Raw genomic sequence first — 72,089 nt, 5'->3', positions numbered from 1 at the left:
AGCTGACAGATCCTCTATATACTACACCACACAGGAGAGCTGACAGATCCTCTATATACTACACCACACAGGAGAGCTGACATATCCTCTATATACTACACCACACAGGAGGGATGACAGATCCTCTATATACTACACCACACAGGAGAGCTGACAGATCCTCTATATACTACACCACACAGGAGAGCTGACAGATCCTCTATATACTACACCACACAGGAGAGCTGACATATCCTCTATATACTACACCACACAGGAGGGATGACAGATCCTCTATATACTACACCACACGGGAGAGCTGACAGATCCTCTATATACTACACCACACAGGAGAGCTGACAGATCCTCTATATACTACACCACACAGGAGAGCTTACAGATCCTCTATATACTACACCACACAGGAGAGCTGACAGATCCTCTATATACTACACCACACAGGAGGGATGACAGATCCTCTATATACTACACCACACAGGAGAGCTGACAGATACTCTATATACTACACCACACAGGAGAGCTGACAGATCCTCTATATACTACCCCACACAGGAGAACTGACAGATCCTCTATATACTACACCACACAGGAGAGCTGACAGATCCTCTATATACTACACCACACGGGAGAGCTGACAGATCCTCTATATACTACACCACACAGGAGAGCTGACAGATCCTCTATATACTACACCACACAGGAGAGCTGACAGATCCTCTATATACTACCCCACACAGGAGAACTGACAGATCCTCTATATACTACACCACACAGGAGAGCTGACAGACCCTCTATATACTACACCACACAGGAGAGCTGACAGATCCTCTATATACTACACCACAAAGGAGAGCTGACACATCCTATATATACTACACCACACGGGAGAGCTGACAGATCCTCTATATACTACACCACACAGGAGAGCTGACAGATCCTCTATATACTACACCACACGGGAGAGCTGACAGATCCTCTATATACTACACCACACAGGAGAGCTGACAGATCCTCTATATACTACACCACACAGGAGAGCTGACAGATCCTCTATATACTACACCACACGGGAGAGCTGACAGATCCTCTATATACTACACCACACGGGAGAGCTGACAGATCCTCTATATACTACACCACACAGGAGAGCTGACAGATCCTCTATATACTACACCACACAGGAGAGCTGACAGATCCTCTATATACTACACCACACAGGAGAGCTGACAGATCCTCTATATACTACACCACACAGGAGAGCTGACAGATCCTCTATATACTACACCACATGGGAGAGCTGACAGATCCTCTATATACTACACCACACAGGAGAGCTGACAGATCCTCTATATACTACACCACACAGGAGAGCTGGCAGATCCTCTATATACTACACCACACAGGAGAGCTGACAGATCCTCTATATACTACACCACACAGGAGAGCTGACAGATCCTCTATATACTACACCACACAGGAGAGCTGACAGATCCTCTATATACTACACCACACAGGAGAGCCGACAGATCCTCTATATACTACACCACACAGGAGAGCTGACAGATCCTCTATATACTACACCACACAGGAGAGCTGACAGATCCTCTATATACTACACCACACAGGAGAGCTGACAGATCCTCTATATACTACACCACACAGGAGAGGGGACAGATCCTCTATATACTACACCACACAGGAGAGCTGACAGATCCTCTATATACTACACCACACAGGAGAGCTGACAGATCCTCTATATACTACACCACACAGGAGAGCTGACAGATCCTCTATATACTACACCACACAGGAGAGCTGACAGATACTCTATATACTACACCACACAGGAGAGCTGACAGATCCTCTATATACCACACCACACAGGAGGGCTGACAGATCCTCTATATACTACACCACATGGGAGAGCTGATAGATCCTCTATATACTACACCACACGGGAGAGCTGACAGATCCTCTATATACTACACCACACAGGAGAGATGACAGATCCTCTATATACTACACCACACAGGAGAGCTGACAGATCCTCTATATACTACACCACACAGGAGAGCTGACAGATCCTCTATATACTACACCACACAGGAGAGCTGACAGATCCTCTATATACTACACCACAAGGGAGAGCTGATAGATCCTCTATATACTACACCACACGGGAGAGCTGACAAATACTCTATATACTACGCCACACAGGAGAGCTGACAGATCCTCCATATACTACACCACACAGGAGAGCTGACAGATCCTCTATATACTACACCACAAGGGAGAGCTGATAGATCCTCTATATACTACACCACACAGGAGAGATGACAGATACTCTATATACTACACCACACAGGAGAGCTGACAGATACTCTTTATACTACACCACACAGGAGGGCTGACAGATCCTCTATATACTACACCACACAGGAGAGCTGACAGATCCTCTATATACTACACCACACGGGAGAGCTGACAGATCCTCTATATACTACACCACACGGGAGAGCTGACAGATCCTCTATATACTACACCACACAGGAGAGCTGACAGATCCTCTATATACTACACCACACAGGAGAGCTGACATATCCTCTATATACTACACCACACAGGAGGGATGACAGATCCTCTATATACTACACCACACAGGAGAGCTGACAGATCCTCTATATACTACACCACACAGGAGAGCTGACAGATCCTCTATATACTACACCACACAGGAGAGCTGACAGATCCTCTATATACTACACCACACAGGAGAGCTGACATATCCTCTATATACTACACCACACAGGAGGGATGACAGATCCTCTATATACTACACCACACGGGAGAGCTGACAGATCCTCTATATACTACACCACACAGGAGAGCTGACAGATCCTCTATATACTACACCACACAGGAGAGCTTACAGATCCTCTATATACTACACCACACAGGAGAGCTGACAGATCCTCTATATACTACACCACACAGGAGGGATGACAGATCCTCTATATACTACACCACACAGGAGAGCTGACAGATACTCTATATACTACACCACACAGGAGAGCTGACAGATCCTCTATATACTACCCCACACAGGAGAACTGACAGATCCTCTATATACTACACCACACAGGAGAGCTGACAGATCCTCTATATACTACACCACACGGGAGAGCTGACAGATCCTCTATATACTACACCACACAGGAGAGCTGACAGATCCTCTATATACTACACCACACAGGAGAGCTGACAGATCCTCTATATACTACCCCACACAGGAGAACTGACAGATCCTCTATATACTACACCACACAGGAGAGCTGACAGACCCTCTATATACTACACCACACAGGAGAGCTGACAGATCCTCTATATACTACACCACACAGGAGAGCTGACACATCCTCTATATACTACACCACACGGGAGAGCTGACAGATCCTCTATATACTACACCACACAGGAGAGCTGACAGATCCTCTATATACTACACCATACGGGAGAGCTGACAGATCCTCTATATACTACACCACACAGGAGAGCTGACAGATCCTCTATATACTACACCACACAGGAGAGCTGACAGATCCTCTATATACTACACCACACGGGAGAGCTGACAGATCCTCTATATACTACACCACACGGGAGAGCTGACAGATCCTCTATATACTACACCACACAGGAGAGCTGACAGATCCTCTATATACTACACCACACAGGAGAGCTGACAGATCCTCTATATACTACACCACACAGGAGAGCTGACAGATCCTCTATATACTACACCACACAGGAGAGCTGACAGATCCTCTATATACTACACCACATGGGAGAGCTGACAGATCCTCTATATACTACACCACACAGGAGAGCTGACAGATCCTCTATATACTACACCACACAGGAGAGCTGGCAGATCCTCTATATACGCCACCACACAGGAGAGCTGACAGATCCTCTATATACTACACCACACAGGAGAGCTGACAGATCCTCTATATACTACACCACACAGGAGAGCTGACAGATCCTCTATATACTACACCACACAGGAGAGCCGACAGATCCTCTATATACTACACCACACAGGAGAGCTGACAGATCCTCTATATACTACACCACACAGGAGAGCTGACAGATCCTCTATATACTACACCACACAGGAGAGCTGACAGATCCTCTATATACTACACCACACAGGAGAGGGGACAGATCCTCTATATACTACACGACACAGGAGAGCTGACAGATCCTCTATATACTACACCACACAGGAGAGCTGACAGATCCTCTATATACTACACCACACAGGAGAGCTGACAGATCCTCTATATACTACACCACACAGGAGAGCTGACAGATCCTCTATATACTGCACCACACGGGAGAGCTGACAGATCCTCTGTATACTACACCACACAGGAGAGCTGACAGACCCTCTATATACTACACCACACAGGAGAGCTGACAGATCCTCTATATACTACACCACACAGGAGAGCTGACACATCCTATATATACTACACCACACGGGAGAGCTGACAGATCCTCTATATACTACACCACACAGGAGAGCTGACAGATCCTCTATATACTACACCACATGGGAGAGCTGACAGATCCTCTATATACTACACCACACAGGAGAGCTGACAGATCCTCTATATACTACACCACACAGGAGAGCTGACAGATCCTCTATATACTACACCACATGGGAGAGCTGACAGATCCTCTATATACTACACCACACAGGAGAGCTGACAGATCCTCTATATACTACACCACACAGGAGAGCTGGCAGATCCTCTATATACTACACCACACAGGAGAGCTGACAGATCCTCTATATACTACACCACACAGGAGAGCTGACAGATCCTCTATATACTACACCACACAGGAGAGCTGACAGATCCTCTATATACTACACCACACAGGAGAGCCGACAGATCCTCTATATACTACACCACACAGGAGAGCTGACAGATCCTCTATATACTACACCACACAGGAGAGCTGACAGATCCTCTATATACTACACCACACAGGAGAGCTGACAGATCCTCTATATACTACACCACACAGGAGAGGGGACAGATCCTCTATATACTACACCACACAGGAGAGCTGACAGATCCTCTATATACTACACCACACAGGAGAGCTGACAGATCCTCTATATACTACACCACACAGGAGAGCTGACAGATCCTCTATATACTACACCACACAGGAGAGCTGACAGATACTCTATATACTACACCACACAGGAGAGCTGACAGATCCTCTATATACCACACCACACAGGAGGGCTGACAGATCCTCTATATACTACACCACATGGGAGAGCTGATAGATCCTCTATATACTACACCACACGGGAGAGCTGACAGATCCTCTATATACTACACCACACAGGAGAGATGACAGATCCTCTATATACTACACCACACAGGAGAGCTGACAGATCCTCTATATACTACACCACACAGGAGAGCTGACAGATCCTCTATATACTACACCACACAGGAGAGCTGACAGATCCTCTATATACTACACCACAAGGGAGAGCTGATAGATCCTCTATATACTACACCACACGGGAGAGCTGACAAATACTCTATATACTACGCCACACAGGAGAGCTGACAGATCCTCCATATACTACACCACACAGGAGAGCTGACAGATCCTCTATATACTACACCACAAGGGAGAGCTGATAGATCCTCTATATACTACACCACACAGGAGAGATGACAGATACTCTATATACTACACCACACAGGAGAGCTGACAGATACTCTTTATACTACACCACACAGGAGGGCTGACAGATCCTCTATATACTACACCACACAGGAGAGCTGACAGATCCTCTATATACTACACCACACGGGAGAGCTGACAGATCCTCTATATACTACACCACACAGGAGAGCTGACAGATCCTCTATATACTACACCACACGGGAGAGCTGACAGATCCTCTATATACTACACCACACAGGAGAGCTGACAGATCCTCTATATACTACACCACACAGGAGAGCTGACATATCCTCTATATACTACACCACACAGGAGGGATGACAGATCCTCTATATACTACACCACACAGGAGAGCTGACAGATCCTCTATATACTACACCACACAGGAGAGCTGACAGATCCTCTATATACTACACCACACAGGAGAGCTGACAGATCCTCTATATACTACACCACACAGGAGAGCTGACATATCCTCTATATACTACACCACACAGGAGGGATGACAGATCCTCTATATACTACACCACACGGGAGAGCTGACAGATCCTCTATATACTACACCACACAGGAGAGCTGACAGATCCTCTATATACTACACCACACAGGAGAGCTTACAGATCCTCTATATACTACACCACACAGGAGAGCTGACAGATCCTCTATATACTACACCACACAGGAGGGATGACAGATCCTCTATATACTACACCACACAGGAGAGCTGACAGATACTCTATATACTACACCACACAGGAGAGCTGACAGATCCTCTATATACTACCCCACACAGGAGAACTGACAGATCCTCTATATACTACACCACACAGGAGAGCTGACAGATCCTCTATATACTACACCACACGGGAGAGCTGACAGATCCTCTATATACTACACCACACAGGAGAGCTGACAGATCCTCTATATACTACACCACACAGGAGAGCTGACAGATCCTCTATATACTACCCCACACAGGAGAACTGACAGATCCTCTATATACTACACCACACAGGAGAGCTGACAGACCCTCTATATACTACACCACACAGGAGAGCTGACAGATCCTCTATATACTACACCACACAGGAGAGCTGACACATCCTCTATATACTACACCACACGGGAGAGCTGACAGATCCTCTATATACTACACCACACAGGAGAGCTGACAGATCCTCTATATACTACACCATACGGGAGAGCTGACAGATCCTCTATATACTACACCACACAGGAGAGCTGACAGATCCTCTATATACTACACCACACAGGAGAGCTGACAGATCCTCTATATACTACACCACACGGGAGAGCTGACAGATCCTCTATATACTACACCACACGGGAGAGCTGACAGATCCTCTATATACTACACCACACAGGAGAGCTGACAGATCCTCTATATACTACACCACACAGGAGAGCTGACAGATCCTCTATATACTACACCACACAGGAGAGCTGACAGATCCTCTATATACTACACCACACAGGAGAGCTGACAGATCCTCTATATACTACACCACATGGGAGAGCTGACAGATCCTCTATATACTACACCACACAGGAGAGCTGACAGATCCTCTATATACTACACCACACAGGAGAGCTGGCAGATCCTCTATATACGCCACCACACAGGAGAGCTGACAGATCCTCTATATACTACACCACACAGGAGAGCTGACAGATCCTCTATATACTACACCACACAGGAGAGCTGACAGATCCTCTATATACTACACCACACAGGAGAGCCGACAGATCCTCTATATACTACACCACACAGGAGAGCTGACAGATCCTCTATATACTACACCACACAGGAGAGCTGACAGATCCTCTATATACTACACCACACAGGAGAGCTGACAGATCCTCTATATACTACACCACACAGGAGAGGGGACAGATCCTCTATATACTACACCACACAGGAGAGCTGACAGATCCTCTATATACTACACCACACAGGAGAGCTGACAGATCCTCTATATACTACACCACACAGGAGAGCTGACAGATCCTCTATATACTACACCACACAGGAGAGCTGACAGATCCTCTATATACTGCACCACACGGGAGAGCTGACAGATTCTCTGTATACTACACCACACAGGAGAGCTGACAGATCCTCTATATACCACACCACACAGGAGAGCTGACAGATCCTCTATATACTACACCACACAGGAGAGCTGACAGATCCTCTATATACTACACCACACAGGAGAGCTGACAGATCCTCTATATACTACACCACACAGGAGAGGGGACAGATCCTCTATATACTACACCACACAGGAGAGCTGACAGATCCTCTATATACTACACCACACAGGAGAGCTGACAGATCCTCTATATACTACACCACACAGGAGAGCTGACAGATCCTCTATATACTACACCACACAGGAGAGCTGACAGATCCTCTATATACTGCACCACACGGGAGAGCTGACAGATCCTCTGTATACTACACCACACAGGAGAGCTGACAGATCCTCTATATACCACACCACACAGGAGAGCTGACAGATCCTCTATATACTACACCACACAGGAGAGCTGACAGATCCTCTATATACTACACCACACAGGAGAGCTGACAGATCCTCTATATACTACACCACACAGGAGAGCTGACAGATCCTCTATATACTACACCACACAGGAGAGCTGACAGATCCTCTATATACTACACCACACAGGAGAGCTGACAGATCCTCTACAACCTCTTTATGCGTAGGCAACATTACAATCCCTACACAACCTAAGTCATATAGTCTGACAAGAAGTGAATCCAAACAACATTAAAATAGAATAAATGTGTTTTTTATTAGTACAACAAAATTTAAAATATTTTTTTGTATAAAACCACTTAAAAACACAGATCAAGGAATGCCTCTGAGTGAGGGGAGGCACCCCCAACACTTGTCAAAGGTGTTAATACAAAAGGTGAGGTAGATGAAAAGGTTAAGTCATTGGGTTTATGCAAGCGGAAAACAAAAATGGAAAAAATTGAAAAAAAAATTAGGACAATGCCAACATCAGCAGTGATATTCTCTATAATTTATGTCCCTAAATGGAGCATTTGTATGTGATAATTTAAATCCATGCAGTCCCTTCATAAACTCTACAGATTATGTACAATACAAAAAAGGAGGAGGATAGGACCATATCATTATTGATGCTTATGTTTTCAGTGGATCGATTCCTAAGAGGTTAGTCCTGATTAACAATATAGATCCATGCCGTCCTTACATAGACTCTGCAGTGTATATACCAGAGGAGATATCTCTACAGAGGAATTCCTCGATTAAACTTATGGCTTGAAAGACCTCTTAGCATAGCTCAAAACAATGCTGGACTAAATGTCATATTTTAGGGAAGGCAGAGTGCTCCGTTCCCCCCACACCCAACGGCACCGTTCCGCTGATTGGTTCTTCTGGGGGCGCCCCCAACCACCTGACTCAGCTTGTTTATGATTTTAAATTGCCCGACACTGATGAACTTTTTGGACTTATAAGTAGTGTTGAGCATTACGATACTGCAAGTATCGGGTATCTGCCAATATTCGCTGTATCGGAATTCCAATACCGAGTTCCTATACTTTTGCGATATCGGATAATGGAATCGGAAGTTATCATAGTGCAATGATGCACTATAATGGAGTGTGGGCGATGCGTGGGTGCAGACTGCGTGTGTGTGTGCAGGCGGGGTCTGTGCATGACCGGTGGGGGTCTGTTTGTGCATGCCGGGGGTCTGTGTGGGCTGCTGGGGGTCTGTGCGGGCTGCTGGTGGTCTGTGCATGCCTGCCGAGGGTCTGTGCGGGCCTGCAGGGGCTCTGCAGGCTGCCAGAGGTTTGTGCGGGCTGCCGGGGGTCTGTGCAGGCCAGCAAGGGCTCTGTACAGCCTGCTGGGGGTCTGTTGGGAGTCTGTGCAGGCTGCTGGGGTCTGTGCAGGCCTACCGGGGCTCTGTGTGGGCCTGCCGGGGTTCTGTGCGGGCTGCCGGGGGTCTGTGCGGGCTGCCGGGGGTCTGTGCGTGTGTGCAGGCATCATCCGATGGGACTACAAGTCCTATCAGACGATGCCTGCTACAGTGACAGTGATTGACACATTAGCCAATGATGGGACAGTAGTAGTCTCATCACCCGGCTAATGTGTTGAATGTGAAAAAAAAAAATTACTACATACATAGTACATACATACTACATGCTCCATACAAACTACATACATACTACATACTACATACATACATACTACAAACATACTGCATACATACTACATACGTACTACATACATACTACATACATACTACATACGTACTACATACATACTACATACATACGTACTACATACATACTACATACATACATACTACATACATACTATATACATACAGTGGGGCAAAAAAGTATTTAGTCAGTCAGCAATAGTGCAAGTTCCACCACTTAAAAAGATGAGAGGCGTCTGTAATTTACATCATAGGTAGACCTCAACTATGGGAGACAAACTGAGAAAAAAAAATCCAGAAAATCACATTGTCTGTTTTTTTAACATTTTATTTGCATTTTATGGTGGAAAATAAGTATTTGGTCAGAAACAAACAATCAAGATTTCTGGCTCTCACAGACCTGTAGCTTCTTCTTTAAGAGTCTCCTCTTTCCTCCACTCATTACCTGTAGTAATGGCACCTGTTTAAACTTGTTATCAGTTTAAAAAGACACCTGTGCACACCATCAAACAGTCTGACTCCAAACTCCACTATGGTGAAGACCAAAGAGCTGTCAAAGGACACCAGAAACAAAATTGTAGCCCTGCACCAGGCTGGGAAGACTGAATCTGCAATAGCCAACCAGCTTGGAGTGAAGAAATCAACAGTGGGAGCAATAATTAGAAAATGGAAGACATACAAGACCACTGATAATTTCCCTCGATCTGGGGCTCCACGCAAAATCCCACCCCGTGGGGTCAGAACGATCACAAGAACGGTGAGCAAAAATCCCAGAACCACGCGGGGGGACCTAGTGAATGAACTGCAGAGAGCTGGGACCAATGTAACAAGGCCTACCATAGGTAACACACTACGCCACCATAGACTCAGATCCTGCAGTGCCAGACGTGTCCCACTGCTTAAGCCAGTACATGTCCGGGCCCGTCTGAAGTTTGCTAGAGAGCATTTGGGTGATCCAGAGGAGTTTTGGGAGAATGTCCTATGGTCTGATGAAACCAAACTGGAACTGTTTGGTAGAAACACAACTTGTCGTGTTTGGAGGAAAAAGAATACTGAGTTGCATCCATCAAACACCATACCTACTGTAAAGCATGGTGGTGGAAACATCATGCTTTGGGGCTGTTTCTCTGCAAAGGGGCCAGGACGACTGATCCGGGTACATGAAAGAATGAATGGGGCCATGTATCGTGAGAGTTTGAGTGCAAACCTCCTTCCATCAGCAAGGGCATTGAAGATGAAACGTGGCTGGGTCTTTCAACATGACAATGATCCAAAGCACACCGCCAGGGCAATGAAGGAGTGGCTTCGTAAGAAGCATTTCAAGGTCCTGGAGTGGCCTAGCCAGTCTCCAGATCTCAACCCTATAGAAAACCTTTGGAGGGAGTTGAAAGTCCATGTTGTCAAGCGAAAAGCCAAAAACATCACTGCTCTAGAGGAGATCTGCATGGAGGAATGGGCCAGCATACCAACAACAGTGTGTGGCAACCTTGTGAAGACTTACAGAAAACGTTTGACCTCTGTCATTGCCAACAAAGGATATATTACAAAGTATTGAGATGAAATTTTGTTTCTGACCAAATACTTATTTTCCACCATAATATGCAAATAAAATGTTAAAAAAACAGACAATGTGATTTTCTGGATTTTTTTTTCTCAGTTTGTCTCCCATAGTTGAGGTCTACCTATGATGTAAATTACAGACGCCTCTCATCTTTTTAAGTGGTGGAACTTGCACTATTGCTGACTGACTAAATACTTTTTTGCCCCACTGTACATACATTCTACATACCACATACATACTACATACATACTAAATACCACATACATACTACACACATACATACTACATACATACTACATACTACATATATACATACATACATACATACTACATGCACAATACATAAATACTAAATACATGCATACTACATACATACATACTACATACAATACATTGATGCATTACATACAATACATACATATAGACATACAGTACATTATACATAGATTACATACTCACCATCACTTGTCACTTTGTTCCCCGAAGCCAGTGTCAACCTGTAAAAAATATTAAAATAACAAACAACCAATATACTCCCTGATCCGCAGAAATCCATGAGTGTCCCACGACAATCTCCCGTGGAGAACGGCAGCATCAGCGGATGTGACCGCTCTCCAGGGGCTCCAGGAATCCAATGACAGGAGGAAGGTATCCTTCGGCACTGTATTCCTCGGCCGCTGTAAAAAAATAGTCCCTAGTCTCACTTTTGGCATTGCTGTGTGAGAAATTTTCCCACACAGCAAATGCCATAAAGTGAGACTTTGAACTATAGCAACCTCAGTGATACACTTCAGGAGCCATCGTCTGGCACAATTCGGCGAGTTTTGAAAAAAACGGATCCGTTATTTTCCGCCGGATCCTTTTTTTTCAAAACTCGCCGGATTGTGCCTGATGGCAAAAACCTGATGTGTGAAAGCAGCCTGATATGGATAGATACATCTATGTATCTATAGATATATCTATCTATAAATATATCTACAGATATCCGTCATTTTGGGCAAAAAACAGATCCTGCAAATGTGCTCGCAGGATGCGTTTTTTACTCATAGACTTGCATTAGCAACAGATCACGACGGATTTGTTGTGTTTTGGCGGACCGTCGGCACGAAAAAACGTTCAAGTGAACTTTTTTGTCCGTCGTGTCTGCCATTTTCTACGCCGCGTCCGAAACTCCGCCCCCTCCTCCCCGGACTTCAGCATGGTCAGCGGATGCGTTGAAAAACTGCATCTGCTGCCCATTTCGCGCACAAATTTCACAACGTGTGTCGGTACGTCGGCCCGACATATAGCGACGGACCCGTACCGACCAAGTGTGAAAGAGGCCTTAATGAACGTTTAATTTAAAAAAAAACGGAAAAAACGGTGTGGGCTCCAGCGCAATTTTCTGCGCCAGAGGGGGAAAGCCGACGGCCGGGGACCAATATTTGTAGCCTGCTATGAATATCAGCCCGCAGCTGTCTGCGTAGCCTTTACTGACTATTAAAATAGGGGGACCCCCCCAAAAAATGACGTGGGGTCCCCCTATATTTTATAGCCAGAAGGGCTACGCAGACAGCTGCGGGCTGATATTCATAGCCTAGAGAGGGGCCATGGATATTGGCCCCCGGCTTCAAATACCAGTCCGCAGCCACCTCAGAAATGGCGCATCTGTAAGATGCGCCAATTCTGGCACATAGCCCCTCTCTTCCCACTCCCGTGTAGCGGTGGGATATGGGGTATCATGGGGTAATAAGGGGTTAATGTCACCTTGCTATTGTAAGGTGACTTTAAGCCGGGTTAATAACGGAGAGGCGTCAATAAGACGCCTATCGATTATTAATCCAATAGTAATAAACGGTTAATAAAACACAAACATTAGCAAAAAAGTATTTTAATATTCTTCATTTAACCATACTTACCATACTTCAGTGTCTGCAAAAAACGTAACATAATAAATCATATACTACCTGTCCGCCGTAGTCCAATTAATAACGAGTGTCCCACGACGATCTTCCCTATAGAACAGTGACATCAGGTGATGTCACTGTTCTATAGGACCCTCAGTGACACACTGACAGGAGACAATGGCTCCTGCAGTGCATCACTGAGGTTACTATTGTTCAAAGTCTCACTTTATGGCAATTGCTGCATGGGAGAATTTCTCACACAGCAATGCCAAAAGTGAGACTAGGGACTATTTTTTTACAGCGGTGGAGGAATACAGTGCGGAAGGATACATTCCTCCCGTCATTGTGTACCTGGAGCCCCTGGAGAGTGGTCGCATTAGGTGATGCTGTCGTTCTCCACGGGAGATTGTCATGGGACACTCGTGGATTTCTGCGGATCAGGGAGTATATTAGTTGTTTGTTATTTTAATATTTTTTACAGGTGACACTGGCTTCGGGATCAAAATGACAAGTAATGGTGAGTATGTAATCTATTTTTAATGTACTATATGTCTATATGTATGTATTGTATGTAGTATGTATGTAGTATGTATGCAGCATGTATGTTTTTTTTTTTTTTACATTTAACACATTAGCCGGATGATGGGATTACTACTGTCCCATCATTGGCTAATGTGTCAATCACTGTCACGGTAGCAGGCATCGTCCGATGGGACTTGTAGTCCCATCGGACGATGCCTGCACACACGCACAGACCCCCAGCAGCCCGCACAGACCCCCAGCAGCCTGCACAGACCCCCGGCAGCCCACACAGAGCCCTGGCAGGCCCACACAGACCCCCGGCAGCCCGCACACCCCCCGGTAGGCCCGTACAAACCCCCAGCAGGCCCGCACAGACCCCGCCCGCACACACAGACACTCAGTGTCCGCCCACGCACCACCAACGCACCGCCCACACTCTTCCCCCCTCCGGAAAAGGATGTAGAAGGACAGAAAGGGCTTATTAACAGTCCAATTTTTGTGTCCCATTGACTTGCATTGGTATCGGGTATCGGTATCGGCGATATCCGATATTTTTTGGATATCGGCCGATCGAATCCGATACCGATACTTCTGGATATTGGAAGGTATCGCTAAACACTACTTATAAGGCTGCCGTCACACTAGCAGTATTTGGTCAGTATTTTGCATCAGTATTTGTAAGCCAAAACCAGGAGTGGGTGATAAATGCAGAAGTGGTGAATATGTTTCTATTATACTTTTCCTCTAATTGTTCCACTCCTGGTTTTGGCTACAAATACTGAGGTAAAATACTGACCAAATACTGATAGTGTGACGGCAGCCTAAGACTGATTACATTACAATCCCTTTTACCAACTACTGTTTCTAATATTAAATATTTTTTTAGCTTTTTCTATATTTGTTCTCCTGTTTAAGATTTGGAATGATGAAGCTGAAGCTAATGCAAAGATTGCTGCAGCAAAATGTGAACTAGTGCATAGCGCAGTTGAGGATAGATCTATATCACGTAAGTATGAAATATGCTAAAATAATGTAAAATATAACTTTAGAGGGAACCTATCATGCTTTTTATAATTTATAATGTGCTGTACTACATATGCAGTACAGTGAATACAAAAATAAAGTGTAAAATATATATATATATTTTTTCTCTTTATATAGTAAACAGAAAAAAACTAATTTCAGTTTTAATAATAAAAAATAGATGAAATCGTAATTACAAAAACAGCACATATTTGGTATTGCAGCATTCATAATTACACAAGTAAAACAATATTTAAATCATTTTGTTGTGCATAGTGAATGCTGTAAAAAAAATAAATAAAAAAGTAAATATACATTGACTTGGAAAAAATATTTTTTAAGCTGCCACCACAACAAGGTAGACACTTTTGGCTGAAACGTACTCTATTGTAACCTTTTAAACATTTGTTAAAATATCCAATTTAGATATATTTTTATCTATTTTTCAATTTTTAAATGACCAATAATATCACAAACAAGGGACAAATACCTCCGTATCATGACCAGACACCATATTACCATCAAAGTGACCGAATAATAGCACATACAAAGAACAAATACTGCCACATCATGACCAGATTACATATTACCACCACATGGTGACCAAATAATAGCACATACAAGGAACAAATACCGCCACACCATGACCAGACCTCATATTACCACCACAGTTCCTGAATACTACAATACTGATCAGTAATAAAAAAAACACAATACTAATATTACCATAAGTGCTATTATACACAAGAGATCTCAAATCTGTACTTAGTATACAGTGTCAGTGTCCAGGTAATACAGTGATCACCGATGACATTTTACACAGGAGCTCTATACACAGTATATAGTGTATACTGTACATGTTCATGTAATACACTGACTCACCAGTGACGTCTCTATGTAAAGTTCTTCACCTTCGCTTTTCATCTTCATCCAGCACAGACCGCCATCACTTCTTCTAGCCAGGACTTGTCTCTGCAGGAAATAACAAAGCTATCTAGAGCACCGCTTGCAGAGCATATTACTGATAGGGGCCCTTCCTTGTCAACCTCCACCCTCTCCTCCACTAGGACCTTTGCCTTAGGGTTCTTTTTTTGTTTTTGGTTTATTTTTTGTCTCTAATCTATGATAATAATAGTTATAGTTATTAATAATAATATATTTTTCCTAGATCCATTTTCTTGTAATTGTGGAGAAAACATGTACTTCTCAAGTCGTAACGAATCCTGGAAACATATTATCAACAAATGGGTAGATGAGCGTGATAACTTTACTTATAAGAAAGGAGGCAACAATAACGTGGTTGGCCACTATACCCAGGTAAAACAATAATTTATAGATACTGATATTTTTTTCTTTCTTCATTTAGAAAAATACAGGTTATGTTCACAGAAATTGTTCAGGAGTGTTTGGAGCAGAAACTCCCCAACTTTACAACTCTTCAATCAAAATTCATATTTGTATTTTTTTACTCCTCGAGGTGCTCGTAGAGTTTCTGTTTCTAAACTACTGAAAAAACTGTGTGATAACGCCCTTATACTTTGATATTGAGTCAAATAAGTTGAATTGAGTTAAATAAGTTGTAATATCACCATGTCAAAAAATTGTCGCTGTATCTGAAAAGCATACCCAATTTTCCAATCTAAAACCACCTTTATATTCTGAATCTTCTTTATTCTCACTGCTGAGTTGTCTTTGTACTTCCCTACACATGGGACAAGTACCGTAACTCACCATACACATAAATTGAACTGTTATATGATGTACAAGTGGGCAAAGTCTGGGGAGCTCCCTTACTCTTTTGCCCAATTTATCCTGAATTACATCTTTGTGCCTCACTAGCTGTTCATGTGGACCTTAAGGAGGGCTACGACTATTTCTTAAGTGGCAGCTAATGAGACATCCTACAAGAGCTGGTGCCGAAAGTCCAACATGTCGTCACCGATACTTTTTCTTTGTAGACTTATAAGCAGGTGGCTTACTTTTCTTGTTGGCCAGGGTTCTATCTCGTGTAAGAAAAAAAGAAATAGACAAATCTGGAGAGTAAGATCTTTCCAAACTAGAGATGAACGGATCAGGCAAAATTAAAATGTACCTGTTTGCTTAGCTTTTTCTGGGTAATTTGATTTGTGAAGTTCTACTCTGCGACTCTGATGTCCCTTATTATGTTCTGATGTCTCTCCAGACACTAGAGCCTAATAACCATAATATGTAAAAAATAAATAGGTCCTTATACTCACCTCACCACTCCCCTCTCTGGCTCCTATGCTACTCATCGCAAATCAACCAGTCCTCATTGCATGTTCGGATCGGCGTCAGCAGCACTGAAATCCTTGGTGGCCTTTGATCTCTAAGGCGAAGGTTCTGGGTTTGCTACAGCCAGGATGGTTTTACGTATGCACCCATAAAGTTTGCAGCGTATGCTGTAATGTAATGGGCAGCAACCTTTGCAGGAACATGCGCTAAATCCTCCTGGCCCTAGAAAATTCAGAAGCCTTTAAAGCCGTTTCAAAGATGTGATGAGGACCAGGATGGTTGGCAGTGGGAAGTCGAGGGACCAGTAAGGTGAATACGAGTTCTGTTGTTTTTTTTCCACATTCTGATGGCCTTATACTGCTTAGAAAAATAGCAGCCAGTGGACGTCATTTTGCTGAGTCCGTGAGGAGGCAAATAACCAAAAATCCGCATTTTGACAATATTGGATTTTGGTAAAATTTGAGTAGATCTAATTTCCACTAGAATTTATTTGCTCATCTCTAGTCTGAGCCTTATTTGATAAGCAAAGGCACTGGATGGCGGTTTCCTTCTAATAGGGAGGTGCAGAATTTTATGAGCCTACACCTCAACTGCTGCAGAACATCATAATATATACTTCAACTACTTCAGAACCTTACAAGAAAGTTTAAACTAAGCAGTGAACAGATTAGAGCGCTCAATAGCTACATAAAGCTTGTTACGTCTGTACACACGTCAGCAGCTGCAAAGCATCATAATGTTCATGATCGTCCATGATTTCCGGAAATCTGGTCACTTCTTTTTAGAAAGAGCAGCAGTTGTGTTGTTAATGAATAGAGTTGAGCGAAATATTCATAATTCGGTTCCGATTAAGATCAGCGGCGAATACTGTTTTTACAATATTCGTCAAACACAGCCGAACGTCATTTGAATCAATGGGAGCAGAAATTTCTGAATATGTTCGGAACCGATCAGCAGACATGAATAGGGTACCAATATGGCACGAATATGGCAAATTCAGATTCGGTGACCGAATCCGAACAAATTCGCTCAACTCTAATAATGAATAATCTTCAAGAAGCCTTTTATAAGAAAATACATTAGAATTGTGTCATCCGAATAAATGTTGCTTGACCCGGTTCTCTTGTGGCCACAGGGACAGGGGCATTATCTAATATGTGTCTAAGGAGTCTTCTAGTTTGCATGTCCATCGAATGACATATTGATTATCTGCTCTGTATTTTATCATACCCTATGCATCAAAATCGTTCTTTGCCTTACAGTTGTCATTTTTGTTTTGTCTTTTAAGATAATTTGGGCAATTTCATACCTACTTGGATGTAGTTCAAATTATTGTGCCGATTTGGAAATACACATATATGTTTGCCAATACTGCCCAGCGTAAGTCATATGGTGTGGGAGAACTTGCTTCTTTTATCATTTTATAATATGTATTGTGTATAAGTGCCATAAATATGGACACAACGGCATCACAACTATTTGTGCTTGTTGGTTATCCCACTACAAAGTTATGATCATTTAGAGAGCACTTGGCTATAGCAACCATATCTCTTTTGGTGAAGCTTTCCACTAGCCTCTCTTTATTATCCTCGGCTGCTTTAAACCCAAACCTTAACAAATGAAACACTGAAACTGGGCTAGGAGTATAGATGAGCAAATAAGTTCGGAAAAAGATTGCCTTATCTAAATTTGCCATATTCATGCCATATTGGTACCTATTCGTGCCGATTTTATGTTTGACAATAGTTTTCAAATACATTCTCTTATCTCTACTCCTATTGACTCGAATGACGTTCGGTTATGTTCAGTGAATATTGCAAATCCATTGATCGTAATTCGAACCGATTATTGAAAAATTCGCTCATCTCCAGTTCTTAGTCATAGTATTAAGTGTTATATGGCACAAAATACATTTTAAAATAGATTCTTCTAAATTATTGTCTCAGTCTACGATGAGTGGGGAGTCCCATTCATCATTGTTTTCTTTTGCATGAGGACCCTGTAAAAAAAAAAGATTGAGAAGCCGTTCTCTATATTACACCACCTGGGACAGCCAATCATTTATGTTTACTCATTGGCGTAACTCTTTCATTGTTACTAATTTTTAGATAATCAGTTCATTTTTTTTTAACTCTTTAGAGGTAACGATGAGACAAATCTTGCCACACCATATGAAGAAGGAGAATGGTGCTCAAAATGCAAAGGCATGTGTGAAAAAAACTTATGTGGTAAGACCTTGGTATTACATTTAAAGCGTTTTGGGGGAATATGGATAAATTTTCTTAAGAATAGACCACCGATATCAGATCAGTGGGGATCTGACACCCATCAAGCACTCTTATTTGGTAAATTTGGTAAATTCAAATAAGTTCATTTTTTTTTCTCATTAATGTACACTCTGCACCCCATCTTGACTGAAAAAAACAGAAATGTAGAAATTTTTGCAAATTTAATAAAAAAGTAAAACTGAAATATCACATGGTCATAAGTCTTCAGCCCCTTTGCTCAGACACTCATATGTAAGTCACATGCTGTCCATTTCCTTGTGATCCTCCTTGAGATGGTTCTACTCCTTCATTGGAGGCCAGCTGTGTTTAATTAAACTGATAGGACTTGATTTGGAAAGGCGCACACCTGTCTATATAAAATCTCACAGCTCACAGTGCATATCAGACCAAATGAGAATCATGAGGTCAAAGGAACTGGCCAAGGAGCACAGGGAGAGGATTGTGGGAAGGCACAGATCTGGCCAAGGTTACAAGAATTTCTGCAATATTCAAGGTTCCTAAGAGCACAGTGGCCTCCATAATCCTTAAATGGAAGAAGTTTAGGACCACAAGAGGTTTTCCTAGACCTGGCTGTCCACCCAAACTGAGCAATCATGGGAGAAGAGCCTTGGTGAGAGAAGTAAAGAAGAACCCCAAGATCACTGTGGCTGAGCTCCAGAGATGCAGTAGGGAGATGGGAGAAAGTTCCACAAAAGTCAACAATCACTGCAGCCCTCCACCAGTCAGGCCTTTATGGCAGAGTGGCCCGACGGAAGCCTCTCCTCAGTGCAAGACATAGGAAAGCCCGCATAGAGTTTGCTAAAAAACACATGAAGGACTCCCAGACTATGAGAAATAAGATTCTCTAATCTGATGAGACGAAGATAGACCTTTTAGTGATAGTTCTAAGTGGTATGTGTGGAGAAAACCAAGCACTGCTCATCACCTGCCCAACGCAATCCCAACAGTGAAACATGATGGTGACGGCATCCTGGATGAAAACCTCTTCCGGAGTGCTCTGGACCTCAGACTTGGCCGAAGGTTCACCTTCCTACAAGACAATGACCCTAAGCACACAGCTAAAATAACAAAGGAGCGGCTTCAGAACAACTCTGTGACCATTCTTGACTGGCCCAGCCGGAGCCCTGACCTAAACCCAACTGAGCATCTCTGGAGAGACCTGAAAATGGCTGTCCACCAACGTTCACCCTCCAACATGACAGAACTGGATAGGATCTGCAAGGAAGAATGGCCGAGGATCCCCAAATCCAGGTGTGAAAAACTTGTTGCACCATTCCCAAGAAGACTCATGGCTGTACTAGCTCTAAAGGTGCTTCTACTCAATTCTGAGCAAAGGGGCTGAAGACTTATGACTAGAGTTGAGCGACCTTGACCTTTTTAGAGTCGAGCCGGGTTTCGCGAAACCCGACTATCTCAAAAGTCGGGTCGAGTGAAATCGGCCGATTATGACGTAAAGTCGGGATCGACCGAAACACGAAACCCAATGCAAGTCAATGGGACAGCATAGTCGGCAGTGAGTGGGGGCCAGGAAAACACCTAGAGTGCCCATTTTAATGTCAAAACCATCCATTCTTCTTAATGAAGCTTGTCAAGCGTAATTTACCTTATAATAATTGGAAGGCATTTGAAATTGGGGGTCATTTGGCTAAAGTTGTGGTGGGTAGGGCTGGTTCAAGTAATTAGTGGGCCCAGGAAATCTGGACCACGTCACGGCAGTGGAGCAGGGAGAGGTAAGTATTTCAACTTTGCGAGTGCTGTGAACCTGAGCAAGCAGGGGGGGCCCACTCGTTGGCATTGGCACTGGCACAGGGCCCCTCAAAGTACAGCGGTGTGTTTGCACGGCGGGGGCGCCTCCCACCGGCAGCAACACTTTTGCGTACTATGAGAGGCCCTGTGCCAGTGACGTCACCAACTAGTATTCCTCCCCCCACCTGATGAAGGAACCTACACTTTCATCTGCACCTTCCTCTTTGTCCCCGTGTAAGGTGGTATGGTATGCGGGAAGAGCAACCTGACTTTCAGCAGGGTCACAATGTTGTTGTGTAGCGTGCACGGGGAATGTTGCGTTATGGGTCAATGTACCAGCAGACTCATCTATCACTGGCTGGGCAATGGGCAGGATGAGGAGGAAACACAGATATAGGCCCAAAGAATAAAGTTGGCTAAATGCAGTTCAAAATTGGTAACACAGGAATAACCAGGGGGCATTGCAGTGGAGGACAACTGGAATGAGAGGCTGACACAGAGAGTAGGCCCAAATCAGTAAGTAGTCGAAATGCAGTTCAAAATTGGCAACCGTAGTAAACAGGCGGCACAGCTTTGTTCAGTGGAGGAGAACAGCAAGGAGTGGCAGACACCGATAGTAGGCCCCAACCCAACTAGTAGGCCAAATGCAGTCTAACATTAACAACTACTTAACGAGCGCCTGAAAACGGAATTTCAGGACAGGAAACCAGGAGAACAGCAAGGAGCGGCAGACACTGTTAGTAGGCCCCAAACCAACTAGTACGCCAAATGCAGTTGTTCCATTTAACCACAATTTAACGAGAGCCTGAAGATAGAAGCTCAGGAAAGGCAACCTGGAGAACACCTTGGAGTGGAACACACCATCTCTCTCCACCCCATACCCATTTTGTAGGCCTAATGCAGTGTAGTTTTCTACAACTACTAAACGAGAGTCGGAAGACCGAAGCAATGGCAAGGAAACCTGGGGAACACCTTGGAGTGTAACACACCATCTCTCTCCACCCGATACCCATTTTGTAGGCCTAATGCAGTGTAGTTTTCTACAACTACTAAACGAGAGTTGGAAGACCGAAGCAATGGCAAGGAAACCTGGGGAACACCTTGGAGTGTAACACACCATCTCTCTCCACCCGATACCCATTTTGTAGGCCTAATGCAGTGTAGTTTTCTACAACTACTAAACGAGAGTCGGAAGACCGAAGCAATGGCAAGGAAACCTGGGGAACACCTTGGAGTGTAACACACCATCTCTCTCCACCCGATACCCATTTTGTAGGCCTAATGCAGTGTAGTTTTCTACAACTACTAAACGAGAGTTGGAAGACCGAAGCAATGGCAAGGAAACCTGGGGAACACCTTGGAGTGTAACACACCATCTCTCTCCACCCGATACCCAATTTGTAGGCCTAATGCAGTGTAGTTTTCTACAACTACTAAACGAGAGTCGGAAGACCGAAGCAATGGCAAGGAAACCTGGGGAACACCTTGGAGTGTAACACACCATCTCTCTCCACCCGATACCCATTTTGTAGGCCTAATGCAGTGTAGTTTTCTACAACTACTAAACGAGAGTCGGAAGACCGAAGCAATGGCAAGGAAACCTGGGGAACACCTTGGAGTGTAACACACCATCTCTCTCCACCCGATATCCAATTTGTAGGCCTAATGCAGTGTAGTTTTCTACAACTACTAAACGAGAGTCGGAAGTCCGAAGCAATGGCAAGGAAACCTGGGGAACACCTTGGAGTGTAACACACCATCTCTCTCCACCCGATACCCATTTTGTAGGCCTAATGCAGTGTAGTTTTCTACAACTACTAAACGAGAGTCGGAAGACCGAAGCAATGGCAAGGAAACCTGGGGAACACCTTGGAGTGTAACACACCATCTCTCTCCACCCTGTGGAGATCAGACTGAACTAAAGGAATCCATCTTGTCTTCTTCCTGAGAAATCTCGCTTACAACAAGATACATTTCTGCTGACTTGACATTTCCTTTTATGGAAGTAATCATGTGTGCATTCCTTCTTTCAATAGCAGCCTTTCATTCACCTTCCAGATGATGTAACTTTCTACTGATAAAGACTGGTATAGATTGTTTATGTAAGAGATAGTGAAATATGAGCGCTTGTGCGCATGTCTGTAAAAGAATAATTCTTTTCTATATAAAGGAAGGGCAAAGCCCAGAGAGAGAGATGTGCTCCTGGGCTTCCCCTGTATATGATCACACAATACCTTGTTTGCGTGTCATTTACTCAGGATCCCTACCTCTAGTAAGCCAGGGACTGAGAAGGACTTAACATTTCTTTGGCGCACCGAACAGGGACCCGAGATGAGAGTATTTGCTCGAGATTCACCTGCAGATACGGACAATGGAGATCTGGGATAATGGACGGCAAATGAACTGAAAAACCTGGCCAGGTAAGAGACATTATTAGTTCTCTTTTATCTGCCTTGTATTATCCGAAAGATCTCTATGAGCCGTGTCACGCTGGGTTAGTCTAGTAGTGAGTAGATACCTATAAAACTCGGGTTACTATATTGTATAGATTTATGAGTCCTGTCCCTGGCAGTGTGTGAACAGTGTGAAGGTTGTGGTATGTTGTGAAAGAAGAGCAAAAGTGCGTAGAAAAATAAGCCGAAATAGTTGGGGTATAAGCCTTATACACGGAAGTCAGCCTAACTGGGTCATGTGGTTGCGTCCTTTCGGGGAGACCTCTGCCCATGCTTGACTCTCATTTAAGTGCTTAACCTCCTTCATTTCTGGATAAGGTTTGATAGAATGAGCCCAGGACGCGGGTCCATGAGCCTGGGACAAGTATGCTAACTGACACAGAAAGTTTTGTGATCTGTATGGTGTTGCTGGGTCTGTTTGCGTGCATAATAGCACTTAAGTACATTCTGCACATTAGAAAGAATGGAGCAGATCAGCCCTTCAATATTTTAGCTCCCTAGGAGAGAAGGCAACGAGACATCACCTAGGATAAGTGATTGTCCAAACGTCACCTGGGGTAGAAATAGCTAATATTGAAAAAAAGAAAAAAAAAAAAAAAGAAAAATGGGAAATAAACAGACAAAAACCGTCTTAGGACAAGTGGAAGCAGCAGATATCATACAGGAAAGATGTGGGAAGACAGTCAGAAGTCAGATTAGAAGGGTAAGAGAAAAATTGGGAATTTCAGAAGCACTTATGATCAGTACAGAATGGGAAAAACTGAGTAAAGAACGAGGTGGAATTATCAAAGACAATGGGTGGGAAGAAATCATACACTGTATGATAGAGGTCTCAAAAACAGCTAAAGAGGAGAATTGGAAGTATGATCCAGACACTTCCAAATGGATTATGGGGAAGGGAAAAAGTTGTGACATAATCCCACCACCTTACCTAGATCCAAAAGCCCAATCATTTGTACCATCTGGAGGAGCAGAAGGAGGAAAACAATTTCCAGCCTTGTATCCCAATCTTGGTGGGGTAGGAGGATGGGTATGTTCACACTGTGGACAACAAAATCCAGATTGGAGAAATGATTGCCTAGTCTGTGGTACACCTAGACATGGCGCTGTACTTGCCCCTGTTAGGGTAGTACCAAGACCCTTTAGGGAACCTGGTGCTGACGGGGTAATGGGAACTAGATATCACCAGACCCGACAGTATTTTCCTTGGTCCCCTGCTGAAGGTATGTCCCTCCTGCATAATGCGCCTGATCCCACTCAATATCCCATCCGATTTGCACAATACATACAACAAATCATGCAGACTCATGCTGGGGTCTGGGCGGACGGGGAAGAATTATGTAGAATGAAAATGTCCCCCGGACTTTTTCAGGAATTATTGACACACCTACAGCCCAATAGACCAGTGGCAGAAGGGGGTGCCTTACAGACAGAAGCATCAGGTACCCAGTTCACAGAGGCATTAATAATTTTCATGAGAGAAAAACAGAGGGAAAGGGGATCTACGGGTGTGATTATGCAGAAATTTGGGCAAAGTATTGAAGAATATAGTCAAGAATTAGAAAATAGCTTTAGGGATGAAGGATTGGATTTGACTGATGCTTCAGTAAGGAGACTTTTTACAAAACAATTAATAGAGGGGCTAGATCCGAAAATCAGAGAAAAATTTAAATCCTCTACTCCAGATTGGAGAACAATTGAACAACCAAATATTGTGAAACAACGATGTTTAGGAATAGTCATGGATATGAGAGAGAATCGTAAGCCTGTTAGAATAGCACAAGCTAATACAGGAGGAAGAGTGAGACACAACTTTCCTTGCCACTACTGTAAAAAGCCAGGTCATTTCCAAAGAGAGTGCAGGAAGAAGTTGGCAGATATAAAGTCAGGCAAATTTGTTCCCAGAAATAACCCTCCCCAAACGGACAACCAGCAGAAATCTACCATCATAGATGGTCCCATACCAGATTCAGATTGACTCGATGTGTTACAAACTTCCCTACCAGCTAGAAGACCTATGATACAGGTGAATGTGGGGGGGAGAGAGATTCCATTCTTGATAGATACAGGTGCAACTTCCTCAATTTTGAATCAAGATTTTCTTCCGAATCCGGAAGATATTTCAGAACAAACAACTTTTGCTGAGGGTTATGATGGGGTAATTCGAACACTGCCATATACTGTGCCCCTAGAGGTCTCATTAGGACCTAAATGTTTTGCATCCAGATTTTTGTATGCCAGAGGTGCCCCAACATGTTTGTTAGGAACTGATGTCCTAAAGAAATTAGAAGCTAACATCAATTTTAGGGAAGATGGCACAGTTATACTGACTATCCCTGATGATGCAGAAACATTAGAACAATATGTTAGAATTCAGGCTTTTGAGGATTATGCTGAAGAAAAAGAGTACACCACAGATCTAGACCTCTCAACGGTCCCAGAAACACTGTGGGCACAGGGTGACACCGATGTGGGACTATTGCATATCTCTCCTGTAAAACTATCTGTGCAACCAGGAACTGTTCTCCCACAGCTCAGACAATACCCTGTGAGTGCCCAGCAGGAACTAGCGATTACAAAACAGATAGAGGGATATAGAGAGAAAGGAGTTTTGGTAGAGATACAATCACCTGCTAACACTCCTCTGTATCCAGTCAAAAAGAGAACTCTTGATAAGAGTTCTATGCCCAAATATCGTATGGTACATGATTTAAGAGAAATAAACAAAGTTCTAGATCCAATCACCCCAGTTGTACCCAATCCTCATACGTTACTATCACAGATACCAGCCAGTTCTCAAGTATTTACTGTAATAGATCTTTCAAATGCATTTTTCTCGGTTCCTTTACACCAAGATAGTTGGCATTTGTTTGCATTTACATTTAAGGGCAAACAGTTGGCGTGGACACGCCTTCCACAGGGAATGATACACTCCCCTACTCTTTATTCAAATGCCCTACAAACAGTCCTCCAGAGGTTTGAACCCGAACCACAGGTAGTAATTTTGCAGTATGTGGATGACCTACTACTTTGCTGCCCAGATCTAGAAACTGCAGAAAGGTCCACTGTGAGTTTACTATGTTTTTTAGAAAAAGAAGGGTGTAAAGTGAATAGACAAAAGCTACAAGTTTGTCAGACCAAAGTGGTCTTTCTAGGTCATTGCATTTCTCAAGGTAAAAAGCATCTTACACCACAAAGAACTGAAGCAATAAGACAGATGACTGAGCCTAGAAATCATAAACAGCTACGAGCATTTTTAGGAATAGTGTCTCATTGTAGACAATGGATTATACATGCCAGTCAACTAATGCAACCACTGTATGACTGTGTAAAAAGTGAACCTTATTTGTTGACAAAAGAAGGTCAGATTTCGTTCCAACAATTAAAAGATGCCCTTGTTTCAGCTCCAGCGTTAGGGCTACCAGACTACACCAAACCGTTTCAGCTTATGGCTGCAGAAGTTGATTCCCATGCTACAGGAGTTCTTACCCAGAAGCATGCAGGGAAACAAAGACCAATTGCATATCTTTCAGCAAGGTTAGATCCCGTAGCTAGAGCAGCGCCAACCTGTGTACGTGTAGTTGTTGCTGTCTCACTATTGTTGGACAAAGCATCAGAAATTGTCCTAGAGTATCCACTCACAGTTCAAACTACACATGATGTTTATGGGATATTAAACCAGGTCCAACCAAAACACATTTCCATGGCCAGACATTTGCGGCTACAGTGTTCTTTGTTGCTCCCCTCTACTATCACATTTGCTAGGCTTCAGACTCTCAATATAGCTACACTGCTACCTCTCGAGTCTGAAGGGGGGAATAAGGACACTGATCCACACGCAAATTTTTTCCCTACAGACACACATGATTGTACAGAGCTCATTTTACAAGAAACGGTAGGCTTACCCAATGTATCCGAAACACCACTTCAAAATCCAGATTTAGAGCTGTTTATAGATGGTAGTAGGTTTGCAGATGACACAGGTAACTTCCATACAGGGTATGCAGTTGTGTCAGAATCTGAAACTCTCAAAGCAGAACCACTTCCACCGAAACAGTCTGCACAAGAAGCAGAACTAACAGCATTGATTGAAGCTCTTAAAATAGCTGAGAACCAGACAGCTAATATATACACTGATTCTAGGTATGCACATGGTATCGTGTTTGATTTTGGAGTAATCTGGAGAGCTAGAGGTTACATGACAGCGTCAGGACAACCTGTAAAACATGCTTCTCTGATCAAACAGATCTTAGAGGCTGCACAAGAAACAAAAGAAGTAGCAGTAATCAAGGTAGCTGCACATGTGAGACTCGACACTAGGGAATCTAGGGGAAATGATAGGGCTGATAAAGCAGCCAAAGCAGCAGCTGTCAAACCCTTACAACAGGTTCATACTGTAAACCCCACAGAAAATACTGAAGATAGACTGAGACAAGCACAGGAAGATGCAGGAGAAGAGGAGAGGGACAGGTGGAAAAAGGAAGGGGCAGAAGAACAAGCGGGAATTTGGAAGAAAGATGGACTAATATGTCTACCTAGAGCCTGGTATCCGATTGTAGTTGGTGGACTGCACCACCCTACTCATGTGTCTGCAAATGCAATGACACTACTGGCAAAGCAAGTCTGGTTGGCTCCAGGTTTTGGCAACTATGCAAGAGACTATTGTGCTGCATGCGCTATATGCCTGGCACATAATCCCGGACAGACAACAAAGACCCCTATGAAGCACCACGTCCGACCTCTCTACCCGTTTCAGCGATTACAAATAGACTTTATCCAGCTGCCAAAAAGTAATGGGTATGAGTATGTGTTGGTATGTGTGGACATGTTCTTGGGGTGGCCAGAGGCCTATCCAGTTCGGAAGGCTTCAGCTAAAAACACTGCTGTAAAGCTAGTTGCCGAACTGATACCCCGTTACGGTCTCCCTGAAGTGATCGAGTCAGATAGGGGTACTCATTTCACTGGAGAAATATTTCAAAATGTACTGAAAATGTTGGGTGTTGAAAGTCAGTTACACACTCCGTACCATCCTCAAAGTTCTGGTAAGGTGGAACGCATGAATGGAACTTTAAAATTAAAAATACAGAAAGCCATGGCTGAAACAGGAAAGCCTTGGACAGAATGCCTTCCACTGGCCCTTTACTCAATACGCAATACCCCAAGGGGTAAGACTAAACTGTCTCCATATGAAATTTTGTTTGGCAGGACTGCCAACTTAGGATGTTATTTTCCACAGCAACTTGTGTTAAATATTGAGTCATTGACTTCTTATGTGCAAAATCTTCAGAAACAATTAACTAAGGTGCATGCACAAGTTTTTGCTTCCCTTCCAGATCCTGACAACACAGAAGGAAGTCACAAGTTGGAACCAGGTGATCAAGTCTATGTAAAAAGACACACCAGAAAGGCTCTAGAACCAAGGTTTGACGGACCCTTCCAAGTCCTGTTGACAACACCTACATCAGTCAAGCTTGAAGGAAAGGCATCATGGATACATGCAAGCCATTGCAAGAAAAGCAGTATAAACTCATGATATTGATGTTAATAATGATAACCTCAACGGAGGCGTGGGATAGACTGAATTCTCTAGCCCCTTTGAACAATAGATTCGTACAACATCATAGAAAATTAGTGCATGACTTGTTAAACAATACACAAACCCTGACAGATTGTTGGATCTGTACCCATTCGCCGGTATCAGCCACAAGTATACCTTTTCTAGCAGTTCCCGTATTAGCAGAAGAAATATTCGCTTGGCCTAATTGTTCAGACAACCTGGCCAACAACCAAATTGGTAATGCTAGGCTGTGGAATACTACAATCGCCATACCAATTGTGGGATGGGTAGAATTTCCTTGGTGGCAGGGTAATCTCTCAGGGAGTAACACACATCTACAATATTTAGCATTTAGGGGAGGAAAATGGGTACCTAGAAATAAGACTGGATTAACTAATTTAGGACAGGTCCCCACAGAAAATCTACAGCTTAGTTTCAGTACAACCGTCCCCCCCTCTGATGCTTTCAAACCTGTAGTATTGGAAAGATACATACATAATAGAAAATGGAAACATTCTAAATTGTTCCCCCAAGGTGATGCAAACAGTTGTACAAGTAAGCTGGGGAACCTGGTTTGTAATAAATCCGATGAGTATATCAAAGGAATGCCTGTATGTGGGAATCCCGCAGCCGGGTACTGTAGCCCCTTGGGACAAAAACCCTCTTGGTGTATGCTTCAGAATGTATCTAGTTTTGTGGATTTGGCTCACAGATTGGTATTGCAGCACTCAGCTCTATGGGATCTGCCTGAAGGTACATTTTGGATATGCGGAGAAGGAGCATATAAATGGCTTCCCGTAGGTATAAAGGGTACTTGTACATTAGGACGCCTAACCCCGGCTACATTCATAATTTCAAATAAACAAGTGAATATGCAAGCCGTGCCCAAGCACACACTGTATAAAAGAGCTGCAGATAACTCACCACGTCCCTCGGGGAGGCCACATATAGTACAAATGGGAATTCCTAACAAAATTGCTAGTACCATTTTTATTTATCCTATGTTAACACAGATGTGGGATAAATTAGTTAGAGCCACGGATTATCTAGATGATCAGATCTGGGATATATTGGATATACTAAACACTAGTATAGCTGTACAGAATCAGCTTATAATAGTCACTAACCAACATACCCTGGTATTGGATTACCTAACTGCCTCACAAGGGGGTATGTGTCAAATCATCGGACCCACCTGCTGTCATTATATAGACCCGAATAGTACTATGAGTATGACATTTAAATTAAAGGACGTACAACGACTCAGAGATCAGTATGACAAAGACAATGACCAGAATAAGGATAGCTGGTGGTCAGATACCTTTTCTTTTCTTAACCCAGCCAACTGGTTCAGAGGAATCGGTGGGTGGGTTGCTGGGATTATGCAGAGCATAATACATATAGTTATGATTATTGTAGTCATATACGTACTATTCCAGATTGTGCTCAAGAGTATCTCAGTATGCACAGATAAACTTTGTGTAATAGATGCAAGAGTATAAAGTTTTTTTTCCTTCTTCTCTTATGTTATCCTTTGCTAATACTGATTATTGCGCTTATTTTGCTATCCCTTTGTAATATCTGTACTTATTGCAAAACAAAGAAAAGGTTGCGAGAGTTAAACGGAAGAATTAATACTAGATTTGATTCTCTTATTGAATACAAGCATGTACATGTGTAATACCAAATAAAGGCTTTGTCTTTGGCCCTGTGGTAATAAAATAAATAAAAGAAAATGTCAAAGGGGGGAATTGTGGAGATCAGACTGAACTAAAGGAATCCATCTTGTCTTCTTCCTGAGAAATCTCGCTTACAACAAGATACATTTCTGCTGACTTGACATTTCCTTTTATGGAAGTAATCATGTGTGCATTCCTTCTTTCAATAGCAGCCTTTCATTCACCTTCCAGATGATGTAACTTTCTACTGATAAAGACTGGTATAGATTGTTTATGTAAGAGATAGTGAAATATGAGCGCTTGTGCGCATGTCTGTAAAAGAATAATTCTTTTCTATATAAAGGGAGGGCAAAGCCCAGAGAGAGAGATGTGCTCCTGGGCTTCCCCTGTATATGATCACACAATACCTTGTTTGCGTGTCATTTACTCAGGATCCCTACCTCTAGTAAGCCAGGGACTGAGAAGGACTTAACAAGTGGAACACACCATCTCTCTACACCCCATACCCAATTTGTAGGCCTAATGCAGCGTAGTTTCCAACAACTACTAAACGAGAGCCGGAAGATCGAAGCTCAGGAAAGGCAACCTGGAGAACACCTTGGAGTGGAACACACCATCTCTCTACACCCCATACCCAATTTGTAGGCCTAATGCAGTGTAGTTTCCAAGAACTACTAAACGAGAGCCGGAAGATCGAAGCTCAGGAAAGGCAACCTGGAGAACACCTTGGAGTGGAACACACCATCTCTCTACACCCCATACCCAATTTGTAGGCCTAATGCAGTGTAGTTTCCAACAACTACTAAACGAGAGAATGAAGATCGAAGCATTGGCGAGGAAACCTGGGGAACACCTTGGAGTGGAACACACCATCTCTCTACACCCCATACCCAATTTGTAGGCCTAATGCAGCGTAGTTTCCAACAACTACTAAACGAGAGCCGGAAGATCGAAGCATTGGCGAGGAAACCTGGGGAACACCTTGGAGTGGAACACACCATCTCTCTACACCCCATACCCAATTTGTAGGCCTAATGCAGCGTAGTTTCCAACAACTACTAAACGAGAGCCGGAAGATCGAAGCTCAGGAAAGGCAACCTGGAGAACACCTTGGAGTGGAACACACCATCTCTCTACACCCCATACCCAATTTGTAGGCCTAATGCAGTGTAGTTTCCAAGAACTACTAAACGAGAGCCGGAAGATCGAAGCTCAGGAAAGGCAACCTGGAGAACACCTTGGAGTGGAACACACCATCTCTCTACACCCCATACCCAATTTGTAGGCCTAATGCAGTGTAGTTTCCAACAACTACTAAACGAGAGCATGAAGATCGAAGCAATGGCAAGGAAACCTGGGGAACACCTTGGAGTGGAACACACCATCTCTCTACACCCCATACCCAATTTGTAGGCCTAATGCAGTGTAGTTTTCTACAACTACTAAACGAGAGTCGGAAGACCGAAGCAATGGCAAGGAAACCTGGGGAACACCTTGGAGTGTAACACACCATCTCTCTCCACCCGATACCCATTTTGTAGGCCTAATGCAGTGTAGTTTTCTACAACTACTAAACGAGAGTCGGAAGACCGAAGCAATGGCAAGGAAACCTGGGGAACACCTTGGAGTGTAACACACCATCTCTCTCCACCCGATACCCATTTTGTAGGCCTAATGCAGTGTAGTTTTCTACAACTACTAAACGAGAGTTGGAAGACCGAAGCAATGGCAAGGAAACCTGGGGAACACCTTGGAGTGTAACACACCATCTCTCTCCACCCGATACCCAATTTGTAGGCCTAATGCAGTGTAGTTTTCTACAACTACTAAACGAGAGTCGGAAGACCGAAGCAATGGCAAGGAAACCTGGGGAACACCTTGGAGTGTAACACACCATCTCTCTCCACCCGATACCCAATTTGTAGGCCTAATGCAGTGTAGTTTTCTACAACTACTAAACGAGAGTCGGAAGACCGAAGCAATGGCAAGGAAACCTGGGGAACACCTTGGAGTGTAACACACCATCTCTCTCCACCCGATATCCAATTTGTAGGCCTAATGCAGTGTAGTTTTCTACAACTACTAAACGAGAGTCGGAAGTCCGAAGCAATGGCAAGGAAACCTGGGGAACACCTTGGAGTGTAACACACCATCTCTCTCCACCCGATACCCATTTTGTAGGCCTAATGCAGTGTAGTTTTCTACAACTACTAAACGAGAGTCGGAAGACCGAAGCAATGGCAAGGAAACCTGGGGAACACCTTGGAGTGTAACACACCATCTCTCTCCACCCTGTGGAGATCAGACTGAACTAAAGGAATCCATCTTGTCTTCTTCCTGAGAAATCTCGCTTACAACAAGATACATTTCTGCTGACTTGACATTTCCTTTTATGGAAGTAATCATGTGTGCATTCCTTCTTTCAATAGCAGCCTTTCATTCACCTTCCAGATGATGTAACTTTCTACTGATAAAGACTGGTATAGATTGTTTATGTAAGAGATAGTGAAATATGAGCGCTTGTGCGCATGTCTGTAAAAGAATAATTCTTTTCTATATAAAGGAAGGGCAAAGCCCAGAGAGAGAGATGTGCTCCTGGGCTTCCCCTGTATATGATCACACAATACCTTGTTTGCGTGTCATTTACTCAGGATCCCTACCTCTAGTAAGCCAGGGACTGAGAAGGACTTAACAACCCGATACCCAATTTGTAGGCCTAATGCAGTGTAGTTTTCTACAACTACTAAACGAGAGTCGGAAGACCAAAGCAATGGCAAGGAGACCTGGGGAACACCTTGGAGTGTAACACACCATCTCTCTCCACCCCATACCCAATTTGTAGGCCTAATGCAGCCTACTTTCCGACAACTACTAAACGAGAGCATGAAGATCGAAGCTCAGGAAAGGCAACCTGGGGAACACCTTGGAGTGTAACACACCCTCTCTCTACACCACGGAAGGGCTGATTCTTAGGAAGGAAGGCTGTCGGAAAGAAGCAGGGCGTGTCCGAGGGTGATTAGATTTCTTATTAGGTATATACTCACCCTCGGACGCGCCCTGCTTCTTTATTTGTAATGAATGTTTATTTGCAATGTGGTTTTGACTTACTCTATTTTTTTGGTAAATAATGATTTTATTATTTTCATTGTTTTGCATCTTCTTGGCAATAATATAAAGAAGACGCGACAGGACAACACTCGGTGGATGCCATATCTGTGTTTTAAATTGAAAAAAACTTTCAGTTAACTACTTGCAGGAGAAAGTTATTGTAGCTGGTGGCCATTTTTAGTACTGTACCAGATTTTTGTTGTATGTGTTTGTTTTTAATGTTAAAATGTCTGCATTTGATATCTCTCCAGTATTTTCTTTTTTATAAGCAAAATACTTATTTTTATATTTTCTGATGTTGGTTCAAGGGGTACACGGGCAGCAGTAGACAGGTCAGTGGAGGCCTAGTGGAAGGAGGGACCGCAGACAGGCTTCGAAGCCCTAACATAATAAATTTGGCTGGCTGTAGGCAATTTAAAATTGGTTCCAGGGGAACACGGGCGGCAGTAGACAGGTCAGTGGAGGCCTAGTGGAAGGAGGGACCGCAGACAGGCTTCGAAGCCCTAACATAATAAATTGGGCTGGCTGTAGGCAATTTAAAATTGGTTCCAGGGGAACACGGGCAGCAGTGGCCTGGTCAGTGTAGTAGTAGTGGAAAGAATGGGCCGCAGACAGGCTTCGAAGGCCTAACATAACAAAAATTGGGATGTAGGCAATTTACAATTGGTTCCAGGGGAACACGGACAGCAGTAGACAGGTCAGTGGAGGCCTAGTGGAAGGAGGGACCGCAGACAGGCTTCGAAGCCCTAACATAATAAATTGGGCTGGCTGTAGGCAATTTACAATTGGTTCCAGGGGAACCTGGGCAGCAGTAGACAGGTCAGTGGAGGCCTAGTGGAAGGAGGGACCGCAGACAGGCTTCAAAGCCCTAACATAATAAATTGGGCTGGCTGTAGGCAATTTAAAATTGGTTCCAGGGGAACACGGGCGGCAGTAGACAGGTCAGTGGAGGCCTAGTGGAAGGAGGGACCGCAGACAGGCTTCGAAGCCCTAACATAATAAATTGGGCTGGCTGTAGGCAATTTAAAATTGGTTCCAGGGGAACACGGGCAGCAGTGGCCTGGTCAGTGTAGTAGTAGTGGAAAGAACGGGCCGCAGACAGGCTTCGATGGCCTAACATAACAAAAATTGAGATGTAGGCAATTTACAATTGGTTCCAGGGGAACACGGACAGCAGTAGACAGGTCAGTGGAGGCCTATTGGAAGGAGGGACCGCAGACAGGCTTCGAAGCCCTAACATAATAAATTGGGCTGGCTGTAGGCAATTTAAAATTGGTTCCAGGGGAACACGGGCGGCAGTAGACAGGTCAGTGGAGGCCTAGTGGAAGGAGGGACCACAGACAGGCTTCGAAGCCCTAACATAATAAATTGGGCTGGCTGTAGGCAATTTAAAATTGGTTCCAGGGGAACACGGGCAGCAGTAGACAGGTCAGTGGAGGCCTAGTGGAAGGAGGGACCGCAGACAGGCTTCGAAGCCCTAACATAATAAATTGGGCTGGCTGTAGGCAATTTAAAATTGGTTCCAGGGGAACACGGGCGCCAGTAGCCAGGTCAGTGTAGTAGTAGTGGAAAGAACAGGCCGCAGACAGGCTTCGAAGGCCTAACATAACAAAAATTGGGCTGTAGGCAATTTAAAATTGGTTCCAGGGGAACACGGGCGGCAGTAGACAGGTCAGTGGAGGCCTAGTGGAAGGAGTGACCGCAGACAGGCTTCGAAGGCCTAACATAAGAAAAATGTCAATACAATGGTATTGACAGTGCCAGGCATTGAAGGATGTCAGCGCATAGACTAAACATTGGTGGAGCTGTGAGAGAAAATTTTGCAAGTGGTAGAGCACTGTTTGACCTGGGGGGGGACTGTCTTGTGGCCGGCGGTACAGGCCCAGTGCCCCTCATATTACAAAGGTGTGTCTGACGTTGGGTGCGCACCACCACCGCCAGACACTTTATTGTACTATGAGGGACCTAGTGGCAGTGCCGTCGACCAAAAGCGGGCACACCCACCTCTTCAGACAAACAGTACTCTCACGGGTGCTGGCGCCAAGTGGCGATACCACGGCCCCGTGTGGGGACTTTGGCCATTTAGGGAGGTGTTAACATGTCGGATGCTGGACAATCAGGTGCTGCAAATTACGAGATTGGAAAAGTCGTTCAGAATAGTCCACAGGCAAGACCTTTACATAGGAAAGCTAGGTGTCAGCCGGGCAAGGTGGGGCAAAAGATTTCGAAATCCAGTTGTGGTTCATTTTAATGAAGGTTAGATCATCTACATTTTGGGTAGCCAGACGAGTCCTTTTTTCTGTTAGTATTGAACCTGCAGCACTGAATACTCTTTCTGATAGGACACTAGCTGCCGGGCAAGCAAGCTCCTGCAATGCATATTCTGCCAATTCTGGCCAGGTGTCTAATTTTGATGCCCAGTAATCAAATGGGAATGACGGTTGAGGGAGAACGTCGATAAGGGATGAAAAATAGTTAGTAACCATACTGGACAAATGTTGTCTCCTGTCACTTTGAATTGATGCTGCAGTACCTGTCCTGTCTGCGGTCATAGCAAAATCACTCCACAACCTGGTCAGAAAACCCCTCTGGCCAACGCCACTTCTGATTTCTGCCCCTCTAACACCTCTGGTCTGCTGGCCCCTGCAGCTCGTGTTAGAACGATCACGGGGGCTGTGTGCAGGGAATGCCAGAAGCAAACGGTCAATAAGAGTTGATTGTTTGGTTGCTAATATTAGTTCCAAGTTCTCATGTGGCATTATATTTTGCAATTTGCCTTTATAGCGAGGATCAAGGAGGCAGGCCAACCAGTAATCGTCATCGTTCATCATTTTTGTTATGCGTGTGTCCCTTTTGAGGATACGTAAGGCATAATCCGCTATGTGGCCCAAAGTTCCAGTTCTCAAATCTGTGGTTGTGCTTGGTTGAGGGGCAGTTTCAGGCAAATCCACGTCACTTGTGTCCCTCCAAAAACCAGAACCCGGCCTTGCTGCGCCAACAATTTCCACTGGCCCCGGAAAAGCTTCCTCATTAAAAATACAATCATCCCCATCATCTTCCTCGTCCTCCTCCTCCTGTTCGCCCGCTACCTCGTACTGTACACTGCCCTGGCCAGACAATGGCTGACTGTCATCAAGGCTTTACTCTTCCTCAGCTGCAGACGCCTGATCCTTTATGTGCGTCAAACTTTGCATCAGCAGACGCATTAGGGGGATGCTCATGCTTATTATGGCGTTGTCTGCACTAACCAGCCGTGTGCATTCCTCAAAACACTGAAGGACTTGACACATGTCTTGAATCTTCGACCACTGCACACCTGACAACTCCATGTCTGCCATCCTACTGCCTGCCCGTGTATGTGTATCCTCCCACAAAAACATAACAGCCCGCCTCTGTTCACACAGTCTCTGAAGCATGTGCAGTGTTGAGTTCCACCTTGTTGCAACGTCTATGATTAGGCGATGCTGGGGAAGGTTCAAAGAACGCTGATAGGTCTGCATACGGCTGGAGTGTACGGGCGAACGGCGGATATGTGAGCAAAGTCCACGCACTTTGAGGAGCAGGTCGGATAACCCCGGATAACTTTTCAGGAAGCACTGCACCACCAGATTTAAGGTGTGAGCCAGGCAAGGAATGTGTTTCAGTTGGGAAAGGGAGATGGCAGCCATGAAATTCCTTCCGTTATCACTCACTACCTTGCCTGCCTCAAGATCTACAGTGCCCAGCCACGACTGCGTTTCTTTCTGCAAGAACTCGGACAGAACTTCAGCGGTGTGTCTGTTGTCGCCCAAACACTTCATAGCCAATACAGCCTGCTGACGTTTGCCAGTAGCTGCCCCATAATGGGAGACCTGGTGTGCAACAGTGGCAGCTGCGGATGGAGTGGTTGTGCGACTGCGGTCTGTGGACGAGGTCTCGCTTCTGCAGGAGGACGAGGAGGAGGAGGAGGGGGTGCGAACGGCTACAGCCAACTGTTTCCTAGACCGTGGGCTAGGCAGAACTGTCCCAAATTTGCTGTCCCCTGTGGACCCTGCATCCACCACATTTACCCAGTGTGCCGTGATGGACACGTAATGTCCCTGGCCATGCCTACTGGTCCATGCATCTGTTGTCAGGTGCACCTTTGTGCTCACAGATTGCCTGAGTGCATGGACGATGCGCTCTTTAACATGCTGGTGGAGGGCTGGGATGGCTTTTCTGGAAAAAAAGTGTCGACTGGGTAGCTCGTAGCGTGGTACAGCGTAGTCCATCAGGGCTTTGAAAGCTTCGCTTTCAACTAACCGGTAGGGCATCATCTCTAACGAGATTAGTCTAGCTATGTGGGCGTTCAAACCCTGTGTACGCGGATGCGAGGCTAAGTACTTCCTTTTTCTAACCATAGTCTCATGTAGGGTGAGCTGGACTGGAGAGCTGGAGATCGTGGAAATAGCGGGGGTGCCGGTGGACATGGCAGACTGAGAGACGGTGGGAGATGGTATTGTTGCCGCCGGTGCCCTAGATGCAGTGTTTCCTACTACGAAACTGGTGATTCCCTGACCCTGACTGCTTTGGCCTGGCAAAGAAACCTGCACAGATACTGCAGGTGGTGCAGAAAATGGTGGCCCTACACTGCCGGAAGGGATGTTGCGTTGATGACTAGCTTCATTGGCCGAGGGTGCTACAACCTTAAGGGACGTTTGGTAGTTAGTCCAAGCTTGCAAATGCATGGTGGTTAAATGTCTATGCATGCAACTTGTATTGAGACTTTTCAGATTCTGCCCTCTGCATAAGGTAGTTGAACATTTATGACAGATGACTTTGCGCTGATCAATTGGATGTTGTTTAAAAAAATGCCAGACTGCACTCTTTCTAGCATCGGATACCTTTTCAGGCATTGCAGACTGAGCTTTAACCGGATGGCCACGCTGTACTCCAACAGGTTTTGACTTTGCCACGCGTTTTGGGCAAGATACGGGCCCGGCAGATGGAACCTGTTGCGATGTTGATGCCTGCTGCGGCCCCTCCTCCTCCGCTTCAGAACTGCTGCCGCCTGCACCCTGTTCCCCCAATGGCTGCCAATCGGGGTCAAGAACTGGGTCATCTATTACCTCTTCTTGTAGCTCGTGTGCAACTTCGTCTGTGTCACCGTGTCGGTCGGTGGTATAGCGTTCGTGATGGGGCAACATAGTCTCATCAGGGTCTGATTCTTGATCAGCACCCTGCGAGGGCAATGTTGTGGTCTGAGTCAAAGGACCAGCATAGTAGTCTGGCTGTGGCTGTGCATCAGTGCACTCCATGTCAGATTCAACTTGTAATGGGCATGGACTGTTAACTGCTTCACTTTCTAAGCCAGGGACGGTATGTGTAAAGATCTCCATGGAGTAACCCGTTGTGTCGCCTGCTGCATTCTTCTCTGTTGTTGTTTTTGCTGAAGAGGACAAGGAAGCGACTTGTCCCTGACCGTGAACATCCACTAACGACGCGCTGCTTTTACTTTTACCAGTTTCACGAGAGGAGGCAAAAGAGCTAGAGGCTGAGTCAGCAAGATAAGCCAAAACTTGCTCTTGCTGCTCCGGCTTTAAAAGCGGTTTTCCTACTCCCAGAAAAGGGAGCGTTCGAGGCCTTGTGTAGCCAGACGACGAACCTGGCTCCACAGCTCCAGACTTAGGTGCAATATTATTTTTCCCACGACCACCTGATGCTCCACCACTACCACTACCCTCATTACCAGCTGACAATAAACGCCCCCGGCCACGACCTTTTCCACCAGACTTCCTCATTGTTTTAAAAACGTTACCAAACTAACGGTATTTGTTGATGTCACACAACTTACACGGTGAGCTATAACTTCAGTATGATTTAGCTACCCCTTTACAGGTGGGTGAGACCACAACGAAAATCAGGCACAATGTTACACACTCTGTTGTTGGTGGCAACAAATGAGAGAGATGCCACACACGCAGGACTGTCACTGAAGCGCAAATGTAAATATTAATCTCCCACTGATTTTTTTTTTTTTTTTTAACAGGGAGACTTTATAAAAAAAAAAATAATAAAAAAAAATGATTTTTTAACCCCTTTACCCCCAAGGGTGGTTTGCACGTTAATGACCAGGCCAATTTTTACAATTCTGACCACTGTCCCTTTATGAGGTTATAACTCCGAAACGCTTCAACGGATCCTGGTGATTCTGACATTGTTTTCTCGTGACATATTGTACTTCATGATAGTGGTAAAATTTCTTTGATAGTACCTGCGTTTATTTGTGAAAAAAACGGAAATTTGGCGAAAATTTTGAAAATTTCGCAATTTTCAAACTTTGAATTTTTATGCAATTAAATCACAGAGATATGTCACACAAAATACTTAACAAGTAACATTTCCCACATGTCTACTTTACATCAGCATAATTTTGGAACCAATTTTTTTTTTTGTTAGGGAGTTATAAGGGTTAAAAGTTGACCAGCAATTTCTCATTTTTACAACACCATTTTTTTTTAGGGACCACGTCTCATTTGAAGTCATTTTGAGGGGTCTATATGATAGAAAATGCCCAAGTGTGACACCATTCTAAAAACTGCACCCCTCAAGGTGCTCAAAACCACATTCAAGAAGTTTATTAACCCTTCAGGTGTTTAATAGGAATTTTTGGAATGTTTAAATAAAAATGAACATTTAACTTTTTTACACAAAAAATTTACTTCAGCTCCAATTTGTTTTATTTTACCAAGGGTAACAGGAGAAAATGGACCCCAAAAGTTGTTGTCCAATTTGTCCTGAGTACGCTGATACCCCATATGTGGCAGTAAACCACTGTTTGGGCGCATGGGAGAGCTCGGAAGGGAAGGAGCGCTATTTGACTTTTCAATGCAAAATTGACAGGAATTGAGATGGGACGCCATGTTGCGTTTGGAGAGCCACTGATGTGCCTAAACATTGAAACCCCCCACAAGTGACACCATTTTGGAAAGTAGACCCCCTAAGGAACTTATCTGGATGTGTGGTGAGCACTTTGACCCACCAAGTGCTTCACAGAAGTTTATAATGCAGAACCGTAAAAATAAAAAATCATATTTTTTCACAAAAATTATATTTTTGCCCCCAATTTTTTATTTTTCCAAGGGTAAGAGAAGAAATTGGACCTCAAAAGTTGTTGTCCAATTTGTCCTGAGTACGCTGATACCCCACATGTGGCAGTAAACCACTGTTTGGGCGCATGGGAGAGCTCGGAAGGGAAGGAGCGCAGTTTGACTTTTCAATGCAAAATTGACAGAAATTGAGATGGGACGCCATGTTGCGTTTGGAGAGCCACTGATGTGCCTAAACATTGAAACCCCCCACAAGTGACACCATTTTGGAAAGTAGACCCCCTAAGGAACTTATCTAGCGGTGTGGTGAGCACTTTGACCCACCAAGTGCTTCACAGAAGTTTATAATGCAGAACCGTAAAAATAAAAAATCATATTTTTTCACAAAAATTATATTTTTGCCCCAAATTTTTTATTTTTCCAAGGGTAAGAGAAGAAATTGGACCTCAAAAGTTGTTGTACAATTTGTCCTGAGTACGCTGATACCCCATATGTGGCAGTAAACCACTGTTTGGGCGCATGGGAGAGCTCGGAAGGGAAGGAGCGCCGTTTGACTTTTCAATGCAAAATTGACAGGAATTGAGATGGGACGCCATGTTGCGTTTGGAGAGCCACTGATGTGCCTAAACATTGAAACCCCCCACAAGTGACACCATTTTGGAAAGTAGACCCCCTAAGGAACTTATCTGGATGTGTGGTGAGCACTTTGACCCACCAAGGGCTTCACAGAAGTTTATAATGCAGAGCCATAAAAATAAAACAAAATTTTTTTCCCACAAAAATTATTTTTTAGCCCCCAGTTTTGTATTTTCCCTAGGGTAACAGGAGAAATTGGACCCCAAAAGTTGTTGTCCAATTTGTCCTGAGTACGCTGATACCCCATATGTGGGGGGGAACCACCGTTTGGGCGCATGGGAGGGCTCGGAAGGGAAGGAGCGCCATTTGGAATGCAGACTTAGATGGAATGGTCTGCAGGCGTCACATTGCATTTGCAGAGCCCCTAATGTACCTAAACAGTAGAAACCCCCCACAAGTGACACCATTTTGGAAAGTAGACCCCCTAAGGAACTCATCTTGATGTGTTGTGAGAGCTTTGAACCCCCAAGTATTTCACTACAGTTTATAACGCAGAGCCATGCAAATAAAAAATATTTTTTTTTCCACAAAAATTATATTTTAGCCCCCAGTTTTGTATTTTTCCAAGGTTAGCAGGAGAAATTGGACCCTAAATGTTGTTGTCCAATTTGTCCTGAGTACGCTGATACCCCATATGTGGGGGGAAACCACCGTTTGGGCGCATGGGAGGGCTCGGAAGGGAAGGAGCATCATTTGGAATGCAGACTTAGATGGATTGGTCTGCAGGCGTCACATTGCGTTTGCAGAGCCCCTAATGTACCTAAACAGTAGAAACCCCCCACAAGTGACCCCATATTGGAAACTAGACCCCTCAATGAACTTATCTAGATGTGTTGTGAGAACTTTGAACCCCCAAGTGTTTCACTACAGTTTATAACGCAGAGCCGTGAAAATATACAAAATCTTTTTGTTTTCCCACAAAAATTATTTTTTAGCCCCCAGTTTTGTATTTTCCCAAGGGTAACAGGAGAAATTGGACCCCAAAAGTTGTTGTCCAATTTGTCCTGAGTACGCTGATACCCCATATGTGGGGGGGAACCACCGTTTGGGCGCATGGGAGGGCTCGGAAGGGAAGGAGCGCCATTTGGAATGCAGACTTAGATGGAATGGTCTGCAGGCGTCACATTGCGTTTGCAGAGCCCCTAATGTACCTAAACAGTAGAAACCCCCCACAAGTGACACCATTTTGGAAAGTAGACCCCCTAAGGAACTCATCTTGATGTGTTGTGAGAGCTTTGAACCCCCAAGTATTTCACTACAGTTTATAACGCAGAGCCATGCAAATAAAAAATATTTTTTTTTCCACAAAAATTATATTTTAGCCCCCAGTTTTGTATTTTTCCAAGGTTAGCAGGAGAAATTGGACCCTAAATGTTGTTGTCCAATTTGTCCTGAGTACGCTGATACCCGATATGTGGGGGGGAACCACCGTTTGGGCGCATGGGAGGGCTCGGAAGGGAAGGAGCATCATTTGGAATGCAGACTTAGATGGATTGGTCTGCAGGCGTCACATTGCGTTTGCAGAGCCCCTAATGTACCTAAACAGTAGAAACCCCCCACAAGTGACCCCATATTGGAAACTAGACCCCTCAATGAACTTATCTAGATGTGTTGTGAGAACTTTGAACCCCCAAGTGTTTCACTACAGTTTATAACGCAGAGCCGTGAAAATATACAAAATCTTTTTCTTTTCCCACAAAAATTATTTTTTAGCCCCCAGTTTTGTATTTTCCCAAGGGTAACAGGAGAAATTGGTCCACAAAAGTTGTTGTCCAATTTGTCCTGAGTACGCTGATACCCCATATGTTGGGGTAAACTCCTGTTTGGGCACACAGGAGAGCTCGGAAGGGAAGGAGCACTGTTTTACTTTTTCAACGCAGAATTGGCTGGAATTGAGATCGGACGCCATGTCGTGTTTGGAGAGCCCCTGATGTGCCGAAACAGTGGAAACCCCCCAATTATAACTGAAACCCTAATCTAAACACACCCCTAACCCTAATTCCAACGGTAACCCTAACCACACCTCTAACCCTGACACACCCCTAACCCTAATCCCAACCCTATTCCCAACTGTAAATGTAATCTAAACCCTAACCCTAACTTTAGCCCCAACCCTAACTGTAGCCCCAACCCTAACCCTAACCCTAGCCCTAACCCTAGCCCTAACCCTAGCCCTAACCCTAACCCTAGCCCTAACCCTAGCCCTAACCCTAGCCCTAACCCTAGCCCTAACCCTAGCCCTAGCCCTAACCCTAGCCCTAACCCTAGCCCTAACCCTAGCCCTAGCCCTAACCCTAGCCCTAACCCTAGCCCTAACCCTAGCCCTAACCCTAGCCCTAACCCTAGCCCTAGCCCTAACCCTAGCCCTAATGGGAAAATGGAAATAAATACATTTTTTTTTATTTTTCCCTAACTAAGGGGGTGATGAAGGGGGGTTTGATTTACTTTTATAGCGGGTTTTTTAGCGGATTTTTATGATTGGCAGCCGTCACACACTGAAAGACCCTTTTTATTGCAAAAAATATTTTTTGCAATACCACATTTTGAGAGCTATAATTTTTCCATATTTTGGTCCACAGAGTCATGTGAGGTCTTGTTTTTTGCGGGACGAGTTGACGTTTTTATTGAAAACATTTTTGGGCACGTGACTTTTTTGATCGCTTTTTATTCCGATTTTTGTGAGGAAGAATGACCAAAAGCCAGCTATTCATGAATTTCTATTGGGGGAGGCGTTTATACCGTTCCGCGTTTGGTAAAATTGATAAATCAGTTTTATTCTTCGGGTCAGTGCGATTACAGCGATACCTCATTTATATCATTTTTTTATGGTTTGGCGCTTTTATACGATAAAAACTATTTTACAGAAAAAATAATTATTTTTGCATCGCTTTATTCTCAGGACTATAACTTTTTTATTTTTTTGCTGATGATGCTGTATGGCGGCTCTTTTTTTGCGGGACAATATGACGCTTTCAGCGGTACCATGGGTATTTATATCTGTCTTTTTGATCGCGTGTTATTCCACTTTTTGTTCGGCGGTATGATAATAAAGCGTTGTTTTTTGCCTCGTTTTTTTTTTTTTTTTCTTACGGTGTTTACTGAAGGGGTTAACTAGTGGGACAGTTTTATAGGTCGGGTCGTTACGGACACGTCGATACTAAATATGTGTACTTTTATTGGTTTTTTTTTTTTATTTAGATGAAGAAATGTATTTATGGGAATAATATATTTTTTTTTTTTCATTATTTTGGAATATTTTTTTTTATTTTTTTTACACATTTGGAAAATTTTTTTTTTACTTTTTTACTTTGTCCCAGGGGGGGACATCACAGATCAGTGATCTGACAGTTTGCACAGCACTCTGTCAGATCACTGATCTGACATGCAGCGCTGCAGGCTTCACAGTGCCTGCTCTGAGCAGGCTCTGTGAAGCCACCTCCCTCCCTGCAGGACCCGGATCCGCGGCCATCTTGGATCCGGGGCTGGAGGGAGCAGGGAGGGAGGTGAGACCCTCGCAGCAACGCGATCACATCGCGTTGCTCCGGGGGTCTCAGGGAAGCCCGCAGGGAGCCCCCTCCCTGCGCGGTGCTTCCCTGCACCGCCGGCACATCGCGATCATCTTTGATCGCGGTGTGCCAGGGGTTAATGTGCCGGGGGCGGTCCGTGACCGCTCCTGGCACATAGTGCCGGATGTCAGCTGCGATAAGCAGCTGACACCCGGCCGCGATCGGCCGCGCTCCCCCCGTGAGCGCGGCCGATCGGCTATGACGTACTATCCCGTCCAGGGTCAGATAAGCCCAGGGCACCTCGATGGGATAGTACGTCTAAGGTCACAGAGGGGTTAAGGAAGAATTTATAAACCAAATAAAATGAAATGATTGTTTCAGGGAGAATTTAGAAAACAAATAAAAAAAAAATAGGCTTTCTATGGCCCACTGAGTGAGAGAGGACGCACACAGGAGTCAGGAGTGGCACACAAGCCCAGAGGCCAATATTTATCTCCCACTGATTGATTTAGTGATTTTTTCAGGTAGATTTTGGAACCCAAATCATGCTAAAAAATTAATAGGCTTTCTATGGCCCACAATTGGAGAGAGAGAGATGGCACAACAAGGAGTCAAGACTGGCACACAAGCAGAAAGGGCAATATTAATCTCCCACTGATTTGATTTTTTTTTTTTTTTTTCAGGGAGACTTTAGAAAAAAAAAATACAAAAAAAATGATTTTTTCAGGAATAATTTAGAAACCAAATAAAATAAAATGATTTTTTCAGGGAGAATTTAGAAAACAAATAAAACAAAAAATAGGCTTTCTAGGGCCCACTGAGTGAGAGATGACGCACACAGGAGTCAGGAGTGGCACACAAGCCCAGAGGCCAATATTTATCTCCCACTGATTGATTTAGTGATTTTTTCAGGTAGATTTTGGAACCCAAATCAAGCAAAAAAATAAATAGGCTTTCTATGGCCCACAATTGGAGAGAGAGAGAGAGATGGCACACCCAGGAGTCAAGACTGGCACACAAGCAGAAAGGGCAATATTAATCTCCCACTGATTTGATTTTTTTTTTTTTTTCAGGGAGACTTTAGAAAAAAAAATACAAAAAAATGAATTTTTCAGGAAGAATTTAGAAACAAAATAAAATAAAATGATTGTTTCAGGGAGAATTTAGAAAACAAATAAAAAAAAATTAGGCTTTCTATGGCCCACTGAGTGAGAGAGGACGCACACAGGAGTCAGGAGTGGCACACAAGCCCAGAGGCCAATATTTATCTCCCACTGATTGATTTAGTGATTTTTTCAGGTAGATTTTGGAACCCAAATCAAGCCAAAAAATTAATAGGCTTTCTATGGCCCACAATTGGAGAGAGAGAGAGAGATGGCACACCCAGGAGTCAAGACTGGCACACAAGCAGAAAGGGCAATATTAATCTCCCACTGATTTGATTTTTTTTTTTTTTCAGGGAGACTTTAGAAGAAAAAAAAATACAAAAAAAATGATTTTTTTCAGGAATAATTTAGAAACCAAATAAAATAAAATGATTTTTTCAGGGAGAATTTAGAAAACAAATAAAACAAAAAATAGGCTTTCTAGGGCCCACTGAGTGAGAGATGACGCACACAGGAGTCAGGAGTGGCACACAAGCCCAGAGGCCAATATTTATCTCCCACTGATTGATTTATTGATTTTTTCAGGTAGAATTTAGAACCCAAATCAACCCAAAAAATAAATAGGCTTTCTATGGCCACTATTTGTGAGAGAGATGGCACGCTCAGGACTGGCACACAAGCCCAGAGGCCAATATTAATCTCCCACTTTTTTTTTTTTTCCAGGGAAAATTTATAAACCCAATAAAAAAAATAATAAATAGGCTTTCTATGGCCCACTATCTGAGAGAGAGAGATGGCACGCTTAGGACTGGCACACAAGCCCAAAGGCCAATATTAATCTCCCACTGATTGATTTATTGATTTTTTCAGGTAGAATTTAGAACCCAAATCAACCCAAAAAATAAATAGGCTTTCTATGGCCACTATTTGTGAGAGAGATGGCACGCTCAGGACTGGCACACAAGCCCAGAGGCCAATATTAATCTCCCACTTTTTTTTTTTTTTCCAGGGAAAATTTATAAACCCAATAAAAAAAATAATAAATAGGCTTTCTATGGCCCACTATCTGAGAGAGAGAGATGGCACGCTTAGGACTGGCACACAAGCCCTGAGGCCAATATTTTTCTCCCACTGATTGATGTAGTGATTTTTTCAGGTAGATTTTAGAACCCAAATCAAGCAAAAAAATAAATAGGCTTTCTATGGCCCACTGAGTGAGAGATGGCACACACAGGGATGGCACTCTAGCAGAAATGCCAATCTTAATCTCCCACAAAAAAAAAAAAAAAAAAAAAAAAAAGGAACTGTCCTTCAATTACTATCTCCCTGCAGTAATCTCAGCCAGGTATGGCAGGCAGCAATAAGGAGTGGACTGATGCACAAATTAAATAAAAAGTGTGGACAAACAAAAAAGATAGCTGTGCAGAAAGGAAGGAACAAGAGGATTTGTGCTTTGAAAAAAGCAGTTGGTTTGCACAGCGGCGTACACACAGCAATGCAGCTATCAGGGAGCCTTCTAGGGCAGCCCAATGAGCTACAGCGCTGAGGGGGAAAAAAAAAGAAATGTAGCTTCCACTGTCCCTGCACACCGAAGGTGGTGTTGGGCAGTGGAAATCGCTACAGCACAAGCGGTTTGGTGGTTAATGGACCCTGCCTAACGCTATCCCTGCTTCTGACGAAGCGGCAGCAACCTCTCCCTAAGCTCAGATCAGCAGCAGTAACATGGCGGTCGGCGGGAACTCCCCTTTATAGCCCCTGTGACGCCGCAGACAGCAAGCCAATCACTGCAATGCCCTTCTCTAAGATGGTGGAGACCAGGACCTATGTCATCACGCTGCCCACACTCTGCGTTTACCTTCATTGGCTGAGAAATGGCGCTTTTCGCGTCATTGAAACGCGACTTTGGCGCGAAAGTCGCGTACCGCATGGCCGACCCCGCACAGGGGTCGGATCGGGTTTCATGAAACCCGACTTTGCCAAAAGTCGGCGACTTTTGAAAATGAACGACCCGTTTCGCTCAACCCTACTTATGACCATGTGATATTTCAGTTTTTCTTTTTTAAATAATTTGCAAACATAATTACATTTCTGTTTTTTTTTCAGTCAAGATGTCGTGCAGAGTGAACATTAATTACAAAAAAAATAAACTGTTTTTGAATTTACTAAATGGCTGCAATGGAACAAAGAGTGTAAATTTTAAAGGGGTCTGAATACTTTCCATACCCACCAAACAGAACAACTCCCTTCACCATGTAGTGGCCGTTCCTAGGTACTGCAGCTCAGTTCTATTTCACTTGATTAGAAGCTAAAGGTTAAAGGGTGAAGTTAAAAGATATCCCTTCTGAAGAAGCCTATGCGAAACCTGCTTAAGGGGGATTCATACCGTGGAAATTATGGATGCTTGGATGTAAACTATGATACTGCATGGCACAAATTATAGAAATCTGTCTGAACTTGGCACTTTACAGTATTTAATGGAATTAGTTTACTTAAATTTCATTAAATTTGCTATTGCGCATATATTACCAAAACATTGATTTTGGGTGGTATCGATCGAGTTCAGCGCCAATACTTTATCCTCTATGGCTAAAATGAAATTATTTACTACTTTATCCGAGAATTCAAGTGGAATAAATACAGTCTGTGTTTTATATACTATCACCGCTAGGTGGCAATAAAGTACTGGAAAGGCGCTCTGCATCCTGGTTATTGATGTAATAGAGTAGAATAGTATAAGGATATTGCAAATCATTTCAGCTTTTATATCACTAGATGTCATTTGTTCTCTAGTGTCTTTTGCACATAGCACTTTAGTAACGATATCACCATTATATTACCAACTGCTCTCTAGGTTATCCTTATATATAAGGCTTACTTTTTGCTCTGGAATACTACTTACTTACACCTAGCTGAAATTTATTGTCACATATGAGTAGATAGAATTATCAAATATTCTTACAAAAATCAAGTTATTCATTGTTAATATGTTATGTCAATGCATGGTCGGAGCCATGTGATGCATCTTTATGCACTACCCAACAGCTTCAATGCTTTTTTACTGTATTTTTTTGCATTAACCTCTTCACAACATTGGCAGTATATATACAGTACAGAGCAAAAGTTTGGACACGCCTCCTCATTTAAATGTTTTTCTGTATTTTCATGACTATGGAAACTGTACATTCACACTGAAGGCATCAAAACTATGAATTAACACATGTGGAATTATATACTTAACAAAAAAGTGTGAAACAACTGAAAATATGTCTTATATTCTAGGTTCTTCAAAGTAGCCACCTTTTGCTTTGATGACTGCTTTGCACACTCTTGGCATTCCCTTGATGAGCTTCAAGAGGTAGTCACCGGGAATGGTTTTCACTTCACAGGTGTGCCCTGTCAGGTTTAATAAGTGGGATTTTTTGCCTTATAAATGGGGCTGGGACCATCAGTTGTGTTGAGCAGAAGTCTGGTGGATACACAGCTGATAGTCCTACTGAATAGACTGTTAGAATTTGTATTATGGCAAGAAAAAAGCAGCTAAGGAAAAATGAGTGGCCATCATTACTATAAGAAATGAAGGTCAGTCAGTCCGAAAAATTGGGAAAACTTTGAAAGTGTCCCCAAGTGCAGTGGCAAAAACCATCATGCGCTACAAAGAAACTGGCTCACATGAGGACCGCCCCAGGAAAGGAAGACCAAGAGTCACCTCTGCTTCTGAGGATAAGTTTATCCGAGTCACCAGCCTCAGAAATCACAGGTTAACAGAAGCTCAGATTAGAGACCAGGTCAATGCCACACAGAGTTCTAGCAGCAGACACATCTCTACAACAACTATTAAGAGGAGACTTTGTGCAGCCGGCCTTCATGGTAAAAGAGCTGCTGGGAGACCACTGCTAAGGACAGGCAACAAGCAGAAGAGACTTGTTTGGGCTAAAAAACACAAAGAATGGACATTAGACCAGTGGAAATATAGTAACATAGTAACATAGTAACATAGTTAGTAAGGCCGAAAAAAGACATTTGTCCATCCAGTTCAGCCTATAATATCATAATAAATCCCCAGATCTACGTCCTTCTACAGAACCTAATTGTATGATACAATATTGTTCTGCTCCAGGAAGACATCCAGGCCTCTCTTGAACCCCTCGACTGAGTTCGCCATCACCACCTCCTCAGGCAAGCAATTCCAGATTCTCACTGCCCTAACAGTAAAGAATCCTCTTCTATGTTGGTGGAAAAACCTTCTCTCCTCCAGACGCAAAGAATGCCCCCTTGTGCCCGTCACCTTCCTTGGTATAAACAGATCCTCAGCGAGATATTTGTATTGTCCCCTTATATACTTATACATGGTTATTAGATCGCCCCTCAGTCGTCTTTTTTCTAGACTAAATAATCCTAATTTCACTAATCTATCTGGGTATTGTAGTTCTCCCATCCCCTTTATTAATTTTGTTGCCCTCCTTTGTACTCTCTCTAGTTCCATTATATCCTTCCTGAGCACCGGTGCCCAAAACTGGACACAGTACTCCATGTGCGGTCTAACTAGGGATTTGTACAGAGGCAGTATAATGCTCTCATCATGTGTATCCAGACCTCTTTTAATGCACCCCATGATCCTGTTTGCCTTGGCAGCTGCTGCCTGGCACTGGCTGCTCCAGGTAAGTTTATCATTAACTAGGATCCCCAAGTCCTTCTCCCTGTCAGATTTACCCAGTGGTTTCCCATTCGGTGTGTAATGGTGATATTGATTCTTTCTTCCCATGTGTATAACCTTACATTTATCATTGTTAAACCTCATCTGCCACCTTTCAGCCCAAGTTTCCAACTTATCCAGATCCATCTGTAGCAGAATACTATCTTCTCTTGTATTAACTGCTTTACATAGTTTTGTATCATCTGCAAATATCGATATTTTACTGTGTAAACCTTCTACCAGATCATTAATGAATATGTTGAAGAGTAAAGGTCCCAATACTGACCCCTGCGGTACCCCACTGGTCACAGCGACCCAGTTAGAGACTATACCATTTATAACCACCCTCTGCTTTCTATCACTAAGCCAGTTACTAACCCATTTACACACAATTTCCCCCAGGCCAAGCATTCTCATTTTGTGTACCAACCTCTTGTGCGGCACGGTATCAAACGCTTTGGAAAAATCGAGATATACCACGTCCAATGACTCACCGTGGTCCAGCCTATAGCTTACCTCTTCATAAAAACTGATTAGATTGGTTTGACAGGAGCGATTTCTCATAAACCCATGCTGATATGGAGCTAAACAGTTATTCTCATTGAGATAATCCAGAATAACATCCCTCAGAAACCCTTCAAATATTTTACCAACAATAGAGGTTAGACTTACTGGCCTATAATTTCCAGGTTCACTTTTAGAGCCCTTTTTGAATATTGGCACCACATTTGCTATGCGCCAATCCTGCGGAACAGACCCTGTCGCTATAGAGTCCCTAAAAATAAGAAATAATGGTTTATCTATTACATTACTTAGTTCTCTTAGTACTCGTGGGTGTATGCCATCCGGACCCGGAGATTTATCTATTTTAATCTCATTTAGCCGGTTTCGCACCTCTTCTTGGGTTAGATTGGTGACCCTTAATATAGGGTTTTCATTGTTTCTTGGGATTTCACCTAGCATTTCATTTTCCACCGTGAATACCGTGGAGAAGAAGGTGTTTAATATGTTAGCTTTTTCCTCGTCATCTACAACCATTCTTTCCTCACTATTTTTTAAGGGGCCTACATTTTCAGTTTTTATTCTTTTACTATTGATATAGCTGAAGAACAGTTTGGGATTAGTTTTACTCTCCTTAGCAATGTGCTTCTCTGTTTCCTTTTTGGCAGCTTTAATTAGTTTTTTAGATAAAGTATTTTTCTCCCTATAGTTTTTTAGAGCTTCAATGGTGCCATCCTGCTTTAGTAGTGCAAATGCTTTCTTTTTACTGTTAATTGCCTGTCTTACTTCTTTGTTTAGCCACATTGGGTTTTTCCTATTTCTAGTCCTTTTATTCCCACAAGGTATAAACCGCTTACAGTGCCTATTTAGGATGTTCTTAAACATTTCCCATTTATTATCTGTATTCTTATTTCTGAGGATATTGTCCCAGTCTACCAGATTAAGGGCATCTCTAAGCTGGTCAAACTTTGCCTTCCTAAAGTTCAGTGTTTTTGTGACTCCCTGACAAGTCCCCCTAGTGAAAGACAGGTGAAACTGTAGAATATTGTGGTCGCTATTTCCTAGATGCCCGACCACCTGCAGATTTGTTATTCTGTCAGGTCTATTAGATAGTATTAGGTCTAAAAGTGCTGCTCCTCTGGTTGGATTCTGCACCAATTGTGAAAGATAATTTTTCTTAGTTATTAGCAGAAACCTGTTGCCTTTATGGGTTTCACAGGTTTCTGTTTCCCAGTTAATATCCGGGTAGTTAAAGTCCCCCATAACCAGGACCTCATTATGGGTTGCAGCTTCATCTATCTGCTTTAGAAGTAGACTTTCCATGGTTTCTGTTATATTTGGGGGTTTGTAACAGACCCCAATGAGAATTTTGTTACCATTTTTCCCTCCATGAATTTCGACCCATATGGACTCGACATCCTCATTTCCTTCGCTAATATCCTCCCTTAAAGTGGACTTTAGACAAGACTTTACATAGAGACAAACCCCTCCTCCTCTCCGATTTTTACGATCCTTTCTAAACAGACTGTAACCCTGTAAGTTATCTGCCCAGTCATAGCTTTCATCTAACCATGTCTCGGTTATTCCCACTGTGTCAAAGTTACCTGTAGATATTTCTGCTTCTAGTTCTTCCATCTTGTTTGTCAGGCTTCTGGCGTTTGCGAGCATGCAGTTTAGAGGATTTTGTTTTGTTCCAATCTCCTCGCTGTGGATTGTTTTAGAAATGTTCTTACCTCCCTTCTGAGTATGTTTTCCTGGATCTTCTTTGTTCAAGTCTAATATTTTTCTTCCCGTCCCCCCACAGACCAATCTGTGTTTGGTCTGATGAGTCCAAATTTGAGATCTTTGGTTCCAACCACCGTGTCTTTGTGCGACGCAGAAAAGGTGAACGGATGGACTCTACATGCCTGGTTCCCACCGTGAAGCATGGAGGAGGAGGTGTGATGGTGTAGGGGTGCTTTGCTGGTGACACTGTTGGGGATTTTTTCAAAATTGAAGGCATACTGGACCAGCATGGCTACCACAGCATCTTGCAGCGGCATGCTATTCCATCCAGTTTGCGTTTAGTTGGACCATCATTTATTTTTTCAACAGGACAATGACCCCAAACACACCTCCAGGCTGTGTAAGGGCTATTTGACCAAGAAGGAGAGTGATGGGGTGCTACGCCAGATGACCTGGCCTCCACAGTCACCAGACCTGAACCCAATCGAGATGGTTTGGGGTGAGCTGGACCGCAGAGTGAAGGCAAATGGGCCAACAAGTGTAACTCTTTCAAGATTTTTGGAAGACCATTCCCGGTGACTACCTCTTGAAGCTCATCAAGAGAATGCCAAGCGTGTGCAAAGCACTCATCAAAGCAAAAGGTGGCTACTTTGAAGAACCTAGAATATAAGACATAATTTCAGTTGTTTCACACTTTTTTGTTAAGTATATAATTCCACATGTGTTACCTCATAGTTTTGATGCCTCCAGTGTGAATGTACAATTTCCATAGTCATGAAAATACAGAAAAATCTTTAAATGAGAAGGTGTGTCCAAACTTTTGCTCTGTACGGTACGTCATGGTCACGAAGGACTTCCCAGCCAATGTAGTATATATACGTCGTAGTGTTCAACCGCATACATATATCAGCTGACACCCGGCTCTCACAGCAAAGAGCCGTGATCGCGCGACTCCCGGCAGTTAAACCCACTAAATGCTGAAATTGGTATCGATTGCTGCATTTAGAAGGCAGACAGAGGGAGGAAGCCCCCTCTGCACTTCGATCAGCACCCCCACAAAGTCATCGTCGGGGCCCAGTCGCAGGGGCCTGATGTCATCATATTGACATCCTAATTATCAGACTCCAGCTACTTAGCTAGATGATGCACAGTGTATGATCTAACTAACTTGTGTTAGAGCAGCACTGACAGGTACAAAGCATAGCAATGCTCTTGAATTGTTATGCTTTCTAATTGCGATCAGAATGCTGAGCGTCAAAGTCCCATAATGGGACAGAGTTAAAAGTGTAAAAAAATTAGTAAAAATATTTAAAAAATTCAAAAAAAAAAAAAAAATCTCTTAAAAAAACTGTACTTTAACATGTTACCGCCAGACAAAAAATGAAATAAAATGCGATCAGAAATCGAATATAAATAAAAATGGTATTTCTGAAAATTTCTTCTTGTCCTGCAATAAATAAGGAACCATACAGCTTCATCAAAGGAAAAATAAAAATGTTATAGCTTTCAGAATAAAGCGATGCAAAAGTAATTATTTTTTCTATAAAATAGTTTTTCATATTTAAAAGCTCCAAAACATAAAAAATATATAAATTACATATCACTGTAATAGTACTGACCCAAAGAACAAAGCTGCCTTATCAATTTTACCACACAAGGAGCAACATAAAAAAACAAAAAAAACAATTCTTGATTTGCTGATCTTTGTTCATTCTGCCTCGCAAAAATCATAATAGAAATTTATCCAAAAATTTCATTTGTCCCCGAAAATGGTACCAATAAAAATTTCAGCTCGTTCTGCAGAAAACAAGCCCTTAGATGACTCTGTGACAGGAGCCAAACATAAAAAAATGAATCTGGTATCGCTGTAATTCCAATGACCTGAAGAATGACATAATCTAATCACTTGTACCACATGAGGAATGGCGTAAAAAATAAATAAAACCAATTCTTCATCTGTTTGTTCATTCTGCCTCCCAAAGATCATAGTTAGTCTCAGCTTACAGTTATCCTGCACTCTGCACTGAGCGCTTACATTGGGGCTTCCATGTAAATCTCTGAAATATGAGATTCAGACAGAAACCTCTGCAGAAGATTCCCTATAATGAGGCTGATGAAGGCACTGTTGATGCTGTCTGGCTTATGATCCGGCGGTGTGTGCCTTTTTAGGTGTTCATAAAAGCATGGTCTGCCACAATTTTGTGCACTTCTGAAAATAAGACACTGTTGAACAGAGGCCAGATGGAGTCCAGAGTATCTCGGCTGCCTCATTATAGGTAATGGGTGCCTTGGGGTTTTCATCTGAATTACATCACTCAGAGATTTATATGGAAACCTCAATATAAATGCTCAGCGTAGAGCGCAGGATAAATGTGATCACAAATAGTATGTAAGATGTTCCTAAGAAAAGCTTCAATTCAATCCACAAAAAAGCAAGACCCCACTCAGGTCGATTATCTGTTAACAGAAATATAGGGGGCTTCCACTTTACTGGTTGTACAACAGCTCTGGAAAAGATAAATGGTTCCTCGCCCCACAAAAGAAATCCAGCAAATTATGCTCTGCCAAATCCAAATGTGCCCATTCCTTCTGAGCCCTACAGTGTTCCTAAACCACATTTAGTGTCCACATGTTTGGCATTTTCATAGCTAAGAGAGCTCACCTAATTTACAGGAACATGCAGGGCTGGACTGGCCATGTGGCAAATCTGGCAAATGCCAGAAGGGCCTGTCTGGTCGTGGGCTGCCTTGTCTGCTATGTTGTTAACAGAATCAGTGTTTTCAAGACACCCACACTGTTAAGAGTTGTGATGGAACACAAAGTCGCTGATTCCGTCACTTAGCCCAGCAGACCACAGGTATCATTAGAAATATTGGTCTTGCAGTAAATTTTGCTTTCCTATATCCAGGGTACTATTAGTAATATATTCCATATGGTTATTGGGAACGGGGACAGAAGCGTCAGTATGATGTCAAATGCATGGGCTCATTTTAAGCCCCAGTCCGTAACTGGATGCGTGTCTCGAGAAGCATGAGCTATACATTACAATGTACTGGTCTCTGCAACGTACTGGGCATTACAACATACTGGGCATATAGCAGCAATTTCCACTCAGCAACATCACCCATGGTGTCATAATCGTCATTACACCTGTAGATAAATTCCCAAAGGGTATAATTTCAAAAATAAGGTCACATGAAGGGAGATACTGCTCTTCTAGCACTTAAGGGAGCTGTTAATGTAATCCACAAACTATTCTAGGAAAATCTGCGCTCCAGGAGGCAAATAGCGCTCTGTCTTTTCCAAGTCTCTTCATGTGGCTTAGCAGTACTGTACAGCCAAATATGGAATATTCCCATGTTCAGCAGAAATTGTGGGACAAATCTTGTTGCCATTTTTACCCATTTCCCCATGTGAAAATGTAAAATCTTGGGCTAAAACTAAAATTTTGTGCTAAAAATAAGGTGTTTCTGCTCTTCTAGTACCTCAGGGGCTCTTCCAATGGGACATGACTCCGTCAAACCATTTTAGCAAAATGTGAACTCCAATATGGCACTTCTTCCCTTCTGAGCTTCACATTGTGCCTCAAAATCAGTTTTTGACCACATATGAAGTACTGGTGTACTCATGAGAAATTGCACAACAACCTTTGGAGTCCATTTTCTCCCGATATCTTTGAGAAAATAAAAAATTGGGGTGAAGCAACAGTTTTGTGGGGAATTATTTTTTTCATTTTCACAGATCAATTTTGTTAAATTCTGTAGAGCACCTGGGGGTTCAAGGTGCTCACCACTCATCTAGATAAAATCTTTGAGGAGTCATGTTTCCAAAATGGTGTCACTTGTGGGGGTTTCCATTTTTTTAGGCGCATCAGGGGTTATCCAAATCTAACCATGACACCTGCACACCATTTCATCAAAGTCTTCATTCCAAAACAACACTCCTTCCTTTTTGAGCCTTGCTATGCCCCCAAAATGTAGTTTTGCACCACGTATGGGATATCTCCTTACTCCTGAGATATTGCGCAACAAAATTTATGGTGCATTTTTTCCTGTTACATTTGAGAAAATAAAAATATAGAGACTACAATAATATTTTTGTGGGAAAAATTTGATTTTTTTTCACATCTCAATGTTATAAACTTCTGTGAAGAATCCTGAAGGGTCCAGTTTGCAAAATAGTGCTACTTGTTGGATGTTTTCCCTGTTTAGGCACATCAAGGGCTCTCCAAACATTATATGGGGACCACTCATGATTCCAGTCAATTTTTCATTCAAATAGTCAAATGGCACTTCTTCTCTTCTGAGCCTTTCTGTGTGTTCAAACAGTACTTTTCCCCCACATATGGGGTATCAGTTTATACTGAGGAGAAATTGCATAACAATCTTTGGGGTCCACTTTCTCCTGTTACGTTTGTAAAATTAAAAAAATGAGGCTAAATGAACAATTTTGTGGGAAAAAATGTGATTCTTTTGTTTTCACGGCTCAATGTTATTAATTTCTGTGAAGCACTTGGGTGTTCAAGGTGCTCATCACACATCTTGATAAGTTCTTTGAGGGGTCTAATTTACAAAATGGGGTCATTTTGGGGAGTTTTACACTGTATAGGATCTTTAGGGGCTTACCCAATCACTACATGGTATCTACTCTCGATTTCAGACAATTTTGCGTTCAAGTAGTCAAATTATGCTCCTTTGCTTCTAAGCCGTACTGTGCGCCCAATCAGTACTTTTCCCTCATGCATGAGGTGTCGGCATACTCAGGAGAAATCACATAACAAGTTTGGTGGTCCATTTTATCCTGTTACTCTTGTGAAAATAAAGTAATTTCATTGCATTGGTGGTCCATTTTATCCTGTTACTCTTGTGAAAATAAAGTAATTTCATTGCATTCTACATTGCAAAAATGTCTGTAAAGCACCCAAAGGGTTAATAAAACATCATGAATGTGGTTTTGAGCACCCAGAAGAGTGTAGTTTTTAGAATGGTGTTAATTTTGGATGTTTCCTCTGTCATATAGACCCCTTACTGTCACTTCAAATGTGCTGTGTTCCCTAAAAAATGGTTGTGTAAGTTTTGCTGGAAAAATTAGAAATCGTTGGTCAACTTTTAACTTCTTAACAAAAAATGGATGTTTCAAAGATTGTGCGGAAACTTTTGCCAAATTTCAGATTTTTTTCACAAGTCAAATTGAAGAAATGTCACTGTTATCATACAGCATCCCAAGAGATCAGTTTAAACACCCAATATTATTACTCTTCCAGCATTTTTCTGGCACTAAGACAACTAACTTCAGCAGATGCATTCCCCTACTTGTCTATCTTAAATATGCAATAGAGAACACTTTATCTTGCCCTTTAGTCAAAGCTTGGCCCCACAGATACTTGGAATAGTGACAAACACAGTAGTAATTTCTAGGTAATGTATTTGCTATGGTTAGTGAACAGCTCAACACATACACATGGTGATACTCCACTAAAGTGAGTGGAAGTTACAGCAATAGCTAAGAGCCCACCTATTTGTATATCTATAGCATTTCATAGCAAAGAACCTCACGTGTGCAGATAGCTTTGTCAGGTGTTATCGCTAGCCTACGCCATTGCATAAAATCTGATTTTTTTTTTCTTCTCTTACAGTTGGGAAAGAAGATGAAAAAAGTTATCCAAAAACCTGATCCTGGCTCATGTGCTAAGCTTAATGTTTTAATTGTCATGGAAATAATTGCTATAAATGCTTTAGAAGCCAATAGTCGCAATTAGATCTTCAGAACAGCAAGCTTAATGCAGCTAATAAATCATGAATTTCATCAAACATTACAGAAAAATATCATTGACTTCCTTTAATAGAGCCACAAGTCTATGTCTACTGAATGATCCATTGCTTTATTGTGTGTATATATTGTCCATTTTAGCATTTAGATACACCTATCGGGGTACATGCCATAGCGGCTCGCCATATTTGAAATCTAGGATATGCCAGAGCAGATTCTTATTTGTATACACATGACGATACCACATTGCTCCTGTAGTGGCCAGTGCAGGAGGAACGCAGAACTGTCGGCAGCTTCTCCCCACGATCACATTTGATCATTATGTATTTCACCGCTAAACTCACAAAGACCCTCTGATACTCAGAAAGCAAATAATCTTTTTGAAATATGAAAGCTGCTGTTAGGCGCCAGGATTCTTCTGCTGTATGGGATAAATCCCAAGCCCTACCTGCCTCTGCGGTCTCCCATTTGGCCACTGCGGGTGCTGCTGAGCATAGACGTCGGTCCTAGTGTCTTGCTCAGGCCCGTGCTTTTCGTTTGGTTAATGCTGGCTCTCCAGCCAAACTCTTAGTAACTAGTAATATTCTGGTATTGTCCAGCACTCTGGATCCTAAGTCCAGAAATCACCTTACTGAGCATGTCCGTGATGTAGCAGCTCCGGATTGGCCTGCTGGCGATGTCATGGCTGGCTGGGTGTGAGTGCTTGAGGTGGAGCTTAATGTTTAAAAGGCTCTCAGAGGCGCTCGCCTGTGCACTAGAATCATTTTATGTATGGCTATGTGAGAGAGAGTCTCTACCACTCTGTATGCAAGTGTCGTGAGTCTGTCTAAGCTTTTGGGCTGTACATGTAGGCAGGCAGCTAGCGTCAGTGGGGGTCATTGGCTTAGCATCTGGTTCGTATATGTGTGCAGTTAGCACAGCAGACTTCCAGAGCAAGCACAACCCTAGTCAGGGTATTAAGGTCAGAGCATCTGTTCCGATTCTGTGTTCGAGTGACACAGCTCAGTTGCAGAGCTTCTCTTTAGTTTCTGTGTGCGAGTGACACAGCTCAGTTGTAGAGCTTCTTTCGCTTCTGTGTGTGAGTGACACAGCTCAGTTGCAGTGCATATGTTCCGTTGCTGTGTGCGAGTAACACAGCTCAGTTGCAGAGCTTCTCTTTCATTTCTGTGTGCGAGTGACACAGCTCAGTTGCAGAGCTTTTCTTTCATTTCTGTGTGTGAGTGACACAGCTCAGTTGCAGAGCTTTTCTTTCATTTCTGTGTGTGAGTGACCCAGCTCAGTTGCAGAGCAGCTCATTCATTTCTGTACTGTTCCTCTGTGTGGAGTAACAGAGGTTGGAACTCTGCATCCTGTTCACACTGAGCGATGTTAACCCCGTGTGTACAGGCAATCACTTGCGTGTATTCCGTCATTGTTTACTAGCAGCAGTTTCTCATCCCTGCACGGTGGACCCTGAGTTGCGATTGTGCTTTATTATTTATTCTATTTAGCGCAATCCGCCAACCATAACAGCTGCAATTTCTTTTTTGCATAAGGTAGTACCTAAGGCTATGTTCACACCAACGTTTTTGGGTCTTTCAAATGCTATGCTTTCTTCAAGCAGAGCTGGCCTCAAGAAACTCTTTTTTTTTTTAGAATTTTTGTATTAATTTTTCTTTTCTTGAAAATTTGAAGTTCTGGAACAGTTTTTTTTTTCCTGAAGAGATTTTTTTACAGCCTTCTGATTGGACAGTGCTTAGTTTCCTTCAGGATGTGCTGCAAAGAAATGACATGAAATTGATTTTTTCAACTCTCCTAAATGGAAAGTCTGTGAGTCCTCCTTTAACTGCCCACTCAGAAATCTTTCAAGCCCTGCTTCGCTCACTTAAATACAGCACCTGACAGATAAACTCATACAAAAAATGCAGTGGATTCACAAAGGTTTTCTTTAGTAGGCAGAGGAAGCAGGAACCAACGTTTTATGAGAAGGTGAAGGAAGAAGAACGTGTACTCATCTATGCGTGGACTGACTAAATAGGACAAGTAAAATACAGGCTGTGCACCTTTCTTGATCCACGGTACAAGAAGAAATTTGCGTCTCACATGTCGGAGGCAGACGTTCCATTTTCAGTGCATGTATGCCAGAGGGCCATTGTGGAAGACTTGCTAAATAAATTACCCTCAGACAACGCTGCTGGCAGAGGTACCGGCTCTTGTCACCCACAAGGATTAAAGGGGAGGCCCACACACCAAGTGCAACTCATGGCGGGAATGTCCACCAACTAGGCTTTTTTCATGAAGCCATCACATCAGCAAGGGCTATCTGTGGGTGTAACTATGACGAGGGAGAAGTTGACCAAGAATGTGAAAGACTACTTAAGTGACCACCGTCCTTCTTGATTCTTCAGTGCCCTTTAACTGTTGGTTGTCCCAGCTACCCACTTGGCCCAACCTCTCCTTGTACGCCTTGGAGGTGATGCCATGCCCTGCCGCAAGGTTTGGCAGGTGCAATCATAACAGATAGGCGCACATGGCTTTTAATGGAAAATACAGACAGGCTCACTCTTCTAAAATTGAACAAGGGCTGGATTTCCTCTGAATTTAAGCCCTACGAATGACAGCAACGTAATGTAAATGCAGCCCAAATGTTTTTCTGTTTTTAAGTTGTCTTAACGTCCATCCCTTACCAACTGCCAGATAAAGATACGTTATTTTATAAACCAATAGAAAATAATGATTTTTTTTTAGATTGCCTTGCTGACACACTCCAACAGAAGACTAATTAAAATTATTTATTTTGCTAATTTGTAACTTTTGATTTTCTCTGCATGGATTGCAGAAGTCGCACAACTGCTAGATAAAAAGAAGCTATTTTTTAACAAATAGAAATTTTGGGGGATTTTTTTTACATCGCCTTAATGAGAGACGCCAACATCATACTCAGGGAAATTAATGGTACATAGTGACATTTCCGTAGCTCAACAGGTTTTGCACCAGTCACACAACTTCTAGAGAAATAATAGGTACTGGCTAAATAGCTCAGCATTGCCCAGGCATAATAACTAACTGTGGTTAATTATAACAAATTATAACAATTATCCTCCATCCAAGTGTCCTGTGCCCATATACCCATCATAAATATCCTCCATCTCATTGTCATGTGCCCATATACCCATCATACACATCCTCCATCCCATAGTTCCATGCCCATATACCCATTATATACATCCTCCATCCCATAGTCCCCTGCCCATATACCCAGCATACACATCCTCCATCTCATAGTCCCCTGCCCATATACCCATCATACACATCCTCCATCCCATAGTCCCGTGCCCATATACCCATTATGACATCATCTTCGCCATGTCAACCATTCTGACATCATAGTCGCCATGGCAACTTATTATGATATCATCGTCACCATGGCAACCATTATCACATAACCATTACAACCTACTATGACATCATTGTCGCCATGGCAACCATTATGACATAAGCATCACCATTGCAACCTATTATGACATCATCGTTGCCATGGTAACTATTATGACACCATTGTCGATACACACACATACACTCGTGTATATATATATATATATATATATATATATATATATATATATATATATATATTAGCAATAGACGAGGAATGTTTTTAGCAATTAGCTTTGAAAATGGATGTTACTATGTGCTGGCACTGAGGAATATTATTTTGCGGGGAAAAAATGTATTGGCTGCTACACAGAAATATTATGTAGCTCAAAAAAAAGGTTTTGTATATGCTGTTACTACCTAATATTATTTCCCTCTACAAATGGCTGTTTTTTATATTTTGGTATTGGACGAAACCATCCCTCTTTCACTCTAATCCCACCGTATGTTCCTAAAGCCGGTGTCACACTTGCGCGTGCAATGCAAAAAACTAGCGCAAGTCTCTCGACTCAATACGCGGCACTGCTGCCATCTCTCGAACTGAAGTGTTCGGCTACATGTATTATTATGCAGCTGAACTCTCTGGTCCGAACCGCCGGGTATTGAGGTGAGAGAGTCGAGCGAGTTTCTCGCATTGCACGCGCAAGTGTGACACCGACCTAACACTAACTTTACTTGCAATGATGATCAAACACCCAGATTCTTGCCTTTACACTCTCGCTCCTATTAACCCCTTAATGACCGCCAATAAGCCTTTTTACTGACCTAAGATATACAAGAATAGCATCCACATACAGGTGACAATCCAGCAGCTGTCAGCTGTCAACTATACCTGACAACTTGCTGGATCAGCAAAGATCAGTGTCGGCACCATTCATATCTGTTTTTCCCCTTAAGGTACCGTCACATTAAGCGACGCTGCAGCGATATAGACAACGATGCCGATCGCTGCAGCGTCGCTGTTTCGTCGTTGTGTGGTCGCTGGAGAAGTCCCCGGGTAACCAGGGTAAACATCGGGTTACTAAGCGCAGGGCCGCGCTTAGTAACCCGATATTTACCCTGGTTACCATTGTAAATGTAAAAAAAAAAACACTACATACTTACATTCCGGTGTCTGTCGCTTCCCCCGGCGTCAACTTTCCTGCACTGTGTAAGCGCCGGCCGTAAAGCAGAGCGGTGATGTCACCGCTCTGCTTTACGGCGGCCGGCCGGCGCTGACACAGTGCAGGGATGCTGACGCCGAGGGACGCGAAAGACACCGGAATGTGAGTATGTAGTGTTTTTTTTTTTACATTTACACTGGTAACCAGGGTAAATATCGGGTTACTAAGCGCGGCCCTGCGCTTAGAAACCCGATGTTTACCCTGGTTACCAGTGAAGACATCGCTGGATCGGCATCACACACGCCGATTCAGCGATGACAGCGGGTGATCCAGCGACAAAATAAAGTTCTGGCCTTCTAGCTCCGACCAGCGATGTCACAGCAGGATCCTGATCGCTGCTGCGTGTCAAACACAACGAGATCGCTATCCAGGACACTGCAACGTCACGGATCGCTATCGTTATCGTTCTAAAGTTGCTCAGTGTGAAGGTACCCTTAGATGCTGCTGTCAATAGTGATTACATCATATAAATGGTTAACATAGTGGGGGCTCCCTCTTTATCCCCGTCGGCATCCTGAGATCACAATTGCATGGTCCTGCCATGGCAATTCACGACCAAATAATGGCCTTAAGAGTCTGACGGCTATAGTAACCTGTTGGCGACATTTAGGTGGTAAAAATAAACTTTTCAATTCCTGTCATGTCACTTTGCATTAATTCCTGAAAAGCACCTGAAGGGTAAATAAACGATCTGATGGCAGTTTTCAGTACATCAGCAGATGCTGTTTTTAAAATGGTATGTCTTTTGAGGGTTTTCCAATATATAGGACCCCCAAAGTCACTTCAAACCTGGATAGATCCTTAAAAAAAGATTTTTTTGAAAATTTCCTTGAAAAAATGAAAAAAATACTGCTACATTTTTAAATGTGCAAAAATGCAAACAAAATAAAATAACATTTTACACATGTTGTTGATTTAATAAGACACAAGAGAAACGTTATTTATTGTTTTTGTGTGGTATGACTATCTGGATTAAATGGATAATCATTCAAAGGTTGAAAATTGCTGATTTTTTAACATTTTTGTAAAATTTCTGATATTTTTTATAGATAAACACAAAATATATTTACCTGAATTTACCATTATTGTAAAGTACAATGTGCCATGAAAAGAAAACATCTCAAAATCACTGGGATTCATTGAACCATTCCAGAGATATTACCACATAAAGAAAGGAATGTATAGCTCTCCCTTTACAGTCCTATCACTCTCCCTATGCTCAAACTACTCTCTCCCTATGCTGCAATGTGCGCAAGATGGTGCCAGCAGCTTTTAAATATCCCCTATGATGCTGTAAGGCCAGCCCATAACAGTAAGTCCACACCAAAGATGGTGCCAGCATTACTGTGATTGGCAAGCCAGCCCAGCATGTTTATTAGCGGCACATAAAGCTCCAAACATGCTAAGTAAGTCATTTGAATATACCAAGGTGAATATCTAAGGAGGTGAAGCACAAGAAGAGTCCGGGGGCTGTTACCTTCTCGGCTCTATGCCTGGAACCATTGAGCTGTGCTACAGGTTCCCCAGGGGGCAGAATTAGAGACTGGGACAGGAAGGAAGCCGGGAAGAGAGCGGGAAAGACATGCGCGGAAGGAGGGTGCGGTCAGAGCAGGGTGCAGCTGTGCTCCGGGAGAGAGAGGGAGGACAAATGCAGGGAGATTGCCCAGAAAGACTGCATCTTGTTAGTACATGAAAGCGGACTCTGCTGTGACTGTAGAGGGGTGCTTTGAGACCCGTATAGAGACATTGGCCCATGCAGAGACTGCAACCCCCTGGTACACGTGGTATCAGTACAGAGACTGTGACCCCTGGTACCCACAGTAACAGTGCAGAGCCCCTGATTCCTGGTGAGAGACTTAACAGTGCAGAGCCCCTGATTCATAGTAACATAGTAACATAGTAACATAGTTAGTAAGGCCGAAAAAAGACATTTGTCCATCCAGTTCAGCCTATATTCCATCATAATAAATCCCCAGATCTACGTCCTTCTACAGAACCTAATAATTGTATGATACAATATTGTTCTGCTCCAGGAAGACATCCAGGCCTCTCTTGAACCCCTCGACTGAGTTCGCCATCACCACCTCCTCAGGCAAGCAATTCCAGATTCCCACTGCCCTAACAGTAAAGAATCCTCTTCTATGTTGGTGGAAAAACCTTCTCTCCTCCAGACGCAAAGAATGCCCCCTTGTGCCCATCACCTTCCTTGGTATAAACAGATCCTCAGCGAGATATTTGTATTGTCCCCTTATATACTTATACATGGTTATTATATCGCCCCTCAGTCGTCTTTTTTCTAGACTAAATAATCCTAATTTCGCTAATCTATCTGGGTACTGTAGTTCTCCCATCCCCTTTATTAATTTTGTTGCCCTCCTTTGTACTCTCTCTAGTTCCATTATATCCTTCCTGAGCACCGGTGCCCAAAACTGGACACAGTACTCCATGTGCGGTCTAACTAGGGATTTGTACAGAGGCAGTATAATGCTCTCATCATGTGTATCCAGACCTCTTTTAATGCACCCCATGATCCTGTTTGCCTTGGCAGCTGCTGCCTGGCACTGGCTGCTCCAGGTAAGTTTATCATTAACTAGGATCCCCAAGTCCTTCTCCCTGTCAGATTTACCCAGTGGTTTCCCATTCGGTGTGTAATGGTGATATTGATTCCTTCTTCCCATGTGTATAACCTTACATTTATCATTGTTAAACCTCATCTGCCACCTTTCAGCCCAAGTTTCCAACTTATCCAGATCCATCTGTAGCAGAATACTGTCTTCTCTTGTATTAACTGCTTTACATAGTTTTGTATCATCTGCAAATATCGATATTTTACTGTGTAAACCTTCTACCAGATCATTAATGAATATGTTGAAGAGAACAGGTCCCAATACTGACCCCTGCGGTACCCCACTGGTCACAGCGACCCAGTTAGAGACTATACCATTTATAACCACCCTCTGCTTTCTATCACTAAGCCAGTTACTAACCCATTTATACACATTTTCCCCCAGACCAAGCATTCTCATTTTGTGTACCAACCTCTTGTGCGGCACGGTATCAAACGCTTTGGAAAAATCGAGACATACCACGTCCAATGACTCACCGTGGTCCAGCCTATAGCTTACCTCTTCATAAAAACTGATTAGATTGGTTTGACAGGAGCGATTTCTCATAAACCCATGCTGATATGGAGTTAAACAGTTATTCTCATTGAGATAATCCAGAATAACATCCCTCAGAAACCCTTCAAATATTTTACCAACAATAGAGGTTAGACTTACTGGCCTATAATTTCCAGGTTCACTTTTAGAGCCCTTTTTGAATATTGGCACCACATTTGCTATGCGCCAGTCCTGCGGAACAGATCCTGGTGATTCCTGGTGAGAGACTTAATAATAGACTGACCATTGTTTTCCCGGGATTGGCTATGCTGTAAAAGTTAAAGACTCAGAGCCTGTGCATATCACTTTAACTCCCGAAACTCCAGGCAGTGGGCTGCTAGAGACTACTCAGCCCACGGACAAAAGAGGGACGACAAGTGCCACTGTTTCTCGGCACCTACGTTGGAGAAGACAACCCTTCAAGCAAGTCCTCATCAGACTGATAAATGTTCTTTTCTCAAGAAATCCTGCTTACTTCTGTTACACTGCTTGACTCCCATATTTTTGCACTGTTTTATTGCTAGTTATATTCCACTAGATGGTAGCCTAATTCTAACGCATCGGGTATTCTAGAATATGCATGTAGTTTATTTATGAAGATTTTAGAATAATATATTGGATACACAGGACTGCGCCTGTTGCTGATTGTTCGCGGCCGGCCACGTAGTATATAGCATAGCCACATAGTATATTGCACAGCCACATAGTAAATAGCCCAGCCACGTAGTATATAGCACAGCCCACGGAGTATATAGCCCAGCCCACGCAGTATATAGCACAGCCCACGGAGTATATAGCACAGCCTATGGAGTACATAGCACAGTCCGCATAGTATATTTCACAGCTCACATAGTATATTGCACAGCCCGCGTAGTATATTGCACAGCCCGTGCAGTACCACACGCGCAGTATATAACACACTGTTGTGAGTTCCGTTCTGGAGCTCCCTCCTGTGGTTGCTAATGGTATTTTTGCGAGTTCTGCCCTTGGGCTCCCTCTGGTGGTTTCGAGTGGAACTGCTGCTCCGTTAGGTGGCTGTAGCAGCTGTCTTCACTAATCGCCTTGCCTGGGTTTGTTATTTAAACCTGCTCTGGGCGTTAGTCCATGCCTGCTGTCAATGTTCTTGGTTGGATTTGATTCTTCCCTTGGATTTCTCATATGGCCAGTCCTTGTCTGCAAAAGATAAGTTTTGCTAGTTTTGTTTGTCCATTTGTTTGGACTCTATTGCTTTGCATTTTGTCTCTTTTGTCCAGCTTGTCACTATGTCTTATTCAGGCTAGCTGGAAGCTCTGGGAAAGCAGATTTGCCCCTCCACACCGTGAGTCGGTGTGGAGTTCATTTTTGTGAACTCTGCATGGATTTTGTAGTTTTTAATACTGACCGCACAGTATCCTTTGCTCTCTGTCTATCTAGTTTAGTACTGGCCTCCTTTTGCTGAAATCTAATTTCATTTCTGTGTTCGTCATTTCCCTCTCCTTTCACAGTCAATATTTGTGGGGGGCTGTCTTTCCTTTTGGGGGTTTCTCTGAGGCAAGATAGCTTTCTATTTCCTTCTTTAGGGGTAGTTATATCTGAGGCTGTGACGAGGTGTCTAGGGAGTGTCAGAAACATCCCACGGCTATTTCTAGTTGTGTTGTTAGGATTAGGGATTGCAGTCAGTAGAGATACCACCTTCTCAGAGCTCGTTCCATGTTGCGTTTTAGCCACCAGGTCATTTCAGTGTGGCCTCTTAACCACCAGGTCATAACAGGCCACGTAGTGTATAACACAGGCCAGGTAGTGTATAGCACAGCCCATGCAGCATATTGCACAGCCCGCGTAGTACATTGCACAGCCTGCGTAGTACATTGCACAGCCCGCGTCCTATATTGCACAGCCCGCGCAGTACATTGCACAGCGTATATTGCACAGCCCACATAGTATATAGCACAGCCCATACAGTATATAGCACAGCCCATGTAGTATATTGCCCAGCCATGTAATATATTGCCCAGCCCACGTAGTACATTGCACAGCCCATGCAGTACATTGCACAGCGTATATTGCACAGCCCACATAGTATATAGCACAGCCCACACAGTATATTGCACAGCCCACGTAGTATATTGCCCAGCCCACGTAAAATATTGCACAGCCCACGCAGTATATAGCAATGTGGGCACCATATCCCTGTTAAAAAAAGAATTAAAATAAAAAATAGTGATATACTCACCCTCCGTTGGCCCTCGGATCGAAGCGGTTACCGACGCTCCTCGCGCGCTCCGGTCTGAAGAGTGCATTGCGGTCTCATGAGATGATGACGTGCAGTCTCGCGAGACCACTACGTCATCATCTCGCAAGACCGCAATGCATGGAGCGGTCACCAGGGCATCGCGAGGAGAGGGAAAGGCCGGTTCCTGATCCGGGAGTCCGACGGACGGTGAGTATGTAACGATTTTTTATTTTTTAAATTATTTTTAACATTAGATCTTTTACTATTGATGCTGCTTAGGCAGCATGAATAGTAAAAAAAATAGCAGCGTTAACCGAGTGCGTTACACTGCGGTCAATGCTGCCATTAACCCTGTGTGATCGCTGACTGGAGGGGAGTACGGAGCGGGCACTGACTGCGGGGAGGAAGGAGCGGCCATGTTGCCGCCAGACTGTGCCCATGGCTGTTTGGCCATGACCAATCAGCGACTTGGATTTCCATGACATACAGAGGCCGCGACCAATGAATATCCGTGACAGACAGACAGAAGGACAGACAGAAAGACGGAAGTGACCCTTAGACGATTATATAGTAGATTGCTTCCTCCCTGCGGGGAGAACCTGATTCCTGTTATTAAACCCCTCAACTGTTGGTCTGTCTGTTCCGTGGTGACATACTCAGTACCTGCATACTATTACAAATACCAAATTACTCACCAAGCAACGAATAGCCCGAATACCGTACTATTCATGCAAGTAACGAAATGGAGAGTAAAAATGAAAATGGTTTGATTGTAGTAAACACGTAATAGGGTAGCTGAAGGTATATCCACACACAGGGTTTTAGTAGTTAGTAAAAATACAAAACAATTGCATATTAGAAAACAATGATATGAAATGGTAGTATTATAGCATGTTCAAAAGATGGTGCTCAAGTCAGAATACAACATTCATATGATAATCCTATCGCAATATCAAGCAGAATGAAAAAGTCCAGGTATGCTAACTAGAGATGAACGAGTCTTCCAAAGTTCAGTTCGGCGAACATCTCGATGTTCGCCAAACATGTTCTCCGAGCAGTTTGTCGAACGTGCTTAAAACCCATTAAATTCAAAGGGAGGCAAAATCAAACGAGTACACAACAACTTAAGGGGTGACAAAAAGCTTCCTGAATAGCTCAAATTAGGAACAGTGGCATCAATTGACCCACAGTAGAAATTTGATAATGGCACAACAGCAGTCAGCCGTGGTTCATGCATAAGGTATCAGGGTCTAGGCCAGCATTTAGATCTTTGAATTGAAGTTTCAATTAAAGTATGGTGGGTAAGGGAGTGATGTAAGCCAACTTAGCTGGGAGCCCTGATACCTCATGCAATAGATCAATTTTTTTCCCAGCCACACTCAGGTGGCACAAACATTAGTTTTCATAGACTACCATTGGTAGAAAAATTTAAAGTTAGAATTTAGAAACACAGGTTGTTGTCTGAAAGTAAGTGCAGGCCTCCTGGTCTTGGAGCTCTAGTGCTACAGTTAACACACTTGAAGGAGACCCAACTTGGATTCTCCACATTTCAAAAAATTACTGTCACACACCACTAAAGTGGCATCAATTTCCACAGGGTTGAAATATTATAACAGGCCTCTGATGCACCTTCTACTACAGGCAACCCAACAGATGGAGACCCAACTTGGAGTCTCCACATTTCAAAAAATTGTAACATCAGCATTAGTATCAACAGCAGACACAGAAGCCACAATAAAGGAGTCACAGACTGCAACTGGTAGTCTGTACAGTTGGCTACTGGGGTGAAAAAGTCATTGGAGATCCATGACTAGTTCAATTTGATGAAAGTTAGGCAGTCTACACTTTCAGTGGAGAGCCGGATGTGCTTATTCGTCAGAACACCACCAGCAGTGCTGCTGAACACACATTGTAAGTAGACACTGGCTGCTGGACAGGACAAAACCTCCAAGGCGTGACAGGCGAGCAAAGGCCACTTTTCAATTTTTGAAGATCAAAATGCAAAATGGTCAAAATTCACCCCTCATGCCATTGATATTGAGCTTGACTTACTAATGCACCATCCTCTCCATTCATTCACAATGTGTCAGACATATACTCTGTTCTGCTGGTGCATGTGGAGTGCCTGATAGGGCCGTGGTGTACTTGGGCTGGGTCTGACGGTTCTTCAGGTTTGTCAAGGTAGCAGTGATCCGGTCCGTGGCCCTGAGCATCCATTAAAATTGTTTTGAAGGGGAATAAAGCTTATAGGGGATTAGTTTGTGATGCCACCCGTGGTGTTCGGCAATAAGGAAATGGCTGACGCTGCAGTTCAGGTCCAGTGGGGCAGTTGTTGATGCAGCAGAGATTTTACAGCTCTCCATGAGTAGAGCTAGGCCCCAGGGCAGTTAAAGTGTTAAAGTCAATGATGGACTGTTGTAGTGCAGGTGATGCAGTAAATAATTCTGTGGACACATCAGGGTACAGTTTTCTCACTTTACTCCGCAGTCAGTTGGGTACAGTCTCTAGCCGAATGCTGGGTCCTCGGAGTCTGTGGTCCAGCCAGCTCTCAGTTAATTTGGGTACACTTTTCTGAGATTCCCTTCTCGTGTATCTTTCTAGGCCGTCTCTCTGCACTGGCTTCACCCTCCTGCCCTGTACCTCACACACAGTGTCTCAAGCCAGCAGCCTTGGGTCCTGTCAGGTGACGCTCTCCTGGTCCCCATGACCCTATATGGCTGCCTTTTCAGTGAATGTGTGTGGGTTTGGCTGTGGCACATACAGATACCACAGCCTCCTGTTTGCTAACTGAGACTTGCAGTTCCTCCACTAGTCTGGGGCCGGTCCCCCACTGCAACCTGGTCCTTCCACCCGACTATAGTCAGAGTGAATTCGGGTGCCACATACAGATTCCTCACTTCCCTGTCCCCTAGGAGCCCTTCTCTCTCTCTCTCAGGAGCTCCACTCTTCCCATCTGCTCCGATCAACTCCTCCCACACCAACTGAGAACTTTCCCTCTGTCACACCACTCCCTGCCAGAGCTGGGGCC

This window comes from Ranitomeya imitator, chromosome 5 (assembly GCF_032444005.1).
Source record: "Ranitomeya imitator isolate aRanImi1 chromosome 5, aRanImi1.pri, whole genome shotgun sequence".
Classification (NCBI taxonomy): domain Eukaryota; kingdom Metazoa; phylum Chordata; class Amphibia; order Anura; family Dendrobatidae; genus Ranitomeya; species Ranitomeya imitator.
This window is presented reverse-complemented; position numbering follows the sequence as displayed.